Source organism: Podarcis muralis, chromosome 2 (assembly GCF_964188315.1).
Source record: "Podarcis muralis chromosome 2, rPodMur119.hap1.1, whole genome shotgun sequence".
NCBI classification, from domain to species: Eukaryota; Metazoa; Chordata; class Lepidosauria; order Squamata; family Lacertidae; genus Podarcis; species Podarcis muralis.
This window is the reverse complement of record NC_135656.1, coordinates 1,091,572-1,147,681: the sequence shown is the minus strand read 5'-3', so window position 1 is coordinate 1,147,681 and position 56,110 is coordinate 1,091,572. Positions and strand designations below refer to the sequence as shown.

General features: G+C 46.6%; 3 protein-coding genes across 4 annotated transcripts; all 3 read left to right on the top strand.

Annotated features, from left to right (window-relative positions):
- Positions 1–743: 743 nt before the first annotated feature.
- On the top strand, positions 744–19,038 carry LOC114592769 (hepatic lectin-like). The gene is made up of 6 exons (XM_077923720.1): positions 744–889; positions 2,479–2,586; positions 14,690–14,764; positions 16,434–16,585; positions 17,713–17,825; positions 18,550–19,038. The coding sequence occupies exons 1-6, from the start codon at positions 847–849 to the stop codon at positions 18,701–18,703; spliced, it is 645 nt and encodes a 214-aa protein (XP_077779846.1). The 5' UTR covers positions 744–846; the 3' UTR covers positions 18,704–19,038.
- Positions 19,039–30,837: 11,799 nt separating this feature from the next.
- LOC114592686 (hepatic lectin-like) lies at positions 30,838–41,423 on the top strand. Its single transcript, XM_028720987.2, has 6 exons — positions 30,838–31,713; positions 33,690–33,797; positions 34,949–35,008; positions 35,733–35,884; positions 37,155–37,267; positions 41,101–41,423. Exons 1-6 carry the CDS (start codon positions 31,623–31,625, stop codon positions 41,234–41,236), a joined length of 660 nt encoding a protein of 219 aa, XP_028576820.2. The 5' UTR covers positions 30,838–31,622; the 3' UTR covers positions 41,237–41,423.
- A 4,136-nt stretch (positions 41,424–45,559) lies between these two features.
- On the top strand, positions 45,560–53,025 carry LOC114592685 (hepatic lectin-like). 2 transcript variants are annotated; one of them, XM_028720986.2, is made up of 6 exons: positions 45,560–45,696; positions 48,087–48,194; positions 48,852–48,911; positions 49,630–49,781; positions 51,148–51,260; positions 52,391–53,025. In XM_028720986.2, the coding sequence occupies exons 1-6, from the start codon at positions 45,606–45,608 to the stop codon at positions 52,524–52,526; spliced, it is 660 nt and encodes a 219-aa protein (XP_028576819.1). In that variant the 5' UTR covers positions 45,560–45,605; the 3' UTR covers positions 52,527–53,025. The 2 variants fall into 2 exon arrangements, with proteins under 2 accessions (XP_028576819.1, XP_077779845.1); XM_077923719.1 differs by lacking the exon at positions 48,852–48,911.
- Positions 53,026–56,110: the final 3,085 nt, after the last annotated feature.

Sequence of the window (56,110 nt, the reverse complement as noted above, 5' to 3'; positions counted from 1 at the left end):
ACACGCTTGGAAAAATGGTCGCTACCTGTACTGACCAGCTGAAAGGTGTGCAGAGGAGGGCGACCAAGATGATCAAGGGTCTGGAAACCAGCCTTATGAGGAACGGTTGAGGGAGTTGGGGATGTTTAGCCTGGAAAAGAGGAGACTGAGAGGACATATGAGAGCCATCTTCAAGTATCTCAAGGGCTGTGACATGGAAGATGGGTCACACTGGTTTTCTCCTGCTCTGGAGGGTAGGACTCGAACCCATGGCTTCAAGTGACAAGAAAGGAGATTCCAACTAAACATCAGGAAGAACTTTCTGGCAAAGCTGGAACAGTCCCCCACAGAGGGTGGTGGACTCTCCTTTCTTGGAGGTTTTTAATCAGAGCTTGGGTAGCCATCTGCCATGGGTGCTTGAGTTGAGTTTCCTGCATTGCAGGGGGTTGGACTAGATGACCCTTGGGATCCTTTCCAACTCTTTATTTATTTATTTATTTATTTATTTATTTATACATACTGTACATACATACATACATACATACACACACTGCCCATTCGGATCAAGGCTGATACTTCATGGAAGGAGACTATAGCACTGATTTCCACCCACAGAGATTTTGAACAGGCACTAAATTCATTACCATGTTGTCTAAGAACTCTCTGGACCACAGTTCAATGAAGGATGTTTCAGCTGCCACTGCATTTTAAAAACTGGCAGGCAGGCTGAGGGCAGAGGGGCAGAGGTGTGGTCTCTGCCATCCATGCAAGTTACTGATTAACTCTTCTCATGGAATAGCCAAGGTAAACTGTAAAGTCCTCATTTTGGAAAGTCAAGATCTGGAGGGGGGAAAGGACTTCTGCAAGATGGAGGAAGAAAAAATGCAAGATGACTTCCAGACATATAAAGGTAAATATTTTCTCCTCCTCTTTGGCACTTAAGCGCAAGCTTAATTCTGTCGCAGTTAAGAGAGTTGACTGTGGCAAGGAAGTCTCTGGCTCAGATCTCAATTTGACACTATTGTACCTTGTCCAATAGTTCATTTATGTATTTGTTTATTTGTTTGTTTATTCTGTCTTGTGCTTTCCCCCCTGTTTTCTGTGCTGCAACATATGTGCTTGTCTAATGCCACAAGACAGATTTATTTTTCAGCCAACAGGCTTTCAAAGATGCTTATTAAGTCTATGTTGAAAATATGCAAGGCAGGGCGGGAGGGGGGTGTTAGACAAGATGGAGTTAACGGGCCAAGAAATAATTGCTTTCACTATTCTACTTTAGGGAGCTGAGCACTTCCTGGTTCCACATATATTACTGGAAATTGAGGTTTGCACAAATAATGTGAATTAAAGCACTCTAGTCAACTTACTGCAACAAATTCACTTTTTTAAAAAAAGATTTTTTTACAGTTAGGAAAGTGACAGGTGGAAATGCACTGAAAAATGTGCAGTGAGCAAATGGCTAATGGGAAGACCTGCAAGCAAATCCTTTGTCCCTCTTTTGTCACTGAACCTCCCTGCAAACAAAGGATGCCTGCTAAATAAAGACCTGTAAGCTTTGTAATAGCAAATCCGAATGAATGCTTAAGAAAAAAGGCCATCCAGAGGTTCTTTTAATGATCAGGCCAGGTTGCCGGGCACAGAAGCAGCTAAGGAAATCAGAGGTGGAGGGGCGAAAGTGACTCCAGGGGCCCTTCCAAGACTGCTGCTTTATTGTGGGCATGTTTGTTTCTTAACCCCACCATAGTGCAATATTTATTCTGCTTTATTAGTTCATAATAATAACCCCTCCCCCCACAAAATCAACACAAGGCTGCAGCAGCACAGCAAGCAACACAGCTGATACTTCAAGAAAGTTTCAAGACATCATGCAAGCGCAGTAAGATAGCAAGAAAGGCTGCACCAAGGCAAGTGTGATACCGCTGCACACCACCCCAGTCTCCGGGGGGTGGGGGGTGCAAGATTCCAGGGATCCCAGGCACTTACCAGGGGCTTGTGTTTCCTTTTGGAAATGAGGCACAGCGGAGACTCTGGTGTCTTTATGATATATGGTTTATTTGCTCCTATATACAACCTGAGCCTACGATGGAGGAGTTCACAGCAAGGGTCTTGTTTCTCCGGTAGCCACAACCTTGGATTCCAACAGAAATCAATCATTGCTCTGCCTCTCGCTTCCCATTTGCTGTTTTGCTTGTAGCTCACATCAGAGCAACTCTCAACTCTCAATTCAGGCTTTATCCTTCCAACTACGGTATCTCTGAGCTGAGTGAGGGGCCCCACCCATTTGCCATCTAGCACAGAGCTAGATTAGATTTTAACACTTGCACCATCCAGGGATTACAGGGGCCTGGCACACTCATCACAATGCGCTCACAATGGGTGCATATCCTCAACTCAAAGCTCTTGCTGGAAACTCTGTTGGAATAAAGGTTCTTGCATGATTCCAGCAGTCATGGAAGAATGGCTATATCTTTTTCTTCTTTTTCTTTTCTTTATTTAAAGAAAGAAGTTACCTTAATTTCACCCGGAGGCCGCTCTTCCACATCTGCATCCTGCTGATGGTCTCTGTCCTGGGAGCTGCTGTTTTCTGCATCGTGGCTCTTTCCAAAGGTACTTTGACCATTTCCCTCTTTATCGTTCAAAACATTTCATCTATGAAGGACATTGTTTCTTGGCTTTGTCTCCATCAGAAACAAAGGGAGGTGTATGTGTTGGTTTATTATTCTTTAATAACTATGAATGAATTTATATATTTATTTTAAAGATTTCTATGCTGCCCCTCAATATAAATATTTCTAGCACAACTGGCACAACAATAATCAGCCCTGCTCATAATGGCATAGGGTGTGAATCAATCTGACTAAACTAGATAGAAAAATAACTATCACCTAAACAAAAATGAGCAAAATCACTAAATGAAGGGAAGTGAAAGCTGATTTGTGCTCAGTTGTAGTGCTGCCAACTTTTGGAAATCTGACCTGAAGCGCCAAGAGTCCTTGCCTCAGGGTCTCCAGGGAAGGGTAAATGGAGTCTAGCGGGAGGCAAAAATCCACTGCCAACATTTACCACTCCATTCACAGGTGATGATTTGATGGGGGTCCTGTTTTGGCAATTGGGGGATTTTTAAGGGTTCATGGAGACAGACTTGCCACTGGTGGGGATGAGGAAGCAGCAGTCTGCCATCATCTGCCATCATCTGCCACATCATCTGCCACAGGGGAGAAATATCCGGGATCCTCAAGTGAAACTTTATTGGATGACCAGGGGCTGGATCCCTAAGGCCTGGCTGGAGCTAAGAGCAGAGAGCCAGTGTGGTGTAGTGTTTAAGAGCGGTAGTCTCGTAATCTGGGGAACCGGGTTTGTGTCTCCGCTCCTCCACATGCAGCTGCTGGGTGACCTTGGGCCAGTCACACTTCTTTGAAGTCTCTCAGCCCCACTCACCTCACAGAGTGTTTGTTGTGGGGGAGGAAGGGAAAGGAGAATGTTAGCCGCTTTGAGACTCCTTAAAGGGAGTGAAAGGCGGGATATCAAATCCAAACTCTTCTTCTTCTTCTTTTCTCCCCAAAATGTCCCAGTACAACATCCTTATGAAGTGGGTAGCGTGTTGGCTGGCCCCCATCCACTAACTCAGGGTTCTTCAAACTATGGTCCCCATAAGTTTCTGGACTACGTTTCCCATTACCCTAGTGGTGGTCTGAGGGCCTCTAGTTGAAGTTTCTCCTGGTGAGAGAGCTGAATCCCACAGGCAGGTTCTTTCCTGCTTTCCTTGAGGGCTTTTACCACCTGATGTAAGAGGGGCAGAGGTAGGGATGGAAAGCCAGCGAAATTGTCCAGACCGAAAAAGGGGGCATATTGCATGCAGGTGACACATTATTGAAGTTCTCTTATCTCCTGACTTCCCAGGCCAGGAGGAGCAGGGTGGGTTTTCGTGCATGTCTCCTGGTTAGACTGGTCAGTGAGGGAGGCCACACTCTCTTCTCTGAAGCATCCACCCCATCTCACCAAGTTGCTAAGCAATGGCCTGGGAGAGTAACTGTCCATGTTCTGCTAGGCTGGAAAGGGATGGCGAGAACAAGGATGCTGTGGGGTGAACTTCTAGCTTGCGGTGCCAAAAATAGGGCAGCAGGGGAGAAATATCCGGGATCCTCAAGTGAAACTTTATTGGATGACCAGGGGCTGGATCCCTAAGGCCTGGCTGGAGCTAAGAGCAGGGTAAGAGGAACCCAGACAACTCTTGCGTGAGGGAACCTTGGCTGGAAGAGTCGAGATGCCCCAAAGGACAGAGCTGGGAGAGTCCAGGACCCACAGAGCAGAAGCAGACACCTGGGAAGGAAAAGCTGCCTCATCCCATGGTAGATCCTGGCGGTAAAGCGGCCGCAACACAACCAACAAGGTTCTGGTCTGTGTAGAGGCCCATAAAAGGTCTAATATAATGTTCCCATTGTTACTCGTGTTACTGGTCTCCATCGCCCATCAACCCAAACAAACATGGTCAATAGATTACTGCACATGCGCCACTCAACCACATTGATTGAAAGAACTGGCACTACAACAGGCGTCACATAATGCCCGTTCCACATTTATAAGAACTGGGTCTTCACCTGCACTTTGGAACTCCCTGCCTATTGAGATCAAGCAGGCTTCACTGTACTCTTTTTGGCACCTGCTAAAATATTCTTGTTTAGATAAGTCTACTCAATTATTTTAAACTAGGGTTGTGACTTTTTTCTTAATTTTATTGTTTTATCTTTTTGTAAAGCACTTTGAGGTTTACAATCAAGTGGTTTTATGAAATAAAATACCGTATTTTTCCGTGTATAAGACTACGTTTCCCCCTGAAAATAATGTCCAAAATTTGGGGGTGTCTTATACACAGGGACCATCCCCCATTTTCTTAAATCAGAGTCCCCCAAAATAGGGGAAATCTTATATATGGGGGCGTCTATAACAGGAGTTGCAGTCCACATCTGCAGGGCCACAGGTTTCCCACCCTTATCATAGAATCATATGATCATAGAGTTGGAATAGACCACAAGGGCCATCGAGTCCAACCCCCTGCCAAGCAGGAAACACCATCAGAGCACTCCTGACATATGGTTGTCAAGCCTCTGCTTAAAGACCTCCAAAGACGGAGACTCCACCACACTCCTTGGCAGCAAATTCCACTGTCAAACAGCTCTTACTGTCAGGAGGTTCTTCCTAATGTTTAGGTGGAATCTTCTTTCTTGTAGTTTGGATCCATTGCTCCATGTCCGCTTCTCTGGAGCAGCAGAAAACAGCCTTTCTCCCTCCTCTATGTGACATCCTTTTATATATTTGAACATGGCTATCATATCACCCCTTAACCTCCTCTTCTCCAGGCTAAACATGCCCAGCTCCCTTAGCCGTTCCTCATAAGGCATCGTTTCCAGGCCTTTGACCATTTTGGTTGCCCTCCTCTGGACACGTTCCAGTTTGTCAGTGTCCTTCTTGAACTGTGGTGCCCAGAACTGGACACAGTACTCCAATTGAGGTCTGACCAGAGCAGAATACAGTGGCACTATTACTTCCCTTGATCTAGATGCTATACTCCTATTGATGCAGCCCAGAATTGCATTGGCTTTTTTAGCTGCCGCGTCACACTGTTGGCTCATGTCAAGTTTGTGGTCAACCAAGACTCCTAGATCCTTTTCACATGTACTGCTCTCAAGCCAGGTGTCACCCATCTTGTATTTGTGCCTCTCGTTTTTTTTGCCCAAGTGCAATACTTTACATTTCTCCCTGTTAAAGTTCATCTTGTTTGTTTTGGCCCAGTTCTCTAATCTGTCAAGGTCATTTTGAAGTGTGATCCTGTCCTCTGGGGTGTTAGCCACCCCTCCCAGTTTGGTGTTGTCAGGGCCGCCTCAGGTCCCAGCTCACAAGAGACCAACGCCAAGTCCACTTTATTTACAAAAGTCTTTATTGAAGTACATTGTTTGTTCCACAGCCGAGGCGCGCAGCCCCACGTCTGTTATGCTTAGACTGCTGAAGTCCCCTCTGAATCAGTTCCGCCTCTACACCAGTTTAAGAGGCTTGTGCTGGTCCACCTCTTCCTGTCCTTCCTTTTCCGCAGGGTCTTTCTGCCCCCCTGGGTTCCTTCCCTCCTGCTTTCCCCTAACGCTGAGTCCCCAGACGCCTGCTCCCCCCTCCTCCATGCTTTGGGACCAGGCTCCTCCTCCGGGCTCTCCGCATTTCCGCGCGCCTCCACATTTGAACTTGGCGCGCGTTCGCTACCCCTGACCTTCCTCTCGACAGTTATACTACTCTCTGTACTACTCTCCGCCCCTTCCGGCAGGACGTCCTGCCCCGATCTCCTTCCCCTCTCTGCTTCCTGCTCTGCTCCGCCTGTCACACTGGGAACTCCACCCTCTTCACTCCGTTCCGGCTGGGAAGCCTGCCCCGATCTCCCACTCCCACTCGGGGTTTCCCTGCTGCTCCCCTGCTCCTGACGAGTCCCCCCTGTGGCTCCCCTTGGCCTGACCAGGGGCGCCCCTTTTGGGAATCCTCCAATTCACTTGAGAGACTCATGGAAGCCCTCAAGTCATTGTCATCCTCCTCCTCCTCGTTCCTGGATTCTTCCCCCTCGCTCTCAGTCTCCTCCCTCATCTGTGCCTCACTCCCTGAACCCCTGACAGGTGTCATCTGCAAATTTGATCAGGATGCCCTTGAGTCCATCTTCCAAGTCGTCGATAAAGATGTTGAATAAGACCGGGCCCAAGACAGAACCCTGTGGCACCCCACTAGTCACTCTTCTCCAGGATGAAGAGGAACCATTGATGAGCACCCTTTGGGTTCGGTCAGTCAGCCAGTTACAAATCCACTGAGTGGTAGCATAGTCAAGACCGCATTTTACCAGCTTCTTTACAAGAATATCATGGGGCACCTTGTCGAATGCCTTGCTGAAATCAAGGTAGGCTACATCCACTGCGTTCCCTTCATCTACTAGGCTTGTAATTCTGTCAAAAAATGAGATCAGGTTAGTCTGACACGACTTATTTTTCAGAAATCCATGCTGACTATTGGTGATCACAGCATTCCTTTCTAGGTGCTCACAGACTGTTTGCTTAATGATCTGCTCCAGAATCTTCCCTGGTATTGATGTCAGACTGACTGGGCGGTAATTATTTGGGTCCTCTCTTTTCCCCTTTTTGAAAATAGGGACAACATTTGCCCTCCTCCAGTCTGCTGGGACTTCGCCTGTTCTCCAGGAATTCTCAAAGATGACTGCCAGTGGTTCTGAGATCACATCTGCCAGTTCTTTTAATACTCTTGGATGCAGTTCATCTGGCCCTGGAGACTTGACTACATCTAAACTAGCCAAGTATTCTTGTACTATCTCCTTAGTTATTCTGAGCTGTGTTTCCTCTGCTGAATCATTTGCTCCAAATTCTTCAGGTCGGGCATTGTTTTCTTTATCGGAGAAGACTGAGGCAAAGAAGGCATTGAGGAGTTCAGCCCTTTCTGTGTCCCCTGTTTGCATTTCACCATCTTCTCCTCTGAGTGACCCCACTGTTTCTTTGTTCTTCCTTTTGCTACGGACATACCCATAAAAGCCTTTTTTTTGTTGCTTTTAACCTCTCTAGCAAGCCTGAGTTCATTCTGTGCTTTAGCTTTTCTGACTTTGTGTCTACATGTGCTGGCTATTTGTTTGAATTCCTCTTTGGTGGTTTCCCCCCTTTTCCATTTTTTGTACACATCCTTTTTTAATCTTAACTCAGTTAAAAGTTCTTTAGATAGCCACCCTGGCTTCTTTAGGCGCCTTCCATGTTTCCGTCTCATTGGTATTGCCTGAAGTTGTGCTTTTACTATCTCCCTCTTAACAAACTCCCAGCCATCATGAACTCCCTTTTCTTTTAGTATTACTGTCCATGGGATCTCACCCAGCACTTCCCTAAATTTTATGAAGTCGGCTTTCTTAAAGTCAAGAAATTGAGTCCTAGTATGCTTGGCTGCTCCTTTCCGCTGTAAAGTAAACTTCAGAAGAGCATGATCACTCGCACCTAATGATCCTTCCACTTCTACCCCACTAACCAGGTCATCAACATTGGTTAGGACCAGATCTAAAATGGCTGTTCCTCTTGTTGCTTCTCCCACTTTCTGGACAATGAAGTTGTCTGCAAGGGCAGTGAGGAATCTGTTTGACCTTATGCTCTTGGCTGAGTTTGACATCCAACAAATATCCGGGTAATTGAAGTCCCCCATTACTACTATCTCCCTTCCTTTTGCATGCTTGGCCATCTGTTCCAGGAAGGCATCATCTATGTCCTCCGTTTGGCTTGGGGATCTATAGTAAACTCCCACAATGAGGTCTCTGTTATTCTTCTCTCCCTTAATTTTGACCCAAATGCTCTCACTTTGGCTTTGAGGTTCTAAATCTTGGATCTCTTCACAGGTATACACATCCCTGACATATAACGCCACTCCTCCTCCTTTCTTGTCTGGTCTGTTTCTCTGAATTAGATTGTATCCCTCCATTATTACATTCCAATCGTGGGACTTATCCCACCAGGTTTCAGTGATGCCTATATTTAGTTTGCTGTACCAAGAGCTCAAGCTCATCTTGTTTATTTCCCATGCTTTGCGCATTAGTGTACAGACATTGAAGTCCATTAATCATTCCCCCGTGTCTCTTATTTAAGGATTTTTTCCTCCCACCACTAGGTCTGTGTGGTGTTTGCTCCATTTGGTCTATGACATTTGGATGATCATCTTCATCAATTGATAGACTCCTACCTTCAGGAGCACTGTCTCCCTCCCCCACATTAGTCAGTTTAAAGCCCTCCTGATGAGGTTTCTGAGATTTTTGGCAAAAACATTCCTCCCAACCGCTGTGAGGTGCAGCCCATCGCTTGCCAGAAGTCCATCTTCAAGAAACTGCAGTCCATGATCTAAGAATCCAAACCGTTCCTGTTTACACCATTTGCGAAGCCAGCTGTTCACTTCCACTATTTTTCCCTCTCTCCCTGGGCCACATCGTTCAACTGGGAGGACAGATGAGATGACAATTTGTGCATTTAATTGCTTCAATTTCCTGCCCAGAGCCTCATAGTCTCTTTTGATCTTCTGGAGGCTATTGCTTGCAGTGTCATTGGTTCCCACATGAACCAAGAGGAAGGGGTATTTGTCAGTGGGTTTTATGATTCCTTGCAGTCGTTCAGTTACATCTTGGATCTTAGCCCCGGGGAGACAGCACACCTCCCGAGACATCTTGTCAGGCCCACAGATCACTGCTTCTGTTTCCCTCAGTAGGGAATCCCCTATCACCACTACACGCCTCCTCTTAGGTTTGGTCGGGGTTCTTCCGTGAGCTGTCCGTTCCAAGGTCGCCTGCACATTCCCTGAGGACTGACTTTGCTGCTCGTCTTCATATACCTGATTGACTGTAATGAGGGAGAGATCCTCAAATGGCGTCTGTTCTTCGTCTTCCATGCTAGGGGAGAGGACTTCAAAGTGATTGTGTATTTCTAAACAATCAGAGCGAACCCTGGGCCTCCTACTTCTTTGAGTCACGTTTCTCCATATATCTGGCACCTGTGTTGGTGAACTAGCCTCCTTCTCAGGGGTGTCCCCTGTCTCCTCCTTGGTGGAGACGGTGTTCTCTGTTGCTTCCAAGAAGAGCTCCAGCTCTCTAATTCTTTGGAGCGTAGCTACACGTTTCTCCAGTTGTTGGACTTTGTCTTCTAAGAGGGCAATCAACATACAATTTGTTATGTAGTGTAGTTTCACCCTGGGCCAACAGGGGGATACTGTATATAGTTTTCACTCAGGTCTGTAGATAGTTTTCACTCAGGTCCGCGGCAGTTATTTTAGGCGGGAACTCTGAGCTGTTGTGGTTACAATGTGACAGCCGGCTGCCTATAAATACAGGCCGGCTGAGCTGTTCACAGTCAGTTCTATTCCAGCTTACCAGAATAAAGAGCTACTTGAAGAAATTGCTGTGCCGGCTGCTATGTCAACCCACGACTTAATACTGGCGACGAAGGTGGGATAGATGGACATCAGAGCACAGCCAGATGCGGCCAGCCTCTGAACTGAGCTGAATCACTGAGCTGAATCACAGAGCGAAATCACTGAGCGAAATCACTGGGCAGAACCAGTTCAGAGCTGACTGTTCTGGCTAGAGCACTGTGTTCCATCCATCGCCCTTCACGCCGGCATCGGAATCATGGCTTCACTTGTGCCTCTACCGCCGTTTGCGCCAGCCTCTGAATCATGGGACTCCTACCTCGCTCGGTTCGACTGCTACCTCCAAGCCAACGAACTGACAGCAGTATCACAGGATCGGAAGCGGGGCCTATTCCTCAGCCTCTGTGGGCCTGAGGTGTTTGAGACGGCCCGAGCGTTGGTTGCGCCTGAAGCAGTCCAGGCATCACCATGGGACACGATCCAAGAGAAGCTCCGCAACCACTACGCACCAAAGCCGTCCAAGATTGCTGCCCGCCATGCGTTCTACCACAGGAACCAGGCAGAGGGGGAGTCAATCAACAACTACACCACCGCCCTGCGACAGGCTGCAATGCACTGTGAGTTCCGAGACTTAGACGATGCCCTGATGGATCGAATCGTCTGCGGGGTCCGGGACATCCATCTGCAACGGCGTCTCCTAGCCAAGCCAGACCTCACGCTACAGAAAGCCATTGAGGAGGCTGTGGCCTCAGAAGCTGCTGAACGCTCCGCTCAGGAGATCCGCAAGTCCAGCAGCCTGCGTCTTGCTAGGGAGCCCGTTCCGGTGCATCATGAAGAGGCCAGCAGTGAGGAGGCATCCTCCAGTGAAGACGATGATGTGCACCAGACAAAGCGGGAGCGCAGGAAGTTCCAACAGAAGTCCAAGGGCCAACCGGAATGTGCTGGCTGCGGAGGCAACCATTCCCGTGCCAAGTGTCGATTCAGAGACGCCATCTGTAGGAGGTGTTCCAGAAGGGGCCACATCGCTAAGGTCTGCCGATCGGCTCCGTCTGACAACCCCCCTTCATCGACTCGCAAGTCCAAGTCTTCACTCCAGTCTGCCAAGGAAAGTTGTTTCGCTCTCACCAACTGCCGCTGCCCGTCTGGAACCACGATTGGCCAAACCGACTCGCCTACGAGACGCAAGCTGAACGTCACGGTGCTCATTGAAGGAGCTCCATGTGACATGGAGATCGACACCGGGTCTGCCCTGTCCATCGTGTCATGGAGCACCATCAAAAGACTGGTACCCAGAGTGTCCAAAAGGCAACTCGACTCTCACCGCGTACACCTGAGAGACTACCAGGGAAACGACGTTCCCGTGGTAGGCGTTGGCCGGTTCCGGATCGCCTTCAAGGATTTTTCGGGCCTGCTCCGGTTGGTGGTGGTCGAAGGTCAGCGGCCAAGCCTCCTAGGGCTAGACTGGTTTGATGCCCTCGGCCTGGAAGTCACCGGCATCAACTGCATCTCTAACGCAGAGACTGAGGGTCTGGTCAAAGACTTTGCCGAGGTTTTTGACGGCACCTTGGGCCAATATACAGGTACGCCCATCTCCTTTAGCCTGGATCCACAAGTCGCCCCCATCAAGCTAAAGCCACGCCGGGTTCCCTTTGCTCTCAAGGCTAAGGTGGACGAACAACTGGACAAACTGATCGCCCAAGGAGTTTTGGAGCCGGTTGACCACGCAAAGTGGGAAACCCCCATCGTCACGCCTGTCAAGCCAGATGGGTCGGTGAGAATCTGCGCTGACTACAAGTGCACGATCAACAAGGCACTTCAGCAGCATGCTTATCCGGTTCCTGTTGTCCAACACCTGCTGCATTCCCTGGGTGAGGGTAAGGTCTTCGCTAAGCTGGACCTTGCCCAAGCCTATCAACAACTGCCAGTCGATGATGCCACTGCTGAAGCCCAGACGATCGTCACCCACCGGGGGGCATTCCGTTGCCGCCGGTTGCAGTTCGGGGTGAGTGTGGCTCCTGGCATCTTCCAAGGCCTTATGGAGCGTCTCCTGCAAGGGCTTCCGGGCGTGGTACCATATTTTGATGATGTCTTGGTGTCTGCAGACTCACACCAGCAGCTGTTCGAGCGCCTCCGTGCCGTGCTGACCAGGTTCCAGGAGGCCGGGCTCAAGGTAAAAAGGGAGAAGTGCCAGATCGCCGTTCCACAGGTAGAGTTCCTGGGCTATCTTATCGATGCCTCCGGTCTTCATCCAACCACATCCAAGATCCGCGCTATCCAGCAGGCCCCCACTCCAAAGAACAAAACGGAGTTGCAGGCGTTCCTGGGGCTGCTGAACTTTTATAACATGTTCCTGCCCCACAAAGCCACAGTGGCTGAGCCTCTTCACCGACTCCTTAGCACTAAGACGCCTTGGGCCTGGGGTCATCGGGAGACGGCGGCCTTCAACGCGGTCAAGGCTCTCCTTTCTTCGGACAGTGTGCTGGTACAGTACAGTGAATCCAGGCCGCTGGTCCTTGCCTGCGACGCCTCACCTTTTGGCATCGGGGCTGTCCTTAGTCACCGTTTTCCAGATGGAAGAGAAGCACCGCTCGCCTACTTTTCCAGGACACTATCTCTGACGGAACGGAATTACAGCCAGCTCGACAAGGAGGCATTGGCACTTGTGGCTGGAGTGAAGAGGTTTCATGAATACCTCTATGGCAGGACTTTTGACCTCATCACTGACCACAAGCCACTCCTGGGCCTCCTCGCCGGTGATCGTCCAACTCCACCGGTCCTCTCACCACGCATGCTGCGATGGACTGTTTTCCTGGCTGCCTACCACTACCGGCTCATCCACCGCCCGGGGAAATCGATGGGCCATGCCGACGCCCTCAGCCGTTGCCCTCTTCCAGCATTTGTGGAAGACCCGGCTCCAGCTTCATCGCTCCTTCTGATTGAGGATCTTCCGGCAGCGCCTGTGTCGGCTGCCACTGTGGCCTCCGCATCTGCCCAGGATCGCACCATCAGCCGGGTGCTCAACTGGGTGTGGAGGGGGTGGCCACAAGGGCCCTTTGCATCGGAGTTCCAGCCCTTCGCAACCAGACAACATGAACTCTCAGCTCATCGCGGCTGTCTGCTGTGGGGAGACCGCGTCGTGATTCCCCAGGGACTCCGTCAGCGCGTCCTGGAGGCTCTGCACGTTGGCCACCCGGGAATTGTCAAAATGAAGGCGTTGGCTCGGTGTTACGTCTGGTGGCCTAATATGGACGATGCCATCACTGCCTGGGTGTCCGCCTGTCAAGCGTGCCAGGAGTCGAGGCCTGCACCACCGGCAGCTAAGGGATACACGTGGGAGACGCCAAAGACACCCTGGTCGAGGGTGCACATCGATCTGGCTGGCCCCTTTCACGGCCGGACCTTTATGGTAGTGGTGGACGCCTATTCCAAATGGCTGGAGGTCGCCCTGATGCCCTCCACCACTACCGAAGCTGTCATCCGGGTGCTGCGAGGCCTGTTTGCAACGCATGGGTGTCCTGATGTCCTTGTCTCTGACAACGGACCGCAGTTCACATCAGGCACGTTTGAGCGGTATCTTTTGGGACTGGGCATCCGCCATGCCCTAACGGCACCCTTTCATCCATCCAGCAACGGGCAAGCGGAAAGAATGGTGCGCTCGACAAAAGAGGCACTGGCGCGCCTGGACCGGGGAGACTGGCATGAGCGGGTCGCCGAATACTTGTTCGCGCAACACATCACCCCTCATGCGGCCACAGGGAGGAGTCCTGCGGAACTGCTTATGGGCCGCCGCCTCAGGTCACCGCTCGACCGGCTACACCCAGACTTTGCCGTGGCTGAACCCCCAGGCTGTGCCAACGCACCACGGTCATTTGTCCCAGGAAACCAGGTCTTTGCCCGGAACTATGTGGGGGACAATCTCTGTTGCTTCCAAGAAGAGCTCCAGCTCTCTAATTCTTTGGAGCGTAGCTACACGTTTCTCCAGTTGTTGGACTTTGTCTTCTAAGAGGGCAATCAACATACAATTGCTGCAGGTAAAGCTTCCTGCAACCTTTGGCAAGATGGCAAACATTGCGCAGGAACTGCAGGCGACTGCAGCTGTTCCCTCACCCTCCATCTTGAAAACGTGTCGTTGGGGGTGACTACAGTGGTCCTCCATCATAAAAAGCGTGAAGACAGGACAAATAACCCCCCCCAAAAAAACCTAGGTCTCCCCCAACAAACGTTTGAGACTAGCTCCCCTAAATCTAAAAGATGGATCAAACTGCGCGCCGCTGCCCTGCGAGCTCTGATAAGCTCCTCCCACAGCTAATCACCTGACTCAACAGAAACCCTGCCCCCTCTGACCTTTGCACAGGGAGAGCAGCTAATCAGCCACAAGTAACACACACAATAAAAACCTTTTTTGCACCTTCTTCAGCTGCTGCCCTGCGAGCTCTGATAAGCTCCTCCCACAGCTAATCACCTGACTCAACAGAAACCCTGCCCCCTCTTATATTAGGAGATAATTTGTTATACAATTAGCGTAATGCCAACTTCAAACCACTTTGTGATGTTTGGAGGGGTGTGGGAAAGAGAGGCATTGTTTCAAAGTTAATTGATTGATTAGCATGACACTGACATTCAAAGTTATTACTAAGCATTTCATCGCTAAACCTCTCCTGATTTGCTGTCTCTCAATAATAATAAACCATATCACACCTCCGTGCATCATAACGTCTGCCATGTAATATGTTTCATTTCAGCTTTAAATTTCTAACATTTCCCCCTTTTCCTCTTTTAAAATTTTAAGCAACAACACTTTCATCAGAACTGAGTGAATTGATTGATGAGAGTCCAAAGCCACGAACGGGACATGATTATGAATGTAAGTCTTGTAACATATTGTTGCCTGCCACTCCAATCCCTGCATGGTGTGAGATCCAAGGTCTTCCAGATTCTCACCCAAGGTTCATGTTTCCTTTGGGAATGGGGCTTAGCGGAGACTGTGGTGTCTCTATGATTTATTTACAAATACATATGCAACCCGATCCTACAATGGAGGGGATCACAGCATTAAAAGCCCAAGAAGGTCTGGTTTCTCGCATAGCCACAGCCTTGGATTCCAAACAGAAAGTATCAAACAATGTTCTCAATTGTTGCTCTGACTCTCTCTCCAGCTTGCTCCTTTTCCCTCTGGCTCACTCACTGAACTCTCAACTCTTGCCTTTGTCTTTTTCCTAAATACCCTCTCAGAGATCCACTTTGTTTTCCTTAATGGCCCATCACCTGGACTATCACCTCAACACTGGAAACTAGCCGGACTTATATTTTAACACTTGCTGGATCCAGGGGTTAGAAAGGTCTCTGCTTACAGCCTACTTCCCCCCACCCCAAACTTATATTCTTCTCTAGGGTGATCAGTTCTGCTGAATCTCAGACCCTAAACATCAGGGAGCAGAGCTTGAAACCTAGGGAGTGGCGCCTCACATAGCCATGGTGGCCCTCAGTGATTTTCTCTTATGAGCTTTCAAACCTCTCCTAATTGATCTCAAGTATAAAAGGAATATCAGAAGCGCCTTGCTGAACCTGTCCAAAGACCCTTTGAGTCCAGAACAGCACTCTCCACTTGCAATTCATGTTATATTTGAGCTTTCACATGATCTAAAAGCCACTTCCAGAGTTATAGTGGAATATGGTGCAAGTTTAGCATTTGTTTCCATATTATTTGCAAACAGATTTTTTTCTGGGAGCAAATAAGACAGAAATGGGCACTAAACTTGCACTATACTCCTCTACAGTTCCAGAAGTGGCTTTTGTGAAAGCTCACATATAATACAGAACTTTACAGTTAGGGAACAGCATAGCCCTCAACCGTCCCAGGAAATGAGAAATCCTGTTTTTTCTCGTGAGAGCATGGCAAACATTTTGGGCGCTGCAATATTGCTTGATTTCGCACTGCAATTTTCCCCTAAGAAAAGTTTTTATTTGGGGGGGGGAGGCAATATATTTGGGGCACTGTGCCCTAATAAAGTGTTTTTTCAGGACTGCAATCTTGCACAGGTCATGTAACTTGTGCAGAAGTGCAGCCCCGGAAGATGGTGTCCCAGTTTTTTGTCATGACATGTTGGAGGGTCTGGAACAGTTGTTAAAACGGAATTAACTGTCATGTGAAAGCAGGCTGATTACCACCAGTCCCAGCCAGAATGTTCATTTTTGGAGGCAGCCAACTTCTGAACTTCCATTTTCTGGGAAATTACAAGTGCAGAGAGGACTGTTTGTGGGCTTCCCATAGGCATCTGCTTACCACTGTGAGACCAGGATGCTGAACTAGTTGGGCCCTGGTCCTGATCCAACAGAGCTCTTCTTATGAACGTAGGAGCTGCATTCAAACATCATCTGGAGGGCACCACTTTGCCAGCTCCTCCTCCTTTAAATAGATGGACGACTGCATAGCTAGATACAGCCTACTGCACTTTCTGTGCTCTCAGACATCTCTAAGCTTTACTTTACTTTTCAAGCCATTGGCTAATGTTGTCTCTCTTTCCTTTGCTCAGTGTTCCCATGCAATCCTGACACTAGAGAATGGGAATACCACAATGGAAAATGCTACTACTTCTCCCTGCAGAAAACTAACTGGATGCAGGCCAGGGATGATTGCGCTGTCAGAAATTCAAAGCTGGTTGTCATTGATAGTATGCCTGAACAGGTAAAAAGAAAGGAAATGGCCAGGGCTGGTGTGCTGGAGTTGGAGGAATCAGGGAAAGTTGGGGGAAACCATTGCACCCAGAGAGATTGGGGGGCTTAGTTGCCTTATTCCAACTTACTTGGCATGCATCTCCCGATCACAGCCAGGCTACAGTTTCCAAACTGGGCTCCAGAGAACCTGGGGTTTTCCTGAATGCTTATCAGGGGTTCCTCAAAAAGAAAATTGTGGACAAACATCTCTGAAAGTCAGTTTGACCGCCACTACGGATGTTCCCCTGTATCAACATACTGTCCATGGTTGGCCCAGTGGATGTGTTTCTGTACACCTGTACCTGGCTCTGAATGCCTTCAAAATTTTCCAGTGAATTCAACTTGGGAGGATTTGCCTCTTCCTTGATAAACCGGCTACTTGTGCTCTGTGCTGTGCTGTGCTTTTCAACATAGAAACCTAGGAAGCAGCCTTAGATCACGTCAGACCAATGATCCATCTAGTTCAGGATTGTTTACATTGACTCTCAGCAGCACTCCATGATTTCAGGCAGGAGTCTTTTTCCAGCTCGACCTGAAGCTGCCAGGTGATGGATCCCAGGACCTTCAGGAAGCAATGCAGATGCTCTGCCACTGAGCTGCAACTCTTCCCACCAGGTTCTGTGCTGGAGGGGCCTTGAGTGGCCAGCCATGCTCACCACAAAATGTTGCCACATGGCGTGCTTTCAGAGGGCCAGCCAGCCAGGAAACTGCACCCTCTGCCAGGAGCCTCCAGTCCAATACTCCCTGACACCCAGCTTTCATTTCCTGCACACAAACAGCCAGGCAGTGTTTCACTGAGCATTCTCAGATCTCATTGAGCTGTTTTGGTTTTCTCCCCCGCCCCCCGACAAAATGTACTTCTGCTAACCTTAGGGACCACCACCAGTCTGTTGATGCCTCCTTCTTGCACATGGGTCATACTACTTTGGCTGCATAAAGCTCTACGCTGATGCAGTACCCATGGCAGAACTGAACCCTGTGGAACCCAACACAGCAATGGCCGAGAAACTGATTCTGGATCCTCCTAAACGTCATCTTCCAACAGAAAGTCCATGTACTCTCATGGCCACATTTATCTGATTTTTCTTTCTCATGCAGAATTTCCTTATGACCCGGACCAGGAATGACCGTTATTGGATGGGCCTCACGGACAGAGATACTGAAGGACTGTGGAGATGGGTTGATGGCAGCAGTTACTACTCGGGCTTCACGTAAGCACTGAGCAGTTGTCATCCCTTTTGTTATGCAGCTGGCATCAAGTGCGGTCAAAACAAATTTGGAAATGGCATTCTCTTCTCAGATTCTGCCAGCAGGAATTCTCACATGACTGATGTTCTTTCAAGCAGAACCTCACCAAAAGCTTCCTTCTACACTGACTGTTCCCAGCCTTGGGACCCCAAATGTTGGACTACTGTCCCCATCATCCCCAGCCAGCATAGACAATGATCCAGGCTGATGGGATTTGTAGTCCAACAACATATAGGTTGGGAAATGCTTTTCTAAAGGGTCAAACTCTACATCCCCTTAAGTATGTCCTTGGATCTTTTTTTTTCATTTTTGAACTGAAATCCACCATAGATGCTCTGAAAAATAGTCCTCATGGACTGCCTACAGCAAGATATGGCAGTGGAGATGATTTCAGTGAGAAAATGGCATAAGGGGGAAGAGTGGAGCACTGCAATCCTGTTCAAACACAGGGGCACAGTGCAAGAACACCACTACCCCAATATATTTGTGACTAATAGCCAGAGGACTTGGATCAGTTCTGTTGCATGATTAGACCTCTCAGGCACTATGGCCCCAGTCCAAATCTCTCTTCCTGCACCCCACCCAAACTGCTTTTTGGCCATGAAAAAGACATCAAGAGGGAAGTCTATCAAATTCTGTATATCTTGGATTTTTGATATTTTTCAAAGTATTTAACATTCAATGCAGGTACTGGAAGCCAGGGGAACCGAATAACAGTGGGAACGAAGACTGTGCGCATCTCTGGGGTTCTGGGGAATGGAACGACGTCTATTGCAGCTACCTGTGCTACTACATCTGTGAGAAGCCCATGCCGAGCGGGAAGCAGGGCAAGGGGACCTAAGCACGGAACCTCGCCCAGGCAGGCCTCTGAGGCTCAATGGCCAGGCGCTGTGGGATTTCCCCACACAGAAATGTCACTTCCCTAATATAATCAAAGAGGTGCTCTAAAGATAACTTGAGTTTGAAAACCATTTGACTACTTTTTGGTTAACTCCTGGCTGACGCTGAAGATCCCTGCTAACTACTGTATTCAAGATTTCTTCTCTTTAATTATTTTGGCACCTCAGCAGCAGCTATGCCAAATGGATTTGATAGGCTTTCAGTCTGTATACCTTGAAGCTTGGCTTGACACTGAAATAAAACCCCAAGTGGGTGATGCTTGGTGAGATACTTTGACACCACGTGATGTTGGTCCCTCACTCTGCCTGAGTTCTGGAACACTGAGGTCCACTGTGGGCATGTGGGAAGGTATTTGTTTAGCAGCCTTTAAATGTGTATATTCACCAGTAGACCAGTCCAGTGGGTAAAAAACAACGATAGCAGCCCAAAGCACCACCATGTGTGTCACAAAGGGCCCTGTCAGCAGTGTGTTGTGACAGATGGCACCCAGCAAAACATCACTACACATCTTTTTTTCTTTTTCTTTTTTTAAAAAGATCCACAGTTAGCTAATATTTGATTTTATATGGGATTTTCTTACCCTACTGCATTATCCACTGATCAAAAACCTGAATTAAATATGGGAGGGGAGAATGCAGGCTGCCACTTGGATGAGTATAACATTGTGTGGGCAATGTGAAAACCACGTATACCTGGAATATATCAGATCCACTTTAAACTGTCTGTGTACACAATCCTGGCAACATTGGATCCTTTGCTTGGGACTCTGCACAGATTTACCTTTATGAGAAGACACTGAGAGGGCTGATTTAGATCAAGATCTCAGTGGGGGGAGGGAGAGGATCCCTCTCACACAAACACCCCCCATTCTGTCCTTCAGTGGTGTCTTTGGGGGGGGGGGGTTTAGACAGGGGACATTCACTGCACTACCTGAAGATGCTGGGGATTGAACAGGTAATTTTCTGCATACAAAGCAAATCCTCTCTCACTGACCAGCAGCCCATCATCCCATTAGAGCAGCTTTAAGAAGGACAATCCTGATTGCCCCACCACTTGCTGTTTACAAGGACAACAGGATTTGAATCTCCTTTTCCTTCCCATTATGCCAAGGCAGTGTGTGATGAGAACAGGACCCCAGAGGAGTCCATTGTGTGTCCTGGAACTTGCTCTCCCTGTTCCAAAGCTCCACATGGTAACCCATGAAGGTGATGTCTCTTCCTCATTTCAAATACCACAGACACAGTTTCTGGAGCCAAGCCGTTCAAGTACCAAGGTACCACTGTTCTAGACTTAGAAAGTCATGATCAGTGCTTTTTTTTCTTAAAAAAAAAAGTTTAGGGGTACTCTCATTTTCCTACTCATATTGAAATCCTGCCCCTCAATGAGGCCAAACTTAGATTCACAAAATGTTTAGGGGTATGTGTACCCCTGCATCCCCCCAGGAAAAAAAGCACTGGTCATGACAATATTTTTGGTTGGCACGCATATTTATGGTATGAAAAGGTGAAAGTTCATAAAGGATTTACAAATCATATAATTAGGAAAAAATTCTATAGCGTATGGGATAAATACAAGAATTTATTAGAGGTAAAAACACCACTTTGGCTCTCACCATTGGAAGCTATAGCAGTAAAGAAATAGAACATGATAGAAGGGTGGACAACTTATAGAAATTTATTAAAACGAGGGAGGAGAGTATAAATTAAAATAATTTAAGGAATTATCAGGGAAATTAACAACATGGATACAATATCATTTGAATGAAGTATTTAAGAAAGATAGGATATGAGGATTTGGGGAACAAATATCACAACTGGAGAGAGACCTGTTGGAATGGAATGTAAAAGTGCTGTCTAAAGGTATAAAATATTATTGGAATGGGAGACAAAGGATGAGCAGGTAAAATCCTAATGATACATTGAGTGGTCTTTCTTTTAAAGCAGGATTTTTATCCAAAGATTCAAAGGTCCTGATCTGAGACTAGCTGACTGCCGTGAGATTTAACTTGCTACCCAGAGAATGAACCCCAAACCTCAGTACTAGAGCCAATTCCTGAGCCCTAACAATCCTAAAGAGGCAACAGACCTCTCTGCACATCCAGTGAGGGAATGAGGGTCATTTCACCCCCTGGCTCTGTGCCCACTTCATTCCACCTGAGTCACTGTGCTTTCTGAAAGAGCAATACACCTCAAGTCATTCAAACTTCCATCATTACAACAACAACAAGTTTATTAAATTTGTGAGGTCCATGCCTTTACACAAAATACCATAAAACATTGTTAAAAGATAAACAATAAAATTATAAAAGTAAGCTAAAATTCATGTCATGCTATCCCAGCAAGGAAACTACCCAAAAAACCCCACCATTCAGGAAAGAAGATACAGCAACAGGTTAGGAGATCAATGGAAGGGACCTCACCGTTTCATCCAGGAACCATACCCTAGTTTTCATAGCCTTCACCACAAAGACTGCTACCACGTGAGAAATCCGTGGATCAGCGTCCACCAGTAAAAACTTTACTTGGTCCTCAGAGTTGACTATTGATTTGGGAATAGTTTGTAACATCGCATCCCTGAAGGCTGAATAGATAGGACAATACAACATGTAATGTATGAGATCCTCTTTGGTTCTCATATGACAAGGACATATACGCTGCTCTACTGGGATTTTTGCATATCTGCCTGACAGATAGGCCGTAGGAATGGTTTGAAAACAGGCCATGGTGAAGGCTCTCCGAAGGGTGGGATTGGTGATATTCGCTAAGTAATTGGCGCAGGTTTTGACTGTTTTCAGTCGGGGAAGCCAGTGGGAGGACCCTGGGTTCTGTATTTTTGTGATATCTAACAGAGCGTCTCTCTGCAGGATCCATTCCCGAACTTTGTCCGGGCTCCACAGTTTGAGGATATTAAACTCCGGTAGGGTGTATCTAACCAGGATCTCAGATAGGTTTTGATGCCAAGTGGTGTTCTTTTGAAGAGATACAAAGGCTTGTTTGGCTAATAAGGTGTTTGAGGTATTTGCAAGGTTGATGTAAAATCGTAGGAATCTTAAATGGGCCCTGGCAGACACAGAGGGTAATCCAACCTCCACCCTCAAGAAAGCTGCTGGGGTTCCTTGAGGAAGGCCTAGAATCCTCCTGAGATAATAATTTTGCAAAATTTCGAGCCGTTCCAACAGCCTCTGGTTCCACCCCCAGAGTTCTATCCCATATAACATCTGGGGAATAGCTTTCCCAACAAAAGCTCTTAATGCTGGGATCACCAATTGTCCTCCCCGGGTATGAAAGAAATTAAGCAGGACACCAATTGTTCTTCGTGTTAGGATGGTTACAGCCTTAAAGTGGGCTAACCAACTAGATGTAGCCTGGAATGTAACACCCAGATATTTAAAAAAAGGGCACTGTTCAATCACATGTTCATCTAAAGACCATCTAAAGGTGTGGCGAGCTCTAGTGAACACCACAATTTTTGTTTTGTCATAGTTTATCTTTAGTGAGTTATGGGAACAGTAGGCTGCGATCCCCTCCAGCATGCTGCGTAGGCCTCTTCGGGTGAGTGCCATTAAAGCCATGTCATCGGCATATAGCAATATATTCAGACGTTTACCTTCAAGGGCTGGAGCCGATGACTTGTACTTTGCCATGTACTGAACAATGTCGTTTATATAAAAGTTAAAAAGAAATGGGGCTAGCAGGCATCCCTGTTTGACCCCTTTCCCCAATGGCAGTGGGTCCGTAAGAGTTCCCGATGGCCCAGTTCTGATTTTGACTGTAATATCTGTGTGTAACTCTCTGAGAATTTTTAAAAGTCGTCTGTCAATATCCGTTTCATATAATTTTTTCCATAGTCTATCTCTACAGATTGAGTCAAAGGCAGATGTCAAGTCAACGAAGGCCACGAAGAGTCTGCTCTTATACGCTTTTGCATATTTAGCTACCAGGGTCTGTAGTACCATACAGTGACCTATCGTATTGTGGCCCTTTCTAAATCCTGCCTGTTCCTGGTTGAACAGGTTAGAATGGTCCGCCCAATCTACCAGCTTGTTTAATAAGTACCGGGTCTAAAGTTTGTATGCAGTGTCCAGAAGGCTTACAGGGCGGTAGTTTGCTGGATCTTGAATGTCTCCCTTCTTGTAGATAGGGGCTACCACACTTAGTTTCCAATTTGCTGGGATTTTACATGTGTTGTTTATTGCCGTAAAAAGTTTGGCCAAAAAGATGGCCCACCATTGGGCATTTGATTTAAAAACCTCAGGGGGGATCATATCCTCACCAGGAGCTTTGCCATTTTTTAAAGTTTTAATTAGCTGTAGGCACTCTGATTCCGTAACCGGATCCCAACTAGCTAGATGATCATTCTTCAATGGGAGGGACGGACTCGAATTAGCAGTATTTGAGGGTGTGTATAGCTTGGAAAAGTGTTGATACCACACATCGGATGGAATACTGCTGTTTACAATTTTTCCTTTGGATGAGACTCCCTGTGCTACTATTGCCCAAAATTTTCTATCGTCTCGCGATTTAATCGCCTTATCAAGTGCCTCCCATTGTTCCTTCCTATAAAGGGATTTCTTGAGTTTTAAGGTGTTTTTATAGTAAGAGTGCCATCTGTGGAAGTTTACCATAGATGACAGAGTCCTCTCCTGTTTTACCTTGTTTTGTTGTTTCCTAAGCAGGGATCTTAGCTTCCGGCAGTCTTTATCAAACCAGACCCCCGATTTGTTATGTTGTTTGGGAGGCCTGGTGTTTATAAGAAATGGGAAAAGAGACCCTGAGACCCGCTGATATAATGAAAAAGGATCAAAGTTAGGTAAAAGACACTGGTCTCTCAGAGCCAATAAATCTGGAGAGTGCAGGTGTTGTTTAATTTTAAGCTCCAGCTCGCTGTTCCATTTGCGCCTGCGTGGGGCCGGTGCTTGAGGAGGGACTGCACAATGTAGATGTTGTAATCCTCCTGATTCGAGGGGAGTTAGTGAGATTGCTCTAGGAAGATGGTCGCTCTCAGTTCTGTTAAAAGTGCTGAGACCCTGTGCCCTCTCCAAAATTGTTGGAGAGACCAGGATATGGTCAATCACACTTGCACCACGAGGGCCGATAAAAGAGAAGAAACCTCCTGACCTATCCATGTAAGTGCCATGCAGGTTGTATAAATTATGCTTAAAGGCAATCTCCAGTAATGTATTACCTGCCTTATTCAGGACCTTTTCATCAGAACTCCAAGGGATAAACCAGTCTGCCTCTGGTAAAAACTGGGTTTTGGAGCCATACGAATTGATGTCACTGCCTATCCTAGCGTTAAAGTCACCTGCCAGCAGGATGTTCCAGTCAGGAAATTCTATTTTGGCCTTCTCCAAGCATGACTCCAAATCTTCCCAGATTTGTACTGTCTGAGAGGAAGTACATGTGGGGTTTGGAACTTAACAGGTTAAATTGTTCCCATGATGCCACACCATTCTGACGTCAGTTTTTCGAAGCTGGGAGGAGTTTCGATCTGTTCCTCTCTGTGCTGTGAGAGGGAAAGGAAGCAGTTTTGTCATGGCTGCAAGCAGTCCTGGGTTTCCGGAGAAATGTTGGAATAAACAACTGTAAATAGACAAACCTGTACTGTGTGTGTGTTTGTCAAAGGACGTGATAGCTTTCCCGCTGTGTTCAACTCTGCTGGGCGTGACTGGACAACGGAGCTAAGTGGCGCAGCTGAGGGAAGCGCGTCGGACGGCAGTAAAGTGCTAAAGCTAATTGTGGATCGTAAATCAATTAGCGGGGGTCACGCCAAAACAATCAATCAACTTCAGAGGTTATGGATCCTTAATCACCGATTGTAAAGCTATCACGGGAGCTTTGAAGTTGCGATTTAGAGCAACGGAGCTACGGCAGAAGGTGGTGAGATAATTGCCTGCTTCTGAGAGGCATGAGAGCTGCTGAGACACAGAGCTAAAAGCTAAGAAGCAGCTCGGAGCTGAAGAGCAGCTGGAAAAACGTTTCTCCACGGAAGGGAGAGCCAGAGAAGCTGAAACTGATTGTAAGTAAGCTTGGGCCCCTTGGGAGAACGGGAGAAGATGGCAGAGAGCCAGGACATACCGGTGGAAAAGCTCACTCTAAAGAGTTGGGCAACCTGGAGGCAAAGAATAAAGGGGTGGTTCCTGGTCCATGGGCTTTGGGGAGCAAGCCAGAGGGAGCCACTACCACCAACCCCCAGCGCCAAAGCGGCTGGAGACGTTGCAGGCTGTGACGCTACGTTGCCTGAAGATAGCCAGCAGAAAATGCAAAGAGAGCTGGATATGCTCAGAGCATGCGTTGATGCATCGCTGAGACCCCACTTGGAGGGTGTGAAATCAGCGTGGGCTGCCTGGAATGTGCTGAAAGGTTTGTGTGAAGCTTCAGCGGGAGGCCAGAGCCCTGCAGACGCTGGACTAGAAGCCCCTATTCCCCAATCAGCCTCAAGGAGCGCTGGTGCACAGATCGGGAGGGTGAAGAGTTCCAAAGGCGAGTTTAAAAGACTTTCCACTTGTGCTGAAACGAAGAGCAGCTTCAAGGGGGGCCAGGCTGGTGGGAGGCGCCGTTCCAGAAGGAGGAAGGCCAGGCCAGCTGGGAGCCCCGGGCAGTGTTTTTCCACTGAAGTTTGTTGTTGCTACATTTGCAAGTCAGCTGACCACGTACGTCGAGATTGCCCCCACCGGAGCAGAGTGGCAAGACAGGATGTTGCCAAGGTCAACCAGCTGAACTCTCATGGGAACCAGTCGGGTTTCCATGGCAACAGGCCTGGGAAGACAGGCCAGCGTGGGAACGCAAGAGAAGGACGTGGAAAACAACGTGAGGAGGCTTATCAACTAGCAGCTAGTCTGGCTTTGTCTGAGGACAGCTCAACCAGCTGTGGGACAGGCTCAGAGCTTTGTTTTGTAATCGACTCTGCAGCGAACTGCAATTTGATTCCAGATACCCCTGCTGTCGAGATGTGGAATTGCACGGCAATTCCGGCTGGAAAAACTGTACTTTTTGCAAATGGGCAGAAAAAGAATGTAACTAATGCTGGCAAAATGTATGTTTCTATTTTACAGGAGAAGTTGGACTTTTGTACCGTTCCTGGGATGCACCACTGTCTTTTATCTGTGCCTTATTTGTTGAAAAAGGGGTTTAAGGTTTGTTTCGAAGATGCTGTCTGCACAATCTCCAAAGGAGGGAGGATATTTGCCAAGGTTAAAAGGGGGCAGAATGATCTCTTTGTTCTTAAATCACCTCTGGAGGGTGAGGGGAAGGTTGGGAAAGCACAGGCTCTACGTGCTAAAATCAACAACCACGTGACATGTGCCCATGCGTGGCACACAAAAACAGCTCATGGTTCTCTAGAAGAACTACAGGTGCTGCCTGAGGTTTCCAAAGGTTGTAAAATTACAGAATGTGGATGTGCTGTAAGATGTGAAACTTGCAAACTGGCAAAGGTAAAGGGGTGCAGTTATCCAAAGGTGAAGAGGGTAACCGCAAAACCTTTTGAACTGGTCCACATAGATTTGTGGGGTCCTGTAAGGGAAGCAAGTCTGGGAGGTGCAAGGTTTCTCCTGACGGTGCAGGATAATTTTACGCAGAATTCCTGGACCCATGGTCTCAAATCCAAGGATGATGCAGCACAGCTGATCAAAGGATGGATTGAGGAGGTGGAACAAAGGTTTTCCACCAGAGTGCAAGCAGTCACCAGTGATAGAGGAGCTCAATTTACAGGGTCTGCTTTGCAGAAATTCTTTCACAAGAAAGGGATACGTCACACAGTGACTTCACCCAATCAGAGAGGGGTGGCAGAGCTGAGAAGTGAGGCTCTGGTTCAGGCTGCACAGGTGATGCTGGCAGATGCTGGGTTACCTCCAAGGTTTTGGCTGGAGGCAATCAAGTATGTGGGCTTCACCTGGAATCGTACCTACAATTCACTGATAGGTGACACACCTTTTGGGTTGTTGCATGGCAGGAAACCCCAGATTCATTTTTTGCGAATGTTTGGTGCAAGTGCGTCTGTGCCGGTACCTACTGCTTTGCAGGGGCCAGATGGATCCAAGTTCCGAAAAATGATCTTCTGCGGGTATGAGCCAGAAGCACGTGCATGGAGGTTTGCATATCCATCAGGTGATCAGAGTAAGGTGCTGATCAGTAAACACGCTGAGTTCTATGAGCAGGATAAAAGGTCAAAAACTGCTGTCCAGCGTGATCTGCTCTCAGAATGCCTATCTGATTCTGAGGAGGAAAGGGAGGCAGAGGCTGATCCCGGTGATGAGGACCAGGTCCACGATCAGGGTTCAGAATCCGATGATGACGAGCAGGTCACTGACCAAAGTCAGGAGCAGGATGAGGTTTCTGTAGCTTCTCCACAAGATGTTAAGAGAGCACCCAAAAGCGAGCCTAGTTCTCCTGTGAGTGTAATGGAGAGGATTCGAAAACGCTTTAAATCAGAGGGGGAATCCCGTGATGCTGAGGACACACCTTCTGGTGGCGGTGAGTCAGAAGTAACATCTGAGTTTGTGCCTAGAAGGTCCAGTCGCACAACAAAGGGTATTCCACCTGAAAGATATCAGGCCACAAGTGCGTGGATAGGTTTCGCACAGTGTGATTCTGAGAGTGTTGAAGGGGTTCAACAGGTGCCTGGGAAAAATGCTGGAAAGAGGCACAAGGCAAAGGGAAAGGTGTTGAACTCAAAAGGGTCTTGTCAGAATGTGCGGCAAAGGGGGGTGTGGGGTTTGGAACTTAACAGGTTAAATTGTTCCCATGATGCCACACCATTCTGACGTCAGTTTTTCGAAGCTGGGAGGAGTTTCGATCTGTTCCTCTCTGTGCTGTGAGAGGGAAAGGAAGCAGTTTTGTCATGGCTGCAAGCAGTCCTGGGTTTCCGGAGAAATGTTGGAATAAACAACTGTAAATAGACAAACCTGTACTGTGTGTGTGTTTGTCAAAGGACGTGATAGCTTTCCCGCTGTGTTCAACTCTGCTGGGCGTGACTGGACAACGGAGCTAAGTGGCGCAGCTGAGGGAAGCGCGTCGGACGGCAGTAAAGTGCTAAAGCTAATTGTGGATCGTAAATCAATTAGCGGGGGTCACGCCAAAACAATCAATCAACTTCAGAGTACACATGGGGGGAATATAAACGTTGAAACATAGAAAATCTCCTCCTGTGTTATTGGAGATAAGTAAAATCTGAAAATTGTTACTCTTCATCCACTGCAGTTGTCGCACCCTGTACCCTTGCTCTATAGGAATAAAAGTGACCAAACCGCCGCTAGGTCGGCCACGGTTATTTAGTTTTTTCGCAGGGGTAGCAAAAGCCACATAGCCCTGTAAGTAAGGGGGATGAGAGTCTAGGCACCAGGTCTCTTGTAAACAAATAATCTGGAATTTTGAGAGGAAATCCAGAAAATCAGCATCACCCTGCTTAGACAGCCAGCCCGCCACATTCCACGATAAGATGTGGAAATATGGTGGTGAGGGGAACAAAGGTAGACTCCTCCGTTTGTTCTTTAGGATGATGGAATGAATGTTTTTGAGGTGGAGTGAGCTGTTAAGATCATTTGTGGTAGGTACTAACCTAGTGAGTTTTGTTTCCCCGGCATGGTGTCCCCTCGCTGTATCTGTCTTTCAATCCTCCACCTGAATGTCATCTAAGGATCCTGAGGCGTCCACAAAGATTGAACCGTTCCTACTCATCGGCATGGCAAGGTCTGCCTGGTGTATTGTTGTTTGAGGTATTAAGGGTTGTGTGGGAGAACCCACTTCTTCGGGGGACAGGAACCGGCACCGCGTCCAGTCTTCGTTGGATAAGGGCTTTGTCGTGTTAGTAGCAAAATTAAATTCCAAAGGAGCAGAAAAGCCTTGGAGGAGTAAGGATTTTTTTATGGTTTGTAACCTAGCTATTAACGCATCCTGGGACTGTTGAATCTGCTCAAGGGAGGCTAAAAATAACATCTCCTTCTCGTTTAAGATATCTTTTTTGGGTTCATTGGAAGGGAGTAAGATTTTTTGGAGCCTAGCCTTCTGTTTGGAAATATTGACTGCCTCCAGTTGGCCTTGTTTGTAGTTTTCAGAAGCCATTTCCAATTCTGTGCGCAGACTAGTAGGCTTGCGTGTTCCTAAGAGGGATGGTGGAACGCCGGACTCTTCGAATAGGCGGGTCACCAACAGGCCAGCCCTCTGGAGCCTGTCCCTCTTGTCCAAGATTTGTTTAGTTACCGACCAGTCCTTAAAGGTCACCACAACTCTGTTTTGGGCCTTATCAAAAGGAAGAAATTTCACGCTGACAATATTTTCTGCTGGAATAAGGCCTCTGATGACTAAGTCAATTTTCTTAAGTATATAAATTCTCTGTTGTGCAGGTGTGGAAAGGCCTCCATGCTTGAAGAGGGGGAGGAGGACTAGTTTATGTTTAATTAAAATTAAGTTCTGGCTCTTTTGTGCTCCCTTCTGGGGAGTTTCTTGCTTTGGGTCTGGAGTTTTCTTTAGTTTGCCACTAGAGGGCAGCGATTGTTTTACTAGCCTTGGAGGGCTAGCCACCTGATGTTTATTTAAAATGTTTGGGCTTTGGCTCTTATTTGGCGTTGTTATGCTGGGGTTCTTTGTGCTTGAGTTCTCCAGAATCTTGAACAACTTTGAGAAGTTCATTTTCCCAGTCCAGGAGGGCAGCTTAGCCTTTCGGCCCATCTTCACATTCTTCGGCTTCTTCTTATGCATTGATCTCTTTCCCTTTAAGGAAGGTTTCCTAGTGGCCAGTACTTTCCCTTGGACTAGTTTGGCTCTGCTTGTTTTCCTTTCTTTGATGTTGGGCTGGATTTTATTTCCATTTGGCTTGTTGCTGGCTTCTTTGTGAAAGTGGCAGTCCTCTTTCCTCCTGATTAGTTCAATCAGGGAGGTGAGCAAACCCAAACATTCTGAAATAAAGTTTTTAATTGGCCCCAGTTCTTTAATTAGCTGAGTTTGATGTTCTTCCAACAGATCTTTGTACAACCCTGTCATTATGTAATTAAAGCTGCCCAGATCTGGATGTCGAACTCTTGTGTCGTTTAGCCACTCCTCCACCTCAGTCGGGGCAGGAGACCCCCCCTTTCCTCCAAGCATAGATTGGTGAGTGGATTCCCTTGACCTGGCTTCTGGGTTTCCCAGTTGAGGCTCCTGTTCCGGTCGGGCCTCAAGGGCTGTATTTTCTGTAGTTGCCTGCTTTAACTCGGTTGCCAGGTCGACTCCTTTTCCTCCTCCACCCTCTGCTTCCATGCCCCTTCCGAACAAGGTACGGTCGACAGACCATTCGTGCAAATGCAGGCTCTCTGTGTTTTTATTTCTTTTTATTTCTTCTTCTTTTGGTTTAAAATAATATGGAATTTTTGCCTGCTTTTTCTTTGGGGCAGGGGGTTCAACAGCTTGTGCTTGAGCTAGAGGAATCCCCAGTTCTTTATAATTCTGTCTTGTAAGTACCATTTGAGTTATCTTCTCTAGCCGTGTGCTAGGGCCTTATTCAAAAGGAGCTCAGATAACCTCAAAATAGCACTCAAATAGCCTCAAAATAGCACTGGATGGCCTTGGAAAATTTGAATGGCTTCCAGCATTAGCAGGCAGGCAATACAGTTTTTTTGGGGGGGGGGATTTATAGTGGTTTCAATATTCAGTTAATCAAAGCTTTGTGATTTTGATAAACTGGGGCAGGGCCTTAAAAGACAAAGAGAACAAGCCATTTTATAAGGAAAGGATGAGTAAGTATTCTGCTCTGGTCGGACCTCACCTGGAGTACTGTGTCCAGTTCTGGGCACCACAGTTCAAGAAGGACACTGACAAACTGGAACGTGTCCAGAGGAGGGCAACCAAAATGGTCAAAGGCCTGGAAACGATGCCTTATGAGGAACGGCTAAGGGAGCTGGGCATGTTTAGCCTGGAGAAGAGGAGGTTAAGGGGTGATATGAGAGCCATGTTCAAATATATAAAAGGATGTCATATAGAGGAGGGAGAAAGGTTGTTTTCTGCTGCTCCAGAGAAGTGGACACGGAGCAATGGATCCAAACTACAAGAAAGAAGATTCCACCTAAACATTAGGAAGAACTTCCTGACAGTAAGAGCTGTTCGACAGTGGAATTTGCTGCCAAGGAGTGTGGTGGAGTCTCCGTCTTTGGAGGTCTTTAAGCAGAGGCTTGACAACCATATGTCAGGAGTGCTCTGATGGTGTTTCCTGCTTGGCAGGGGGTTGGACTCGATGGCCCTTGTGGTCTCTTCCAACTCTATGATTCTATGATTCTAAGACGTTCTTGGGTGTTTGCACGTTTGGAGTCAGCACTTTCCAAATAAATTTTCATGCTGCAGTTATGGGGAAGTGAACATGTGATTCCAATGCAGGCATCGTAAGGGAAGAGTGGAGAAGATGCATGGTTGGGGGCACAGGTTGAAACTTTGGGGAGGGGGCTGCAGGGCTCAACACCCCCTCCCCTGCCCAGGCAGCAGCCATTGTTACAACAGCAGCTGTAGTACACGAGTGCCCCATCTCTTTGAGATACTCGCATGTGCATGCACACACTCATGTGTCTAAGTCACCATAGAAAACATTAACAAAGTGTGGGGCTTAAACAATTATTTTATTTATGGCTACAGCTTTTGGTGGGATGATGATGATGAGTGGTCAGAGGGAGAAGAGGGAGCAGACTGGGAGGAGGAAGGGTCAGAAACTGATGTTCCTTCTTAAGGAAATTTATTCCCTGAAATGAGGACTGCGCGTGTCTGAATTTCCCCTGATCTTCCTAAGAAATAGGGGGAGGAGAGGGAAGGAAATAGATCTTTATATTTCCTGATAAAGTTCCTCAATTTGCCGCTCATATTATAACCCAGCAAGAGGAGAAATTTGAAAACAAGAGCAAGATGGTTCTAGTTGGTGTTTATGAGCAAGAGGAAGATGGAGACCGTGTATACCTGGCAGAGACGGAAGAAGCCAAGGGACCCAGAACAGCAGGTAAATATTTGGGGTGTGCCCTGGCCTCAAGATTTAGATCCAGATTTGGCAATTCAGAAGCACTCTCTCTCATCTGGAAGCACTTTGTGGTAACAGAGTCCAGATCTGAATTCACCTTTAGGGGGACTCAAAGGTGGATCTAAGTGGTCCACTTGCTTTGGACAGAAGCTTACCAAACTGGCAGGCCTAGTCCCCCTGCTAAAGTACAGGCATATATATCCAGGGACTCAGAAATGTGAATAACTTAAATTTCTGGGCAGAAGTTGATAAAATTTGCAGACATTGTCCTCCTTTCCGAGGGAGAGATGCCTGCCAAATAGCTGCAGTGGTTCTCCTGTAAGGGAAGACTGTATCATTATGGGGGGGGGTCACTTAATCCCATAGTGTTTTATGGGCAAATGGTTAGAAAATAGATGATATTACTGAGCAAATGGTTGGAAAATAGTAGATATCACAGAGGAATCAGAATTCCTCAGGGTGAAAACCCTGCCAAATTTCAGATAAATATGTCCATTGGCTTTTATGATGGGAGTCTACAGCTGATTTGGGATAGGGGAGAAGTAAAGGGGTTTTCTTTCCTTCCAGTGGCTTTAGAGTGGGCCCCACTTCAATAAGCAGCCACAGTGAAACTGCTCACTGAGCAGCAAAGTGTTCGCCTGGCTTCAGGTACCTGGTACAGCTAGTGCCAGGTAGAGGAGATGCTAGGGCAGGAGACTGGCAGTGGCAGGTATTTTAAGATACAGCTGGAAGGAAGATTTACATGCTCATGACTTTTGTCAAACTTTCTAACAACAGTTTACTACTTTGCACTTCACTTGACCTGGAGATAGGAGGTCTAATTCATTTATATTCTCACTTTCCTGGGAGTAAGCTCTATTGAACACAATGGGACTTATTCCAAGAAAACATACGGTGGATTGCACTGCTATGTTCTGGGACCTGTACCAGCAGACCCAGCTCCTGGGTCCCTGCTGCTCTGTTTAGTCAGGTTTAGTCACAGGTAGGGATGAGGAACTCAATTTTGTTCATGTTTAAAGGCAAATTTGCCTAATTCATTTCCACCTCATTCAGATTCTCACATTTAAGTACTGCATGAAAACTGTTTAAAATAACCAACTTGGACTTGTAGAATAGCCTCCAACTGACTACTGGGTCAGGACCCAAGGCGGCTAGAAAAGCCAGCTGGGACTGGAGACAACATATATGAGAATCAAAGCACAGCCATCCTACAAAATTTAGACGCCCCTGAATTTTGTGGTGCAGTTCTCCAACCAGTATTTACAAAAATGCATCTATTTGAGGAGAGTGTGCATAAAAATGAATATATTTGTGAAAACAACATACAAGATGCATTATGTTGAGGGAAATTGTTGTAAAATACATACATTAGTGAAAACTGCATTTAAAAATATATTTAATAGGATAAATTCACAATATTATGCTCATGAATCTTCATGAGGGGTTTTTACATATAAATGTGAAATGCTGTAGAAATGTGGGGGTGTGACTTTAAGATTGGAACGAGAAAGTGGGCGACTGAAATTGAGCTGTTCTTCCATTGCTGGTTGGGATGTCAATGCACCCAAAGCAACGCTGCTACTTCCCAGCTGCCAAAGCTTTAAAGTTGTTTCCACACTCTGTTTCATAATTTCCTTTAGAAATGTCTGATTCATTTACATTTTTTAAATGATAGCTAAGAGTCTGGGGCCCTTGCTGGCTGGGGGCCTGGAACACATGTACCTCCCTCCTGCCAACAGCCCTCAAACGCATCAATCCAGAACTGCTCTGCTTAATTCACCGTCCACCATAAACTGGGGGGGGGGAGAGAACCAACCTTTAAAGCAACAAAAACCAACATGGTCCATCCCTTACACTTCTCGTAATTTTAGACACCCAGAGTGACCCCACTGTATGTTACTTGATAGCCAACTTCATACAATTTTGCTTGAAATTCATTGCTATCTTTCTTCTTGAAGACAGATTCTTCCTCCGGTGGAAATGGAGCTCCTCTTTCCTGGTTTATGGGCTCCTGGCGCTCGCTTACCTGCTGATCATCATCTTGCTGGGGCTTCTGCTCTCCAATGGTAATTAAGGGACTCCAAAGTCTGAAACCCTTCAGTAGCATTATGACAAAATGTGGGAGGGATTCCCCCCCCCCCCCCAATTCAGACTCTCACATTTAAGCCCAGTTTGAAAACAGTTTAAAATAACCAGATTGGACTTGTAGCCACCGACTGACTACTGAGTCAGGGCCCAAGGCTGCCAGAACGGGCAGCTGGTCTGTGGACAACCTGTTCATTTCTCCCTGACCTTGATTCAGACTGTTGGGCCACCCGCCCAGCCCAGCCCTGTTTCCTTCAGGGTCTCCCTTCTTGCTTTTGGCCTTCTTGGAGCAGTGCTGTGGGGAGGCCTGCTGGAGGGATGAGGACTTCATTGAGGTGGCAACGCCATAACTAGCCACAGATGTGGTTGAAGGCCCCTCTTGCTGCCTAGAAGCAATGCCTCTGATGGCAGACAAGGATGCAGAATTCAACTGAAGAAGAAACGTGCATTTCTGCAGATGTGCTTTGTGAAGGGCAGCCTTTGAAGGGCCACACGTTCTGTATCCCTGATCAAGAATCTAAATAAGTGCTGGAAATCCCACTGAGAATATTTTAAGTGCTGCATGATGTTCATGTCCTTCTATATGGACAGTTCTGGGGACTAGCAGGAAGTCTCTTGGTGACATCATGGGCTGGGAAGCCTTTCAGTACGGCGTACGGCTGCAAAGTTGCAGAACTATATTTCGCAGTATAGTCGGGCGAAGGAGAGTTAGGTTTTCACTTGATGAAGTGACTGCACTGTTATATCAGGCCCACCACTGTTTTTTAAAAAAGGTTTTGCTCAAAATGGCTCTTCTAGTTGATCATACATGATGACTTTCGTATTTTTCCTGATGAGCTGGGGAAAGGAGGGAATGAAACTTGGTAAACTTGGAACATGGAAAGTGGCCAGTGTGTCTGAGTCTAAGCATGTACAGAGTGTTTTCCCCTCAAATTACTTTGCCATTTGAGTTCCCAGTGGGATTCTCAGCAGGGTTTATGTTCTAACAAATGTGGCTTCCAGCTTGCCAGAGTCTGGCTTATTCTGGGTTAGTTGAAATGGAATGAGAGAAGAGGTCTCTCCACCATATCTCTTTTTGCCTCATATGAACTGGTAACATTGTATGTGTTTGTATCTCTTCTTACAATTTCAGAATCAAAGTTTTCCTCAGAAGCGAAAAAGTTACATAAACAGCTTGAAATGAGCAAGGAGCGTAAGTGTCTTGCCAAAAGCATCTGGGGCTTGCGGCTGCACTAGCCTGGGGGAGGTGGCTCTCGCCTGGCATTATGCCAGAGAGCCTGTTTCCACTGCAGGAGGGGCATAATTTATCACCCACAATCATTCCTCCAATGCCTGGCTTTAGAAGGCAGGTCTTCCCCATCAAAGCGGCATCTTCCAGGGAAGCCTGAACTCTAAGCACCTCCTGGGCCAGGAACTCTGGGAGTCCCTTGAGCTGGAGGAGCTTAGAAACAGGTGTAACTCATGAGCTTGTGCCATTGATGTGCTGCAAACCCTCACAACCCCAGCACCCCCAGGATTACAGGGATGAAATGGGCTTGGCTGCTGCTGCTGCTGCCTCCTCGATGAGCATCGCTGCCCCATAGAGGAGCACATTCCACCTTAACTATCTACTCTGTGGAGAAGTATTTTCTTTTGTCTCTCCTGAATGTTCCAGCCTTCAGCTTCACGGGATGCCCCCATCCAGTGCTGTGCTGAGAGAGGGAGAAAAGGCTTTCTTTATCCACTAAAAAGCCCCACATTGTAACTGTTCTTCACAATTTAGAAAGCATGCCTATATTAAAACAGAAAGATGGCACGTCTCTCCTCCTGGTGGGGAAGGCTGTGGAAGGATGGCCGGAGCGTGCCCGCTCCACCTGCAGTCCATTGGGTGAAGCCATGGTCAGGGCTTTCATTCTGTGCCTTTTCTCTTTTGCCAGTGTTCCCATGCGGTTCCAGAAGCAGGGAATGGGAATACTTTGACGGTCGGTGTTACTACTTCTCCCTCCGGAAGGCTACTTGGCACACGGCTAAGTCACTTTGTGCAGAGCGCAATTCAAGCCTGGTGGTTATTCATGATGAGGCCAAGCAGGTAAAGGTGCTGGAGTCTTGGCTGGGGTGGGGGGTGGGGATTTGTTGCCTCTTCAGTGAATTTTTGGAAAGCTATAATGCATTTTGTTATGCTATTTTTACTAATAGGTGCATTTATGTGCAAATATTACCCTAATAGATGCTTTTTTGTACTTGGTTGGAGAACTGCATTGCAAAATTCAGAGAAATTAAAATGTTGAATGATGGCTTTGCTCAGGTTCACATATTGTTTTGGAAGGTGCAAATTAGGTAAGATCACCTTTAAATGCAAGCTGAACAGGCAGAGAAAACAGTACAAAACACTTTCCTGCATGTGATGTTTCAGCTGCTGGTTATTGTCAGCGATTTCAGTTTCACCCTGAGTGAAAGACCAGCCAGACAGTGATGGTGGCCACTTATGAATCACCTACAAAAATGAAACAAAGTATCAAAAAAGAGGAGAGTTACATAAAATTTACATATGAATATGTATAGATATATAGATAAACACAAATATAGATATAATGGCTTCAGTTTAAATAGGAATACAATACCCTCTCTCCTGTGTGTGCCTGCTCAGTCCTCTATCACAGTGCTGCTAAATGTGGATGGGCAGCTTGAAGATCTCTGCTCTCCCTTCTGCATCTTTAACCTGGACTTCAACTAGCCAGCTCTTAAAATAGAGAACTCTTTCAAACAGAGGACTGGTATCTGTAAAGTAGGCCATGTGGACACTCTGTAGATATTTAGTGGCATATGTGGCTCTGGAAATCCTGGTTTGCTGATCAAGATGCTTCCTGACTAGAGAAGGGAAGCCCAGAGCAGGGACTCATGCAGAGACCCAGGGAGCATCTTCCTCAGAGGCAGGGAGCTTTTCTGTTTTTCTTCATTGGGATTGATTTGACGAGATGTGGCCCCACCCCCAGTGAAAGCAGATTGGTTGGAAGTACATCTTAGTACTGAATCATGCACTCAGCAATCCTATACCCTCATCATTGGGGGTAAGCCCCACTCTGAACTCAGGAGGACTGACTTCTGAGTAGACATGTCTAGGACTGCAGTGGAATGCTGAGGTACAGATGGATGCTGAGGTACAGAGGGATCCTTATTTTTTGCCTGGATTTACTGATCCCAGCTCACAGGAACCATTCTTGATTTTACATAACCTGCTGCTGTACTGAGCCTACAATTTGTGAATGAAATTACTCTTCTAATTTGTGTTGGTGATTGTGAATATGGAACCAGAGCAGCTTCTCCAGCTTGATACCATCTTCTCCTTTTTGGTCTTGCAGAATTTCCTAGAGTCTCGAACCAAGAATGAGCGTTATTGGATTGGACTCACTGATATCAATGAAGAAGGGCAATGGAGGTGGATTGATGGCATCAGTTACTTAAACAACTACAAGTAAGACAGAAGACCATGAACGTCACCACTTTGTCCATCAAGCCAAGCCCTTGCTGTGTCCTGTGACCCAGCAAACACTTGGCAAGGCTCCTGCTTTGGCCATCCTGGGAAGGCAACAGAGACAGGAGCTTTGCTGAGCCCCTGGTCTACAATATTTTCTTTATCCCAGGGGTAGCTAAACAGTCCTTGGCCTGGTGACCCCCCTTGACCGCTTGACCCCCCCCCCTTCTGCTGCACCCCACTCTCTCTCACACCACCCGCAAATTGCCTTGAGAGTTGGCAGACCTTTCTGAGAGGCTCACCCTTCCTGATTTATACCACCATCATAGCAGACTCCTCCAAGCAACCTCAGTCCAGATTTTTACTCTGGATCAGGATCTCCCCATCCCCATAACTTCTCTCATGAATTTGTTCATGTGTAGGAACCCAAATTCATAGAACTGGACAGACTCAGGGAATTGTTTCCTATTTTTTTAAAGGGGGAATCATAGAATTGTAGAGTTGGAAGGGACCCCAAGGGCCATCTAGTCCAACCCCAGCAGATGGGAGCTGGCGGCCAATCACATCTGGAATGCACCACGTTGGTTAGCCTGCTCCAATTGACAGAATAGGAGCAGCTGCCACCAGCCGTGGGTGGGAAGAGAAACAACAATGGCTGAGGTGGGAGCAGGGAACCAGCAGCCTGTAGACAGTTTCAGGTGTGGGGCACATAAGGGGCAAACCTTGGCTGAAGGGGGCTTTGAAAGCACTAACCACTGGCCATGCCTGCAAAGTCCCTTGTGCAACACTTCCCAAGCATGCAGATCATCAGGTGTTTGGGGGGCTCTGGACAAAGTGCTTAGCAAGCCCAGGGTTCAGTGTTTCCCAAGCACAGGACCTGCAAAGCCCTTTGCATAGCTGACTTCCGGGTTAGCGCCATCGACTAATGGCGGATTCCCTCCGAGCTCCGGCGGCAGCGACACGGGGACCCTCAGAAACCACAGGCGCTGAAGCCTGTGGACCTGGTGACTCGGCGGGCACCATTTGCGCCCCCCCGACCCGCGAAGGAGCCTTTTTAAAGGCTTCGGAACGGGGGACGGGGAGCGGCGCGGTGCTGAGAGTCAACTGCTTCTCCTATGGAGTGAAGCCGCATGCCATGGTCGGAGAGCGCTGACTTCTTCCTTTGAACATTTGGACTAAAAGTAACAACCCGTGAGTAATACGGAAATTGGATTTATAAAAGGAAAAATTTTTGTTTGGATTAGGCACGATCGGGGAAGGCGCAAAGAGGAAGTCCGTTTCCCTGCCTTGTAAACAACTTAAAGCAAGGACTAGATAACTAAGGTTGAGAGAACATCTTCTTTAGTGGATAAAAGTTATTAATTTCACGTTTTGGCAGTACAAGCAATTTTGCTGGAGGATAAGAGTTAATTTTGAGAGCTGAAGTGCTACCCCCCCCCCCCCGAGACCCGGGAGTGATCCGTGAGAGAGCCTGTTGAGGAGATATAGAAGATTTTGACAGCTGTCAAACTAGCTGTCAAAGCTGGGGGGGGGAAGAGAACTTTGTTTCTGTTGTCTTTGCTGGTTATATTTGTTACAATTTGGTTATAAACTCTTGAAAACAAAGAAGAACTGAAACAAGTTGACTTTTGGGTTGGAATTGGAAGGATTACTAAGTAACCAGAATCCCTCTAGAGGGGGTTCAGGGACATTACAAGAATGGCTGCAGGTGGAAAAATACAGGCTGAACTGGACAGGGTCTTTTTTCTCTTGGGAAAGTTACAAGGTCAAAGTGATGTTTTGGCTACAAGGGTTACAACCCTGAAGGCAACAGTAAATAAACTCACTGAATCTGGAAAGGACTTGATTCAAAAAGCCAATGCAGCTGAACAAGAAAAGAAATCTGAGAAATTTGAGAAAGTCGAGAAAGAGATACATGCTGATCTGGAGGGAAAGGAAGGAGGAGCTGCAATGTTGCAGACGACAAAGGAGAGCCAGAGGCCTGTCAAGATGGATACAAAGGAAAATAAGAACTGGATGATGAAAATCTGGTTTGAATTGGAGAATGAAGAATGGAGAGATCTCCTTAGGTGGAGATCTGAAGACCTATGGATTACAAATTTGATCAAGGTGGAAGTTGGAGCTTTTGGGACATTTGGACTTAAAAGGATTAAGAAACAAGATTTGAGCTCCACTTTTAAATATGGAGGTCTGGGGGGAAGAAAAATGGACATTATTGGGACAGAGCTTCTCCGAGATTTGGTGTTTGATATAGAATCATAGAAGAATCATAGAATCATAGAATCATAGAGTTGGAAGAGACCACAAGGGCCATCGAGTCCAACCCCCTGCCAAGCAGGAAACACCATCAGAGCACTCCTGACATATGGTTGTCAAGCCTCTGCTGAAAGACCTCCAAAGAAGGAGACTCCACCACACTCCTTGGCAGCAAATTCCACTGTCGAACAGCTCTTACTGTCAGGAAGTTCTTCCTAATGTTTAGGTGGAATCTTCTTTCTTGTAGTTTGGATCCATTGCTCCGTGTCCGCTTCTCTGGAGCAGCAGAAAACAGCCTTTCTCCCTCCTCTATGTGACATCCTTTTATATATTTGAACATGGCTATCATATCACCCCTTAACCTCCTCTTCTCCAGGCTAAACATGCCCAGCTCCCTTAGCCGTTCCTCATAAGGCATCGTTTCCAGGCCTTTGACCATTTTGGTTGCCCTCCTCTGGACACGTTCCAGTTTGTCAGTGTCCTTCTTGAACTGTGGTGCCCAGAACTGGACACAGTACTCCAGGTGAGTACTATAAAGGACTATCAAAAAAACCGGCAGAGAGGAACTGAGAGAGAATTAAGAGCCTCGGACGTGAGGTCTCCAGGCTGATAGCAGATAGACTGATGGACATTCGTTGGGGATCGAAACCAGGAAAGGGGGGGTGGGGTTTGGGAATCCAAAGGGTGTATAACTATATTCTGATTCTTTTTATTTTGTTTTGTTAGGAGTATAAAAATGGGGAATTCGTGGAAGGGAATTGGGGTCGACCTTAGAAAAAGATTTTAAGAATGGGTACTGATGTATAAAGACTGATGTTTTTAAGTTAAAATTGGTTATATAAAATGAACTAAATATAACAATGAACTAAATATAATAAGGTCAAAATTGGGGACAAGAACTTGTTGAACTAATAATTGGAATTGGAATACAAGAAGGGGAGGTGTGGGGAAGTCATGGAAATATGTTATTGAAAATAAGGATTGTAAACGGTGAATGTTTTTAATTTTTTTGTTTTTTGTTTTTTTGTTTTTCTGGATTTTTTGAAAATTTTAATAAATATTTTTTAAAAAAAAAAAGCCCTTTGCATAGCACTTTCGGAAGCACTGCCAAAAGGGGCTTTGCAAGTTCCTTTGGAAAGGGGGGGGGGGAGCTCCATTTCTAAAAGGAGCATTTTTGTTATTTCCAAAGGAAGAGGTTTGTATTCCAGGTGCTGCTCGCAGTGGTTTCAATACAAGCTGCTTTCTCTGCGGGGGGTGGGGGTGGGGGGTGCTGCTGCTTCGGAGCATTGTTTCCTCCGCAGAGGCTCCTTCTAACCAACCACCAGCTGCTTGTCAGTTAAAGGGAGCCTCTTTGATTGCTTGTGCCTGGGTGGGATGCCTTGAATTGCATGGAAGAAGGGAGTGAGATAAGCAACACAAATCAGCTAGTGACTGTGTCCAAAGTGAAGAACGGAAAATAGAGAAGGAATAGCTTGGCAGTTCTAGTGTTGGGGGCAGAGGGGGAGCAGAGGATGGTGTGGCTAGAGAAGAACTCTTGCCAGGTTCTTCAGGGTATCTTAACTGCCTTCCTCTTTTAGGAAATGGAGACAAGGCGAGCCCAACGACCATGAAACCAAGGAAGACTGTGCCCAGATCCATGAGGCTGGGGAATGGAATGATGTGCCCTGTAACTTTCAAAGCTTCTATGCATGTGAGAAACCTTTGCCTTCCTGAGGAAGAACCATGAAAAAGGCACCAACTGCAAGAGCAGGCCATTTCTCAGCTTCAAACTATCTGCTTTAGAGTGACAAAGACTCTGCACAACTTGAATGTAGCTAGAATTTTTATATAAAGATCTTTATGTTTCTAAGCAATTTAATAATAACCATATTATACTCTAAGTAAAGTTTTGTAATCAGAATCATGTCTGGAGGCTGGAGTCAATGTCAATTCTTCTTTCCAGGTTGTTTCTGTATGCCACGAGACGTAGTCCCAGTTGCCACACCTGGGGAGGGAAGGAGAGAAAGAATAAGGCCAGTAGTGGTTTAAATGGCTATGGCTGTATATGCGCCATACATTTAAAGGCAGTTCTGGGAGCTGTAGTTTTTAAGAGTGCTAGGAATTATAGCTTTGTGAGGGGAAGACTGCAGCTCCCAGGATTCTTGGGGTATGCTTTAAATGTATGGTGTGTATAGGGGTAGAATAGGAATGTGTGGGTGTTTATGAATGGGGTGTAACTGTATATAGATGAGCCTGAATGGAAAGTTGATGAATTTGGGGCATGGATGGTATGTGAAAGTGGGGTGTGAGTGTGATATCTCCCTCACCCCTGGAGTGCCAAATTTCACAAGTCACTGGGACCACCCACCTGACAAACACCTGAAATCGTAGGGACATCATAGGGACATCAGCTCATGCTGCACTTTGATGCCCCAGGTGTTGGGACTTCAATGCAGTGAGAGGCTGTTTGAAAGCCCCTTTGCAAGCAGCACTACTCTTCTAGAGAAGTGGGCGCACAACTAAGACAAAATCAAACCCATCCTCTTGTCCATCAGAGTGACATCAGCTGGTTGGAAGGTGGGGGTCTGGGGTTTTTTTTTAAGCCTCAAATGCCAGATTTGCCTCCCTGGTGCAATACCACTGACTCTGCACCTCACTGCTATTTTTTTTTAAGCCACATTCACATGACATTAGCCACAATGCATGTTGATCCTGTGGTTTCTTGACAAAGACTGCTGTTCAGTTAGTCTCTTTTTTCAAACCAGCTTGAGTCTGATCAGAAAACTGGATGCAGAGTGGGCAGTAATGTGAAGAGACCCTAACAGCCATCTGAACACACATGGGCAGATAACAGCTTGGTGAATAGGAGTTGGGGGTGTAGGGGGGGACTCCCTCCCACTCTCGGATGTGCAAATACAGCAGGGGCATGGTAATTTGGACTGAATAAACTACCATATTCTTGGGCATAAAGGAGAGAGTCCCCTCATCATGGGGTTCAGGGACATCTAGGATAGAATCCAGCATGGCACTTCTGCTTGCCCAGTGGAGCAATTTCCCTGTGCCACATGCTGTTCTGGGAGCCCAGCCACCCGGCGTCTTTGGAGGAGGAGAAGCCCCGTTGTGCTAGCAAAATAGAGTAGTTGAATATGGCCCATAAACTTTACTTTGGTTTTTAGGAACATAGGATATTTCCTTCCTTTTTTGGTATTTTGACATAGTAAGCAATTCCAGCAGCATCTTATGCAATATACTATATTTATTTTTTCCAAAAAAATGATGAGTAGTTTTTCTTCATAAAAGGGTTTCATAATCATTTCTGCAAAACTGCTTTACCCAAAGATTCAAAGCTCCTAATTTGAGACCAGCTGACAGCCATGAGTCGAAACTTGCTTCCCTGAGAATGAACCCCAAAACATGGGCATAGCCAGGATTTATGTTGGGGGGCAGAACCTCATTTAGTTGAGTATTGATTTACTTGATTTAATGGGGGCAGCTGCCCCCCTCCCTTGACTACACCCATATCCCAAAACCTCAGCCAACAGACATCTCAACACAGTCCCATAGGTGAATTAGGGTCACTTCACACACGCCCTTGAAGTTCTGCAGTTTAGGGATTTTGAACAGCACTTCTGTAGACCTTGCTTTGCAAGCCTCCACACCTGCATGCTATGCAGCCAGCGTAAGCAGTTGTTACATCACTGCCATCTGTACATGAAAAGGACAAGTCTTGGGGTGTGCTACTTAAGGCATCTCCAATCTTTGCTGGAGTCTAGCCCTGCGGGTTCTGGGTTGGTCAGAAAATGAGAGACTTCAGCCAAACAATGGAGGAGCAAATCAGTGGCCAGGAGGCCTGATCATTTATTTGTTGCAACAAAGGTTTTGATGTGTAACACGAACAAAGAAGAAGAAGCCCAGAAGAAAGGTTACACGAGTTTTTAAAAGTTCTCACAGTTTCCCACAATACATTTCTTACAGTGTCATCAAAACATCATGGATATGTCACAGAAGAAGAGTGGTGTCGGCAGAAATCTGAGATCCAGACATGCCCTTGTCAATCACACATTGTCTCAACATCTGTCTCACACAGGCAAAAGAAAGTTTTTACATGTCCCTTTGTCATTAAAACACGGCTGGCAGAGTTTATTTGTTCAGGCTAGGTTGCATTCCACTCTGGTTATGATTTTCCATCTGGGGTTTTGTTCAGGAAGCCAGGATCAGTGGGCTATATTGTACTCAGTCTATTAATTTCAATAGGTGTACTCTGAGTGTGATGAACATTGGATGCAGCCTTCTGTGCATGTGCAGAGGCTTCCTTCCCTCGTACCATGCAGGCAACTCTATGACTACATCTCCCTTTTCTTTTGACACACTTTCACTGGGACTCTTTAAATTCACTTCTCCAGAACAGCAGCAGAGAACACCTCACAGCTTGATGCACTGTATGAGGAATGCAAAATTTTGGGTTTCTGAGAGATCTGATCCCTGTTATACCAGATAATTCCCCTGGAGTCAGAGTGCTTTCTTAAAGGGCAATGCCCCAAATGGAGGCACCTCAATTCAGTCGAGCTCCCCCAGGAGCTGCCCAATGATACTACGGTTCTTGGTGGGAAAAGTTTATAGTGGCTGCAACGTTAAGCTGATCAAAGCTTTGGGATTTTGATAAACTGGGAGGAATAATTTAAAAATAAGGACAGAATGAGTAGTTCTATAAGGAATGCTAAGGAATGCTTTCTTGAACTCAGAACTGTTGCTTGTTTTAGATTGAGCAACTTTTGGAGTCAGCGTTTTCCAAATAATTTTTCAGGGAAGTGAACACAAGAGTCCCATGAAGGTGTTGCAACAGAAGAGTGGAGAAGACACATAGTTGGAGGCATGTATAAACTTTGGGGTGCTGCTGCTGCAGGGGTCAAGCCCCCTCCCCGGTAACAGCCACACAGCTCACACAATGGGCTCAGTTACAGCGATGTCTCTGCATGAGTCTCTGCTCTGGACTTATCTCCTGCCACTCCTAAGGCAGATTCTACAGGGCAGGTAATTCGCACAGAATGGGCTCCTCTCTGGGTGAGGAATTCTCACACATATTTTAACAGTAAACACTTTGGCTTGAAGTGATCCTTTAATTTTAATTCAGAATAACAAGATTATGTATCTGGCATGAGGAGTCTAGGAATTAATTATAGCATTTGAGTAATTAATGCTAAGAGAAGGGAGGAAGCACAGAAAGAGGAGGTGATGGCTGTGTGCACAACATACATTTAAAGCACATCCCCACTGAATCCTGGGAACTATATTATACCCCTCACGGCTACATTTCCCAGGGCCCTTCAGTTCCCAGGATTCTTGGGCCGTGTATCTGGTATGGCAATACCTACAATGGAGAGAAAGAGAAAAGTAGGGTAAAAGTAAACAGCCACACATGGTCTGTGGAAGTTCTCCTCCATTCACATAAACTCAACTTTTGTTTCCACAGTGCTAGCATCCATAAAGGGTTAAAAAAGAAAGGTAAAGGACCCCTGGACAGTTAAGTCCAGTCAAAGGCGACTCTGGGGTTGCGGTGCTCATCTCGCTTTCAGGGTGAGGGAGCCGGTGTTTCTCCACAGACGGCTTTCCGGGTCATGTGGCCAGCAGGACTAAACCGCTTCTGGCACAATGGAACACCGTGACGGAAACCAGAGCACACAAAAACGCCGTTTACCTTCCTGCCACAGCAGTACCTATTTATCTACTCGCACTATGGAGTTCCTTATTTCGCCAATGTGATTTCCCACTATGAAGTTTACAATGCGTTTTCCTGAAATGCTTTTTTGATGTCTCTAGATCCAGCCAAGATCAGATAAAATGGGTCATGGAGATATCATGCTGCAATGTCTGGTTTTCTCAGAGGAAGGGACCATTTCTTAAAGTGCCATTATAAAAGTCTAAAAGTTCCTCTTAAAAGGAGCTTAATTCCTGAAACCAGTGGGTGGCACATGTTTTAACTTCCCCCAATCTTCCAAACAAACAAGAGGAGGAGGGGGGAAGGAAAGAAATAGATGCTTAGTTCCTCAATTTGTTGCTCCTATTATAAATGCATTGAGAGGAGAAATTTGAAGACAAAAGCAAGATGGGTATTGTTGGTGACCATGAGCAAGTGGAAGATGGAGACCACGGATATCTGGCCAAGATGGGGAAAGCCATGGCTCCAAGAAAAACAGGTAAGTATTTGTGGCATGCAGTGGCCTCAAGGTTTGGATCCAGATCCAACAAGTCAGGAAGCCCTTTGTGGTAAACCTATTCCAATACTGGATCCAGATCTGAAGTCACTATTAGGGGACTCAAAATTGCATCTAAGGGGTAAGCAACCTTCCAAATTCCAGATTAACAGGTCCTTTGTCTTTGTGCTAGGAGTCTTTCCAGTTGACTTGGGGTAGAGGAAAAATAGAAAGATTTGCTTTCCTTCCTGTGGCTTTGGAGTGGGCACCACAATAAGCCCCCAAAGTGGAACTGCACAAAGCAGCTTCAGATCTGAGAATTAGGCCTCCTTCCAGTAGCTGGTGTCAGGAAGAGGAGATGTTTGGACAGGCAGTTGGCCCTGGCAGGTGTATGGAGATGCCAGCAATATACTGTTTGAAGGAAGGTTAGCAGGCTGGCAATGTTGGTCAAACTTTCTTTGACCAACTCAGTTCCTACCAGCAATTCACTGCCAGTGTTGAAGCTGGAATTAATTAATTGACTTCTTCTCTTCCCTGACTTGCATGTTGAGGCCCCATGACCACCCCGTTCCCTGGGGATTAAATAAGTATGGGATCCAATAAGGCCACAACTTTATTGGTTACAGATGTGTAGGTTTTGGCCATAGGCATTGGGATAAGCCACACAAATATCACTCCAGCCCGTCTGCTGGAAGGGCCTCTAAGGTTGAAGCCAACCGGCAGGGAATAATGCCCTATGACCTTCATCGGGGCACCCCAAAAGTGGTCCCTGATGGAGGAGTGCAGTGGCCCTAGCTCCCCTCTAGGTGTTGGACAGAAGTCACTACTCCTGGACAGTGGCGTAGCGTGGGGGGTGCAGGAGGGGCCGGGCGCACCGGGCGCAACATCTGGGGGTTAGGGTTAGGGGGCGCAAATCCACGGGTTAGGGGGCGCAAATCCACGGGTTGAGGGTGCAAATTACTTGCCTTGCCCCGGGTGCTGACAACCCACGCTACGCCACTGCTCCTGGATCCTTTTAACAGGATACCCTTACCTGGAGGGGCAGTCAGAGGCTACAACCTCCCCTCCATCCAAGATCTAAGCTTACCCAATGCCAATCCACTTTAGAAAGTTGTGGTGATTGCTACAAGGTAGGCAAAAACCCAATGGCTGATGCCAATTTGCCAAATGGAAAAATTCCTTCCTGGCCCCAAATATGACAGCTGACATAGTCAATAACAAGGTTGTACCATCAGCAACATCCTGACGTGAGGGAGGGTGGGAGAACCTGCAAAGAAAGAAGAGGCCAAATGGCCAGGCGTAACCATTGGGCAGTTGAACACACACTGTTGCCAAGGGTCGATTTGGTGGCAGGCAGACAATTTGGCCTGCCATTTGCCAGTTCACAAGAGCAGCTTGGGGCTGCTCACAAAGAAGGGCGAATGGGCCTAGAGGGTCTGGCTGCATCTGCTCTAGTGTTTAATTTATCTTTGTAAGATATTTATATACTACGTAATCATCAAAGTACTGCACGTAAAAATTGTAAAAAATGACTTGAGTGTCTGAGAGAAGCAGGATCAGAAATTCTAATCAAGGGCCTTCCTGTTTCCGGTGCGCCAGAATTGGCGTCCCTCCCAACACTGCGGGAGAGAGACAGATGGAGGTAATCAGATAATGAAGGGGGGATTTCATGATCTGCATTCCTCTTCGGTTGGAAGAGGAACCAGGCTCTCCCTGCAGTTTGCCTGGCAGTGGCACTCGCTTCCCCATGGAATGCGAGGGCAGGCAAGGGCACTGGGTGCACGGGGCACTCCGGCTGCCGTGACCCCCACCCCACCCCACCCCGTTCCTGGAAGCAAATGTTATCCTGTTAATTGGATTTTAATTGGACTAAACTACAGGTGTGTGCTAGAGATCATGAGATAAGAAACTGCGAAAACAACCCAGCTACAAGGAACTAAAAGGTTTGGAGTGAGAGTGGATTTAATTTGGTGAAATAGAGGATGAGATGAGGGGAGCCCACAGTTTGCTTATTTAAAGTTTTTCTCTACATTTATGATACAGCAACCTTCCCCTGAATGGGCTTCCTGCTGTGTGCGCCTCTGGCGCGCGATTTCCATTCGCATCCTGGGGCAAAGTTCACAGCCAGGAGCAGCTACTTCTGGGTTAGCGGAGCTCCTAACCTGGAGCGTTCGTAACCAGAAGCATTCATAACCAGCGGCACCACTGTAATATGGAATTTAACAAAATTGGAACTGTGTGTGAGAGAGAAAGGAACTGGGGTGGGGGTGGGGAGAAACATTATGCTTTGAAAATATAGAGTAAAATCCTCTCTAACCTCCATTATCCACAAAGGAATGATAAGGACAAATGGCCATAAGATTCTACCTTCTTCTTTTTCTCTCTTTTGAAAGGCAGGTCATTCCCCCAGTGGAAATGGAGCTCCTCTTTCCTGGTTTATGGGCTCCTGGCTCTCGCTTACCTGCTGATGATCATCTTGCTCGGGCTACTGATCTCCAGTGGTAATTAAAGGACTCCAAAGTCTGAAATGCTCCAGCTTTATGACCAAATGTGGGGTTCCCACCCCAATTCAGATTCTCACCTTTGAAAGCTGCTGGAAAACTGTTTAGAAAATCGAACTTGGGCTGGTGGGATGGCCAATGGCTGACTAGTGAGTCAAGACAGCCAGAATGGCCACGGGGGTTAGGCACCATATACATTTCTGCCGGATATTGAGTCAGACCAGTGGACCAACCAGCCCAGCACTGTCTCCTCCAGGGTCTCAGAGTTCTTTCCCTGGTCATTGGGATTCCCCCAGGCACCATGTAAATAAATAAAAAATATCCAGAGGTGCATGCAGGATATGAGCTCTTACTAATGTTCTCTGTCATTACTCTAACAAAAATTATTCTCCCCTCACCTTAATTCTGCTATTTATCCTAGGATGGAAGCTGTCCAAGAGGAATAGCAATTAGGTGTTGGGACTAATTTAATTTGGGATTTCCAGAATCTACCTTTCTGGTTTGTGACAAGTGATGCTGGAATGGGAGAAGAAGTCCCACCCTAACTTTTATTTATTTTATTTATTTATTTACGGCTATTAGCCCACCCTATCTCTTTTTCTCTCTTCTGAATTTCTAATATTCTGAGTTTACTTGTATTTCTTCTTAAAATTTCAGGGTCAAAGTTTTTTTCAGAAATGAATGACATGCATAAACAGCTTGAAATGAGCAAGGAGCGTAAGTGTCTTGCCAAAACCATCTGGGGCTTGCGGCTGCACTAGCCTGGGGGAGGTGGCTCTCGCCTGGCATTATGCCAGAGAGCCTGTTTCCACTGCAGGAGGGGCATAATTTATCACCCACAATCATTCCTCCAATGCCTGGCTTTAGAAGGCAGGTCTTCCCCATCAAAGCGGCATCTTCCAGGGAAGCCTGAACTCTAAGCACCTCCTGGGCCAGGAACTCTGGGAGTCCCTTGAGCTGGAGGAGCTTAGAAACAGGTGTAACTCATGAGCTTGTGCCATTGATGTGCTGCAAACCCTCACAACCCCAGCACCCCCAGGATTACAGGGATGAAATGGGCTTGGCTGCTGCTGCTGCTGCCTCCTCGGTGAGCATCGCTGCCCCCTAGAGGAGCAAATTCCACCTTAACTATCTACTCTGTGGAGAAGTATTTTCTTTTGTCTCTCCTGAATGTTCCAGCCTTCAGCTTCACGAGATGCCCCCATCCAGTGCTGTGCTGAGAGAGGGAGAAAAGGCTTTCTTTATCCACTAAAAAGCCCCACATTGTAACTGTTCTTCACAATTTAGAAAGCATGCCTATATTAAAACAGAAAGAGTCTCTCCTCCTGGTGGGGAAGGCTGTGGAAGGATGGCCGGAGCGTGCCTGCTCCACCTGCAGTCCATTGGGTGAAGCCATGGTCAGGGCTTTCATTCTGTGCCTTTTCTCTTTTGCCAGTGTTCCCATGCGGTTCCAGAAGCAGGGAATGGGAATACTTTGACGGTCGGTGTTACTACTTCTCTGTACAGAAGTTTACTTGGCACATAGCTGAATCTCAATGTGCTCAACGTAATTCAAGTCTGGTGGTTATTCATGATGAGGCCAAGCAGGTAAAGGTGCTAGAATATTGATCCTGTATGTGTGTGGATATGTTGCCTCTCAAATGAGTTCTTATTGACACCTCAAACTACATTTCCCAGGGTCTTTTGTTGGGAAACTACATTTAATGTCGTAGAAATAATATGCAAACGTGAAATTGAAACAAGGCCCCAACCGCTCTGAGACGACAACGGTGAGGGATGCTGGGAAGCCTCTTACAATGACTTCAGGGCTCAGCTGCCCTTGTGGGCAGCTAGGGATGGGCAAACATGTCCATTTTGGTTTCTCTCAGTTCTTCATTATTGCCAGTCTTAAGTTCACTTCTCCACATTTCCATATCAGGTTTTAGAGATTTTTTTAAAAAAGACGTTCTCTTCCAGTGCAAATTTCCCCTAACATGCACATCTTTGGAATGCAATCTCCTCTAACATAACACATTTTTATGTTATCTTCACTAATATGCATTTATATGCAAAGTCACCCACACACATTACTCGGCTGGAAGACTGCATTGCAAAAGTCAGAGAAATTCAAATCTTGAAGGATGGGGCGGATCATTCTAAACACAGGAAAGATATGCTATAAATAGTATACAGAGTATAGCTGAGTATATTGTTTTGGAAGGTGCAAATTAGGTAAGATCACCTTCAAATGCAAGGAGAAAAGCACAAAACACTTCCTGCATGTGATTTTTCAGCTGCTGGTGATTGTCACAAATTTCAGTTTTACCCAGAGAGAAAACCCAGTCAGACATTGAGGACATTACAAAAATGAAATGTAGCACCAAAAAAGAGATGGTGTAAAATTTGCATATGCTCATTTATGTGTGTGTGTGTGTGTGTGTGTGTGTGTGTGGACTTCAACTAGCCAGCTCTTAAAATAGAGAACTCTTTCAAACAGAGGACTGTTATCTGTAAAGTAGAAGATGTGGACACTCTGTAGATATTTAGTGGCAAGTGTGGCTCTGGAAATCCAGGTTTGCTGATCAAGATGCTTCCTGACTAGAGAAAGGCAAGACCAGAGCAAGGACTCATGCAGAGACACAGGGAGCATCTTCCGCGCTGGCTTGCCCCATGACTGAGGGAGCCAGGGCTGCGCAATGTGCACACACCCCACAATGTGCTGATGTGTTGTGTCATTACATGTTGCAAGGGACATGAGCATGTGAGTGAAATGAACACATGGCGCAGTGTGCACACATAACAGCCACAGAATTTTGAGGGGACCTTCAGCCACCCACCCAACCCCTCAACCCTCCAGTCGCACCCCTGCAGGCAATGCTGCTTGAATAACGCCACTTCTATGAGTTGTGTGTGTTTGTATCATTAAAACAAAACGTCAGTGCCTGCCCTATCCTGTGGGGGGGTTTCCTTGCAGAATTTCCTCGAGTCTCAAACCAGGAATGAACGCTATTGGATTGGACTCAATGACATCGATGAAGAAGGGGAATGGAGGTGGATTGATGGCACCAATTACTTAAGCAGCTACAAGTAAGAGACAGGACTGTGAATGCCGCAACCTCCCCCAGCAAGCCAAACTTGGCCAGGCTCCTGCTTTGGCCATCCTGGAAAGGCAACAGAGACAGGAGTAGCTGACCAGGTCTTGGCCTGGTGAGCCCCCTTGCCCCCTTCTTCTGCCCCACTGTCTCTCACATACCCCCTCAGATGCTGCTGCCCCCCAAAGGAAGTGCTTCTCCCAGTGATTTCAATAGAAACTGCTTTCTCTGCAGAGGCGGCAATGCCCTGAAGACTGGAGCATTTCCCCCTTCAAAGGGGCTCCTTCTAACCAACCACCAGCTGCTTTTTAGTTAAAGGGAGCCTCCCTGGCACAGGGAGTACATATTCACAGGAGGTTGCGCTACACCAACCTTCTGTGAACTTTGATGGGTGTCAATAACCTGCTACCATTATGGTCCCACCCACCTGTCAAAGTTGGCCTGCCGTGGGCCAGTGAGAAAAAGATCTGGCCTGCTGAGCTAAAATGTTCCCCAGCTTATGCTAAGATGTGATATGAAGTCATACAGTGCAATTGGTTTGCTGAAAGTAAGCAGATCTAGGTCTTGTCACAGACCTTCCTTGGGTGGGATATGCCTTGAGCTCCCTGGAAGACAGCTGGGTAGACAAGCCTACCCAGATAGCTAAAATGTTGATGTGCATTTTAATCTGTTTTGACTTTATTGCTGCTTTTATTTCTTTTTTGAATGTTGCAAAAAAGTTGTTTTTAACTATTTTCACCAATAATTTTATTGTTTTATTCTCTTAGTAATCTGTTTTGAGGTTATTTACAATCCAGCAATGTGTAAATTTTACAAAACAAATGTGCCAGTCACTGCGTCCCAGGGGTGCAGCTGGCTGCCCCAGCACCCGGAGCAGCAGGGGCGGGGCAATCCGCGCACAGGGGCGCAGCGTCACTCCCAGGAGAGGCAGGTGGCTTGGGCAGGCTGCAGGCCAGGCGGACCGCACTCCCTTCCTACGCCCCTGCTGCGTCAAAGTGCAGAATGGAAAATCTAGAGAGAATAGCTTGGATATACTTGGATTTGGGAAGCGAGTCGAGGATAGTGTGGCTGGAGAAGAACCATTTCTGCATTTTTCAATGTATCTTACCTCCCTTCTTCATTCAGGAATTGGAGACAGGGTCAGCCCAGTGACTATCAGAACAAGGAAGACTGTGCAGAGATCCATTTTTCTGGGGAATGGAATGATGAGAGCTGTTCCACTGCAAACTTCTACATATGTGAGAAACCTTTGCCTTCCTGAAGAACCATCATGAGAAAACACACCAAGCAGCAAGAACGGGATTGCAAAGGCATCTTCTTTCTGCAGAGACTGCCTACTTCAAACCACTTGCTTTAGAGTGACAAGGGCTGGCTCTACACTGACCAGTTTAATGTTATTAGAACATTATTAGATATGTTGTTCTAAAACATCACAGGGCATACTTGTTAATTAAAGCATTTTTACCCTCACACCCCCCCCCCCCCTGAAAACGCTGCCTTCCTGCTGCTGGTTGCTCTGTGGTGCCCTCTGGTGTCCCATTTTAATAACGCATTATGGAATTTAAAAGTAGGATGTCATGTGTCCAAATACGTTATCAAAACCCTTCCCTAACATTAAAAACCATGTGTGTAGATCCGCCTCAGGACTCTGCACAACGTGAATGAAGCTAAATTTTTTTTTTAAAAAAAAATAAGTAATTCTGAATGTAATAAGAACTATATTCTGAATAAAGGTTTGCAATCAAAATCATAAGGCTGAAGTCAATGTAAATTCCTATTTTCAGGGTTTCTCTATATGTCACAGGACCTGTCTTTTGTAAAACTTCCCACCAGGGGAGGGAATGAAAGAAGAAGGAAGGAAAGAAAAATAAGGGGAGAGGAAGTTTACATGACCATACATTTAAAGCAAGCCCCCCCCCCAAAAAAAAATTCTGGGGGTTGGTGTTTGTGTAGGGTGCTGGGAATTGCAGTTCCCATGATTTCTGTGGCAGGGGAGAGCTTTAAATGCATAGTGAGTATGCAGCCTGCATATGACCAAGGTGGGAGGGTGGGGATGGGTGAGTGTGAAGGTGCATTATGGAAGTGTAGATTGGGGGCGGGGTATATGGACGTGTGTGAACAGGATGTCCATGGGGCATTGTTGTGTGCAGATGGGGTGTGAGGGTGTGGGTGACATCTGACCCCCTGGAAGGGAGTGAGTTGGACAAGCAGCAGCTCAGTGCAATTTTTAATCTATTCCTATTCAATGACGTTGAGTCTTGATTGGGGCAAAGAGAGATCTGAAATACTCTTGAGAATATTTCCGTGTCTGCCCAGATTTTCTGACTCACCATGAGTTGGTTCGGCTAAAGGCTTTCAGTGCAGTGTGAGTGACAGTCTAGACCAGTCTAGACTATATTTGGGGGGGGGGGGATGAACGAATTCCTATGCCTCACAAATAATCCAGAGATGTATTTTAAATAAAAGGACACATTCTACTCATGTAAAAATACCAGGCAGGCCCCACAAATAACCCAGAGGTGCATTTTAAATAAAAGGACACATTCTACTCATGTCAAAACACGCTGATTCCCAGGCCATCCGTGCGCTGGTTTGAGCAGGCGATTGGGCTGCATCCGGCCCCTGGGCCTTAGGTTGCCTACCCCTGGTCTAGACCCATAACCCTGCAGCAAAAAGATTAAGTCGCTACATGCAAATCTCAGCTTCAAATCAGCCTCAAACCTTTAAACGTGTTGTGTAAATTAGCATCAAACTAATTGCAGCTGGTTCACATGGCCATTGCAGATAGGGGTACAGCTGAAACAATTTGTGGGGAGAGCATTCTCAAGCAAATTCCTGCATATATACATAAACTGGAGTTGCAACCCGGATATGTGCTCTGTAATGGGCTACTCACATGCAGAATACACACAGTGTGTGTATTGTAATGCTAGAAGCTTCTGAGCCATTATGCGCAAGTCTGGGAGCCGGCAGCAGATTCAAGGTGGACCCTCTGGGTGCTATGGAGTGATCAGGTTGAAACTGCACATAGTTGCAGATCAGAACAGCACATACATGGTGGGGAGGAGAAATTGTTCCATCTGGTAAGCAGAATTTCTTGTGCTGATGGAAAGATCAACTTAGCAAAACATTGAATTCCACTCGCTGTCTTGAGACTTGGAGGTCTTTAAGCAGAGGCTTGACAACCATATGTCAGGAGTGCTCTGATGGTGTTTCCTGCTTGGCAGGGGGTTGGACTCGATGGCCCTTGTGGTCTCTTCCAACTCTATGATTCTATGATTCTATGATTCTATGATTCTATGATTCTATGACTCGCATTGGATGTAAACCCATGGTGTAAATCCATCAGCCAATTTTTTCTCTTGCATCCCCTTGCTTGGTTTACTAACTAGCTGGGTGAAGAGTTCTGGAGAACTAAATAAAACCATGTGCTGTTTTATACTGCTGAACTATAGTCTGAGTAGGTATACGAAGGGTGTAAGGAAGCAGCAATTCCTGCCCTATCCTGGGTTTATGGCAATCATCACTGATTCCATTCAGCTACAGTTTTGCTTCTGCCAAAACCTATGCTATCCATCTTGCTATCTGCTATGGCTGAAACTTACATTGTTACATTATGTAATTTATTTCAGTGCAAGAGAATTGTCTAAAAGTTCTTTTTAAAAGGAATGTCACCTCTGAAGTCAGTGGTAGAAAAACACAGTGGCGTAGCGTGGGTTGTCAGCACCCGGGGCAAGGCAAGTAATTTGCACCCCCTAACCCGTGGATTTTAGCACTCGAGTCTCTTCCGCCGCCCCCCCCCCCAGATGTTGCGCCCGGTGCGGCCACCCCCCCTGCACCCCTCACACTACGCCACTGGAAAAACAACTAGATTTCTCCTAGCTTTTCTAGAAAACAACCACAGCAAGGGACTAGAGATTTATTGCACATTTCATCTCCTGATAAAGTTTTCAATGTTCTGGGCATATTATATTTTCCCTAATATAATGTGTTTTTATATGCTTCTTTTCATGAGTGTCTTCATTTTTATGCACACTTACACTTTTGTAAACATAGTTTGGAGAACTGAATCACAAAATCCAGATAAATGCAAATTTTGAAAGATAGCCGTGTTTGGATTCTCATATTACTTTGGAAAGTGTGGATTTTATAGATTTGTCTTGAAATGCCTGCCAAGTCACATTTCTCCTCCATCTCCTCCACATGACACACCACTGCGGAGAGGGAACTCTGCATCTTTGGGTATGCCAATATTCCATGTATGTTACACAAAGAATGATTGTTATTAGGCAGCTGCCAAATACAGTAAATAAATTAGTCTTGGAGGGTAATGGGCACTGCCAAGGCATGACTCCTCTGAGCCTCATACAAACTTGTAACATGGACCCCTCTTTCCCTCTGTATTCCTCTCCTTTTCCTCTTTTGAAAGATAGATTCCATTGCCCCCCAGTGGAAATGGAGATCTGCTTTCCTGGCTATTCATGCTCTGAATGCTCATTTAAACGCTTGAATGCAGGAAAGCTATCCATCCGCGACAGAACGTTTTCCTCCACTAGGGGTCAGCAGAAGCACAGCCAATGGCCAGAGACTGGTTCTAACCGAACTAGCGTCTGGTAGCAAAAAAGAACGAGACAATGAGGTGCATCAAACCCAGGAAGGCACTTATAGGGCTGCCACATTTCAAAAAGTTTTAAGGCAAAACCCGGAAGTTGTTGAGCCAAAAATGCCCCCCAAAATGTGATTTTTCAATTGACTTGCCTAAGATCCTGGACAAAGCGCGCCACCTTTCGGAAATTCCCTCCAGGACGTCAATTCCTTTGAAATCCCGTTAATGTGCGGGAAGAT

Excerpts from the sequence above, each read along its gene's own strand:
- LOC114592769 (XM_077923720.1), top strand. The coding sequence starts at position 847 with ATGGAGGAAGAAAAAATGCAAGATGACTTCCAGACATATAAAG. Across the intron at positions 890-2,478 it reads TGACTTCCAGACATATAAAG|AAAGAAGTTACCTTAATTTC; the intron begins GTAAATATTTTC and ends CTTTATTTAAAG. Across the intron at positions 2,587-14,689 it reads CATCGTGGCTCTTTCCAAAG|CAACAACACTTTCATCAGAA; the intron begins GTACTTTGACCA and ends TAAAATTTTAAG.
- LOC114592686 (XM_028720987.2), top strand. The coding sequence starts at position 31,623 with ATGGTTCTAGTTGGTGTTTATGAGCAAGAGGAAGATGGAGACCGTGTA. Across the intron at positions 31,714-33,689 it reads CAAGGGACCCAGAACAGCAG|ACAGATTCTTCCTCCGGTGG; the intron begins GTAAATATTTGG and ends TTCTTCTTGAAG. Across the intron at positions 35,885-37,154 it reads TTCATGATGAGGCCAAGCAG|AATTTCCTAGAGTCTCGAAC; the intron begins GTAAAGGTGCTG and ends TTGGTCTTGCAG.
- LOC114592685 (XM_028720986.2), top strand. The coding sequence starts at position 45,606 with ATGGGTATTGTTGGTGACCATGAGCAAGTGGAAGATGGAGACCACGGA. Across the intron at positions 45,697-48,086 it reads CATGGCTCCAAGAAAAACAG|GCAGGTCATTCCCCCAGTGG; the intron begins GTAAGTATTTGT and ends CTCTTTTGAAAG. Across the intron at positions 49,782-51,147 it reads TTCATGATGAGGCCAAGCAG|AATTTCCTCGAGTCTCAAAC; the intron begins GTAAAGGTGCTA and ends GTTTCCTTGCAG.